The sequence below is a fragment of the Rhagoletis zephyria genome, unplaced genomic scaffold (assembly GCF_001687245.7).
Source record: "Rhagoletis zephyria isolate East Lansing unplaced genomic scaffold, Rhagoletis_zephyria_1.1 Rzeph_scaffold_03422, whole genome shotgun sequence".
Classification (NCBI taxonomy): Eukaryota; Metazoa; Arthropoda; class Insecta; order Diptera; family Tephritidae; genus Rhagoletis; species Rhagoletis zephyria.
The window spans coordinates 2,128-63,636 of record NW_016160505.1 but is presented as its reverse complement, the minus strand read 5'-3'; the positions used below and the strand labels follow the sequence as shown (position 1 = coordinate 63,636).

Sequence of the window (61,509 nt, the reverse complement as noted above, 5' to 3'; positions counted from 1 at the left end):
TTTTCTATAAATCAAGCATCAAACATCCTTGAATTTACTATTTGACAATCGTAATTAATTTTTTCTACCTGAAAGCGCGTCAAGGACACAAATCATTAGCTATTTCTAACAGCTACACCTGTCGGCCATAATTCTTGCGTTGTGGCTAACAACAACCAAACAGCGTGTAATTGTTGGGAAAGCTCACAGTTTTATTTGTAGTAGTCTGCAGTGTTGCTAGTTAATTGCCGCATGCGGCATGCCCGTTTGGTAGTTGGTGGGATGTTACAGCAAGCAACAGGCGAAAACATTAATCTCATTTAAAGCTAACAAATTGATTTATCCTTAACTGCTTTAATCCAACCCCCCTTACATACGCTTGGCATGTTGTTATTTTTGTTTTTTTTTTATGCTGTTATATATTTGCTATTGTATTGACGTCTTTCTTTGTTGATATGTCGACGTCGTCGCGACACCATGGCGTTGATACAGCTACAATAGATTATGTCGTTGATGTGTAGACGCATTGATAGATAAAGTGGACGCGAGTTGGGAATATTTGTACCTACACACTTATTTATGTGGTGTACATACGTAATTGATATGGTAATAGCTTTATTGCAGACATTTAATAGATTCAATTGCATTTAAATTGTTTTGTTGCACACTGTCGTTTGATGCATGAATGACGTACATAAGTAAATGCCACCGCCATACACGCCCGCGTTTACCAAATGTGGTTGCATTTTTTACTATCGATAGAGGGAGAATTTAAAAATATATACATTCATGTATGTACATATGTTCAATTTTATTTCGATTTCATCATGTTGGTATCAGTCTGGCAAACATTGCTTTGTTCTAAACAAGCGTAAGTTATTGACTGGCTTCTTTATGTTACTCATACGCCATGGCAAGTATGGAATGAAAATACATGGCGTATGAGTAACATGCAACTTTTGAGATGGCCAAAGCTTAGCTTGTGGTTCCTCACAAAATAATACCAACGGGATACTAAATCACTGGTAATAGGGCTACAAGTTTCGTAGCTCGGCATAACGGTTTGAGAATTAACACAATGGACCACTGTGACCATCGAATGAACTTTTAAAGTGCGGTCTACGCAACCTAACACAAGTTGGTATCATCTAAATAATTGGATGAGTCTTAGATTTTTATTTTAATCTCCGGTCGACCTGTGCACCTATAAAAATAGCATAAATTCAAATGCTAACTATGGGAAAATAATACCCTAAAATCTTACTACTACACTGCAATTGGCGATTTATAAAATGCACTACTTACATATATACATATGTACATACATACCTACCAATATCTATCTCTGCTTAAGCCGGTTTAGTTTTTCTCATTTTAGCTAAATGCATACGTTTGAGGTACACCTATGCTTTGCATTTCTAAATATGGCGCTTATCCTTATTCACTCAAGTGCGTATTCATTGTCGACTACATACATACATACATACTTACCTACTTAGCTACAGGCAACACAATGACTGCTTCAAATATTATAATGCAATTCATATTGTTTTGCAGATTCTGCAAGAGGACAATGACTGCTGCTGTTGTTATCCAGAAATGCAATGTCAAAGCGTGAGAGAGAATGAGTAGCATGCATATATATGTATGTGGTATATAGAGAGAAGAATGGGAGCAAATATATAAAGGGTTGCTTTAAATGAAAGTGGTTTTGAACAAAGGCATAGCAAAAAGTGGGTATTTAAAGGCATCTCGTATTTGAAGATAATTTAATTGATGAATGATTTTTAGTCGGGGCTTCAAAAGTCGGCCAGACTTGAAAACGGTTCAAGATACATATAAGCTGGGAGAAGTATTTCAGAAAGTTATATTACATAAACTATCAAAATGTTTCCTTTATGAATATGAATATGAATATGAATACGAATATGAATAAGAATACGAATACGAATATGATTATGAATATGAATATGAATATGAATATGAATATGAATATGAATATGAATATGAATATGAATATGAATATGAATATGAATATGAATATGAATATATGAATGTGAATATGAATATGAATATGAATACGAATATGAATAAGAATACGAATATGAATATGAATATGAATATGAATATGAATATGAATATGAATGTGAATATGAATATGAATATATGAATGTGAATATGAATATGATTACGAATATGAATAAAAATATGAATATGAATATGATTATGAATGTGAATATGGATATGGACATGGATATGAATATGAATATGAATATGGATATGAATATAAATATAAATATGAGTATCCGTATCAGTATCAATATAAGAATGCGGTTGCGCACGCGCAAGGGTGCTGCTGGAAACAAATAGAAGACGTTTGTGAGTTAACACAAATTTATTAGATTTTCACAAAACGCAGAAAAATTATTTCTGGTCAAATGTTTACCAAAGCGGGAACTAGAGCTTTTGCCTGGAAAAAGAGATTTTGTGCAAGGAATATTTTTAATTCACGGCAGAATATTTTTTCAAGCGAGGAAAAACACACAGAATTTCTTTCTGCCATGTCAGCTAAATTATCGAATCAGCGTTCAGCACATAAAGATAGTCTTGTATTCTACATATTCTTAACACTCTCAATTCTCAAAAACTAAAGACTCACGAAATTCTTTCTTACCTTCTTTTGATTGCCTTAAAATTTTCGCACAATATAGTTAATTGCAAAGACAGCTAGTACAAAAAAATGCGAAAAATTCAAGTCTCCATTCCGCATTATTAACTTGATCCTCAGAATGGCTGAGTGCCCTGAGAATTACTCTTATAGCCCGAGGGGATTTAGGTCATTCCATTAACGTTATTGTTCAATACATCATAAGGAAAATACTAAAGTCAGAGCGTAAAAATTTTCATGATAACTTCAACAAGGAATTTTCTAACTTTTTGAAAAAAATATCATATTAACTGACTTGTTTTGTTTCAGTCAGTTAAACCAAGCCAAATATTTTTTTTTTTTTTAATAAAAGACTGCCAAATAAAAATTAAACCGCTTAAATTAAAAATATAATCTAGTATGGAGTTTCATGGCCCATTATTTTAGCATAAAAATGTCCAAATTTGAAGTGGCTATAAATTGGCATTGATTTAAATTTTTTTTTGTCTGACGGATCTATTAACAAAATCGCTTCTTACTTTGAACAGAAATTTCCAATGCCAAGCAATTTTTAGTTCTTAATAAATTTCGAAATATTTCTAACCAGTTTCTAATTACTTAAAAAATTCCTTGGTATAGAGAATATTGGTGGCAACTCTACATAGAGAACAACGCAGTAACCAATAATACTTGTAATAAGCCTCTCACAATTCTCTCATAAATACCTAAATCCTCCACCCCAGTTACACAATAAACAGCGAGAGAGCGGAAATTTTCGAGAGCATCCAAAGAGTGTCAACGGAAAGTTTCCTTTGCAGATGTTTTGCAGACTTGCAGCGCGCGCCGGCCAAAGCTATATAAAGAAGCCGCATGCCGCAAACAATTTCATACGCTGCAGGAAAGCGTCAGTGTTTACACGTAGAAAATAAAACCGGCAGCACGCGCTAGACAACAACATAAATCAAACAAAGACACGCTCTACTATATAAGAGACAAACAAAGAATGCAATTGTAATAAAAAATAGAAAGTCCTCTCAACGGATGGTGAAAAAAAAAAACATTGCATTGTTGAATGCTGAATTTAAAAACAAAATAAAAATTTGTTAAGGTGCAAATTAGACTGTAAAAAAAACATTTAGTGCCAACAGAGTTCCATTTTCTTATTACAAACACAGTTAAAACTGATTGAGTAACTCTAGTGTAAACCACAACGCAATGGGCACTTTGCATGTCTGTTTCGCTGACCTGCCGCAGTACGGAAAACCCACTCCGCCCATAGACGTCTCACCGTTAGCCACCACCAGCAACCAAATTGAAACACTGTGTGAGTTAAGTGATGCTGCTGTTGATGCTGTCACCGCCACCGACTCCCCTTCAGCAATGACGCAACAAGCCGACCCAAACAAGGACATGCCGCCATGCAGCCTATCGCCTGGTGCCAACAGCGCGCACAGCACATCGCCAACTCCACGCTACGAACGCAATATTAGCTTCTTTCATCAACTCAGCCGCCGCTTTGGACTGCTGCGCTCCAGCGATGACCCAGTTTTTAGTGCCGCCGAAGATGACTCGACCGATTCGTGCTCCTCGACTACGGGCGCATTGCCGCCAATGCAACGTTCGACCGGTGCATCGACGACGTCATCGTTATGCGCGCCAAATGGCGGCGACATCAATACTTTGAGCAGCAATAGCAACATTAGCGGCAAAAGTGGAGCACACTTACACACTAGCAACGGCGGGTGCCTGAAGGACGGCCACGGCTCGAGCAGTGAGCATATTTCATGCGCCTCCAGTGAGACGAGCAGCACTGCCGACATTGAGGAATCACAAGAACAACAAATGTGTTCACCGAAAGCGGACGCCGCCACCGCCACCAAATTGTCACCAACCAAAGAGCGACGCTCCAGTGCACGCGCCAGCTTCTCACGCCTTCAACGTCGCTCCACATCTTCCTTGCGACGCGCATTCGAAAGTTTCTCATTGTCAACGCGTTCACTTTCATGCAGCGGTGCGACTCCGACTGCTGCTAACACGCCCGTAAACGCACAGCAGGCGGCACAACGCTCCGGCAACGGCAACACGCCCATCAAATCGGCACTCAAATATAATTCCAATGTTGAATTGAATAGAAAGTTGCAAGCCGGTGGTGGTGGTGGTGTCATTGGCGCCTGGCATACGTCATATTCGGCATCGAGTTTACAGCTATCGTCGTCAGCAGCTGGCAGTTCGTCGTCGTCGTCGACATCAAAGTCATCATCGAAAGGCAAGACAAAGCCACCGCCGCAGCGTATACTTCGGCAGCCTGTCTCCTATACGTATCTGAAGGGCATATCCGGTCTGCCGACACAACGAGTGCCTCGCAGCGCTGTCTGCTGTCAGTATGCAAGGCGTTGAAAGCACTAAGCGGTGATTGCCTTCAAAGGCGCGCAGCGTAGAGTTTTAGATACCGTTAAAGTGTTCAGCATACATACATACATACTCGTTCAACACAAAGCATATTGAGGGCCAAAGAATTATGGGCGGTTTTGCCTATGCCACTAATACATACATACATATATCACACGAGTAGTTAGTTGACAGTTCGAGAGTTCAAGAGTTTGTTGTTGTTGGTTTGCGTTGAAGTGACGTACATGAACGTACATATAATCCGTAGTAGAAAGTTTTTGCCATGCATTTGGGTATTAGTGTGCGCATAGAAATCGAAAGAGACAAGAGCGAAGTAAACATTAAATACATAAGCCGAGCTATTTATAAATAATATCGTATTAGAGCGTCCGTACACAGTCACACACACACACACACACAAATTTTGTATTGGCGACTCCATGAATGCTAGAATTTAAGGCGACTTCATTTAAGTACACGCACACACACACTTATAAATGCACACTTACGCTATTAAATGCATTAAAACAAGATTTCTTTTTTTTTTTTGTTATTCGATTGCATCAAACAAAATCTGTGATAAGTATCATTTTCATATCGGATGTAAACTCACAGCAATGTCATTATTTAATAAAGTATTTTAGAATCACTAATTGGTAAAAATAAAATGAAATTTTATTCCACATGTAGGCCAGCTTTCTTTCTTATGATTAATATCCTTAAAAAAACACACTCACAAGACACGCAGTTGCAGATTTCACAGAGCTACAAAGGGAAGTCGGAAGGAGCATCTCTGAACTCAGCTGAATAATGCATTCTTGGGACCCAAAAATTTCGGTCGCGTATCACGATCCTCGTTTTCAAATTACTCCATCACGCCTAGATCTATGTAAAATGAAGTCAAAGCGCAGAATCCGACACCAATTCCTAGCCTAAATATAAGTCAAGAGATTGAAAAGAAATAATTGACCTTTAAATTACCTCTAAGCGATCTCTAGAAGTCACTTTGGCTAAAAGATCAAATCGTATCTGGACTTAAAGTTTTCTGTTCTTTCAGAATCCATAGTCAAAAGACTATTTCGAATTAGAGTGTCTGATCTGGACCTATAGAAACTACACCTCGGTTTCCTTTTGTGGCTCGGTATTATTTTACTCGACAAATATTATAATTTAATTTGTTTACAGAAAGAATTCTTGTCGTTAGGCTGGTAACAGAGTGGGCAGTAAAAGCTTTGAAAGTCTTAAAGCGATACTTTTCAGTCAATGAATTGGCTTTGGATTTACTAGATAATTAGATAATCCAAAATGCATATGTTAGGTGAAAGTTAGTACTTGCATGAAAAGTTGGCATATCATAGCTGATGAAGCACACTCTGTCAATAGCCTAAGGATAAGCGATGAGGCCAATTATAAAGAACTCAGTTTTAACGTGGCAACTTTTGTTTTTACTTTGACGACGAATAGAATCAATTCATTTTCTCTGAGACAATACATGTATTTTGTTTGCATTCAAAAATCTTTGGAAATTATAATATGACATCTTTCGTTAACATAAATAGGCCATATTGGGCCCTTTACCATTTGTTTTGAAAACTATGCACATGTAACATGAGATAGACTATCCTTATATTAAAAACACTTTAATTTTAAAATGCAAAAATAAATATGACAAGCTTACAAAATTTAATTAGTAAGCCCAGTGGGTTACCAGCTTAAGAGGGTACACCACGACTTAAAATACTTTTGTAGCCCTATGATGACTACCTATACTTACAATCCAAGATGCTTGCCACAGAAACTTTTTAAACAAATTTCATAAAAGGAAGACATTCTGGCTCCGTTTATCCATCTCTAATGCTTTATACGTGTGAGCGCATATAAATATGGCCAATTAGGTGCCCTCTGAACGACCTAATGCTAGCTATATTCGATATGCATTCTAATGAAATTTAACCCAAAGAGCCCGGCCATTCTAAGGCTTCCTATACCCTCGTTGCAATTACTACGTTCATTCGGAAATTGAAAGTCTCCAAAGAGCGGAACTGAGTCCGTAAAATGATTCCGGTCCTAAAAGCACAAACGATGACCTTTCCTACGCCAGTTCGTCGATGATCTAATTTCCTTTGATCCAAAATTCAACAATGTCCCCCCGCACTCCTTGACGAGCATGAAAAAGATGGTCCTTTTTGATAGAGCCCTGATAGACGCTTGGCAGTCTGAAAATAAAATTATAATTTGGTATTTCAAACTCTGTTAAAGGTATATTTAGATTGGCACAGTTCGAGGTAGCGAGCACCTCGCCCTGAAAGGCTGTGGATCATCTGTTCATTGCAATAGAAAGTCTAGCGTCAGATCCATAAGCAGTCACTCCTGTTCTTTACCCCCGCCTGTGTATCTCTGTACATTTCTGGAAGCCAGGTGCAAGTATCCGATTTTTATCTGGAAATTGCAGCCAGAACAGTTTATTAACTTAAAGAGAGAAAATTTGTTAAGAGCGCGTTTTCAATACCTATTCGTCCTTATAAACCCAAAAACTTTATTGTTTTTAAATTCTACAGAGTTTTCTCTCTCATTTGGTATCCATATTGTTATTCTAAATTGCACAAATTTTTTTAAATCATTTTTTGAATTAATCATATTTTTAAAAAGTCATTTAAAAAAAATCCTGATGTCATAATGAAAAACTAAAAATGCACTTTTATTATATTTGGTGCAAAGTTTCGTGCGTATATCAATTCTTTCGTGTGTTTGAAAAATGAAACTGCTGGGTGACGCTGAAGTCAAAGTAAAATATATATTCAACAAAAATGGATGCTTTATTAGCAATAAAAATTCGTTTAAGAACAATATTAGATGACAAAAAAAAATTCAATTGAAATTTTAGTAACGCAACGCCATGCAACTTTACGTCAGATGCTTCGGCTGATAAAAATTTAATTTTATTTTTTACGTTTTGTCATGGAAATGTCACGTTACCCATGTCAAAATCTATAATCAAAAGCATATTTTTTCTTGATCCAAGGTTTGTGTTCCTAAAAGGACTTAATTTTATGATAATTGACTGCCATTAAATTCCTAGTACTGCTTGTGCTCCAAAATACTAATTTAGTCCATTTTCCTATACATCAATTAAATGTGTGTACATATGAAGTTAGTTAGTTTACGCCTTGTAAATACCTGATTTAATTTAAAAATTTAATTTTGCTTCTTGGTTCACATGTACAAACATTCCTCAAATCCTAAGTGGCTAAGAGTATACATAAATACATTAAGAAAATAAATATAAAAACTCGCAACTCTAAATATTCGGTTTCAAGTCTCTTAGAAAGATTTAGCTTAATCAAAATAAATTAAGTATCATTAAAAAAATAAGTGCAGCTGCTTTATTTATCCAAAATAATATGTTTTTATGTATATAAAATCTATTGGTTACCAAAATAAAATGTAATAAGTATGCATTAAAATAAATATCAAAACAACTGGAAATATACCTTTTGGCAAATTTTTTCTCTGCAACTCAACCAAAATAATTTATTAATCGCTCTAATTCAAACAAGCGCACTAAAGCAAGAAACTCACTATAATGCGAAGCACACACACCCACAGTCATTAGTAATGCATAACAAATAAAAAAAAAAAAAACTCACGATAATAATAACAACAACTTCGGAGTACTAAATACATAGATACATAAATAACTATAACTACTTTTCAACGCCAAAATAGAGGGCAATAATAAATAATAAATCTAGAGAAAAATATTCAAAGAATTGCTCAACAAATAAACAAATCTTAACGACTTTATACAATAACAACAATAATATTGCGCAGCAAATCGAATGAACTACACTAAAATGATAAACCTTTACATACAGACGTACTAAGTAAAATATATTGTAGCAAGGTTTTTCAACAAAATATTCGCATTTGTACGGGCATATATAAGTATATATACATATTTGTATAAGATTGCACTGCAAAAGAAACATGGATATTTAAGTAGTTTTATTGCAATATTTGTGCACGAAATACGTACTTTTTGTCAGCTCAAAGCTATCGAAAAATTCTGTATGATCCAAATAATTATTATATCTACATGGTACCATCAATAAAAATATTTGAAAAAATGCAGCTGAACACATGTGTTTTTATTTAAATTGCTTAAATTAAGTAGACTACTTAATGCAAAGCGATTAATGGTTGATGAGTAATAATGCTTGAAGAAATTGGCGAAATCGGCGAAAATCGCTATCGCAACATAAAAGTTGTTGATCTCGGGTGAATTTCATATGTATTAGTGTCTTATATTTCTTCTCAAGAGCCATTGTTATATTGTTACATTGTACATTCGTTATATTGGGCTATTGGTACAAAATAAAAAAAAATAAAATGGGAGGGCAATTTTTTTTTTTTGTTATCGCTCGATTGGTACAATACAGCGAACTTCTATTGAAAACTTTTAAAAAATTGTTTTTCGTGATTTGGCTAAAGAAAAATATTTGTTTATTCACACGATTGGGATATAATTTGCACCAAATTTTGGGCAAATACCTCATCGTGTAACACTGCCTTAAAATCGCAACTGTGACTAGCAGACTGGAGTTTTGAGTGTTTGGAGTTTGCCAAATTGCAAAAAAAAAACAGTTTCAAAGAAAATTTGTAAATTTTAAATTTTATGTGAAAGTTTTTAGAAAAATTTAAGTGCAGAAATAGATTGGAAATGGAAATTTAAGCACTCCTTTACAACACTACAGCAAAATGCTTAGATACTTAATTTCGCAATTTGCCACACTCCAAATGGATTTTAGACCCATGATATCTTCGTAAAATTTTTTTTATAATGACACGTTGAATACTTCTGTACTTTACGCGTATAGTCGAAAAAATCACCCATACAAATTGAACCCGCCCTAATGTACACATGTAAATTGTATAAACGTGTGCTATTTGTCCTTAGCAAAATTAAAATGGATTAATAGCGAAATAAACAGTCACTATAAACGTGCTCTTGTTATTTCCCTCAATTTCCGAAATGATAGCACCATCGTGTAACCTTAACGTACCGTTGAAGGTCGCGGGCGTCGACAGAGTCGAGATCAGCTAAACATCGAAAAGTATGTTCGTTAAAAATAACAAGTCTTGACCATGCCAGAGCGGGACGGTGGCAGAGATAGTGTTCTGCACTCTCCACCTCCTCATCGTCCCAGCGGACATATTTATGTGTTTTGCTTGACTCAAAATGATCGCCGGCGAAGCGGTAAGTTCGGAAGCTTGGAATTTCTTCAATTTTAATTCAATTCTAAATCAACGAAAAATTATGATTGTGTAGCGAATACCTCCCAATGTGATTCCGCAATAAAAAGCGTGCTCATAAATATTTACCCTTCGTTGGAAAAACGGTAAGCGTCGAATATACTATATGGTAAATGTTTGTATTTAATTGAAGGTGAACAGCTTAAGCTGACTTTGCTCATCAATGATGATTCGGGTAATGACGTCACGATATCAGCCAGTCCTGGAGATGAAGGAAAGAAAAAAAAAACATCAGTCGCCATTTGTAAATAAATCGCAGTCGTGTTCACCTACGCGAGAAAAAACATAGCGCGAACATTTCAGTGATGACGTCACACGGAAAGCTGATTCTGTCAAATTCGCCTAGAAAAGTAGCCATACTGCTGAATGCGCCATTTCTGTCTCTCTAAATCGGGAACGATGCGATGTCGAACCCTGATGAAGTCTATAAAAGAAGTAGCTATAACTTCTACCGCATTCACTTTGTAGCTTTTTCTATTCTTCCTAATAATAAATAGTGGTGTAAAGCTCAGTAACACTTTAGAAATAAAACATTTTTTATTATTTTTTATTATCAAACATCAGACTTACTTTCAAACACAGGCAATCAAGGCCATGCTGCAGTAATCTTGAGCGTAGGATATCGTGAAACTCCCTCTGGTGGCTGAGGAAAGTTCGTGATTTTTTATAAGGGAGCACAACCCTTGAACTCCTTGGTTTTTACTATCGGAGTACAAACCGCAGAGTGTGGTTGGAAAGGTTGTCTGAATGCTAGTAGATCATTCTCATCAACAAAGTGTACAATCTATTACAAATTAAGATAATGATTCTTTCAGTACAAAAACTTACTTGTACATTTTTTTTTTAAATAATGCCAGTATTCTTTAAAAGAGCCTGAAATTATGCGCTATGGACATTTGGGCATCATTTTAGAAAATGCGAAAAAAACAATAAAATAGTCAAAAATATATCCGACAAAATACGACAAAATGCGATCAAAATTTCTACCAAAATAACGACACTTTTTGCTCAATATCTCGGAAACTAAAAGAGATATCCAAAAATGGAGAACGCTATTTTTAAGATATTGATTAGTTTAATATGACTGTATCGCCAACTAAATTTTTAATATATTATCGAAAAAGTTGTCGTCAATATCTCGGAAACTAAAGGAAGTATCTAAAAACTGATAACAACAATCGAAAGACCTTATTTTAAGATATATAACTGCATGTAGAACTAAAAATCGCCAAAATGGCGCTTACGACAAAATTTTACCCAGGCGACGATTTGTGTACACAAATGTATGCACATTGAATTTCCAAAAAAAAAAATCTTGGTCACTCTAATGAGAGTGTATAAATATTTGTTCCCCTGAGAGTGACACTCACTCTTACTACATACACGCCTCACATAATTTGACATTGAATCACACCACGTTTAAGTCAACTTCAAAAATAGCAAAGCAGCGGTGTGATTTGGAGTGGAACATCCTAAAAAAAGAAAATTTAAAGTCAATAAAAACAGGTAATAAAAATGTTAAAGTTAAGTTCAAATTACTTTGATCTAGTTAGCAAATTGTTTTCCAATCAAAGCGCAAATAAAAAAAAATGACGATACTAAGAAAAGACAGTGACGAAAACTAACGTCTTTGAAAGCGAATCATGCTTTTTAGTAAAATAAAAGTTATGTGCCCGTAGGAAATGTGTAGGAGCGCATGATAATGCCTTACTAGCAACTTACGCTTCACCTGGCGGTCCTTACCACTTCCCTGCCGAATCTAGTAACTTAGAATCTACATTTGGTTAGTGGCATACGTCCGAGTCACTTTACCAAGTAAGGTACTTAGTATGTAGAGCAGTCACTCTGAGAAAAAAATTCGGAGATCGATAAAAAACTTCGGCGGCACGTTATTTTGCAATTTACAACGTACGGCGTCATCGGAGGTGTCCATTTTGTACTTTTATAACAGTTGGCATTGGTCGTTATGACAATTTTGGTACTAAAAGCTGAAGGAAAGCATGGATTATTTCATAAGGTGCTTACCTATATTCCCAGAGGGATATACAAGTATGCACATACATACATATGTTCCTAGTACCCATATATGTATGTATGCATTTACACGTATCTATTTATAAAATATATGTCATTTGTTCCAATAAAAATATACATAATTACATACATACATACATATATGATTGAAAAATATTGTATCACGTGGGTAGCTATGTGGTTTGTGAATATCTGCGCTTACATATTGTATGTATCCAGTTTTAGCTTTGTCCTCTTAATATTTTTGCTTATAATTTATTTTATGTGTATATGTATGCAACAAACATTCTCCACCACAACAGAGCGCAAAAATTTTCAATAATAATAAACTCCACTGACCTGAATTTTTCACTAAAGCAAAACCGCACACAGCCCATCGGTATCATAAATACTTAGCTAGCCACCGAACTGTATATGCAACACAATTCAATAAGCATTTGTTGTCAATGGGAAAAATAGTGTCAACCCCCTGCAGCTAATGGTTAATTCATAAGACAGCATTGAAATATTTAAGCTCTGGTGGTGCGGGGGTAAAGTGGCATCCAAATGAATGTCTTTTATTAAAAGCACTGACCGACATACTAAATATTCAACTGGAAACCATTGAAATTCGGCCAACGCGTATGCATGTAGCTGCAGGATATAGAGAAACGATTTGTTTTTTCAACAGTCGCATAGAACAGACGATAGGGTATGAGGTCGAATATTATTACATATATGTAAATATGTACAGATGCTTGAAAGAGTCATGTTAAGACTTGTTTAATTCTGTTCATTCATATTACCTATGCATACATTTGAAAGTTGCTCATACGACATGACAAATTGACAGTTGGAAAAACTTGGTACGTTTTAGTATTTCAAAACATTTGAGTAACGGCATTTTCATCTCAAATACTTTACTTTGCGTATTTCAGAATATGAATCAGGCTGGCATGCACACACACTTACATAATTAATTAAAGCCATCCCAATAGGTAGTACTTTCTAAAATTCTTCGCTGCCTCGCTATTATCACAGATGCAGGCGGGCACACCGCTATCTACCTGAAAATCATGGCTTAAATCATACTTCCTAACGAAGGTTCATAAAGAATGGTCGACAGAGGGATATCCCCATAAATCTGGAATTAAAATCGGCCACCGATTCATGGGAAAGCATGCCGCAGATGCAGAATGCAGAAATACGCCCGTTTCATCATTGATTTTTTGACTCTCTGGCGAATCTAAGCTCAAGTGGCACTCATGGATTCTCGCGGTATCACAACGGGCCAACTGGATCTAAATATACCTCTCTCTTCTAATGGATACATACCTCAACCTAACCTAACCTATCACTTTTATTTTCGTTTTCTTCATAGTTTTCGTCATCAATATGGTTACTCATATCGTTATCATTCCCACCTTTTTGTTATGGAAATCATTATGGATATTGTTATTTGCCGAGTTAACGCTATCAACTTTTCCACCGGTAGATATTATTATTATTATGTGCCGTATGCACTGCGCTCTCTATATTGCGTGACCCTCCCTCCTATTTTCCACCAATATAGTCAATGTATATTTTACACATTTATTTCGATCGTTATCGATATTGTTATCGATATCAATTTTGTTATCGTTATCAATTGTGTTATATCAGTCGATATTTTTATGGTTATTTAATTAGTTATCGCTTTGATCGTTTGATCGTTCTCAATATTGTTACTTTAATAAACTATTGGCATCTTATATGGAAGTGTCGTGGTACCATAATATCAAATCATTAACAATAAAATTTCGATTCTACCACTTAACCAGTCTCTTTATGAACTATAAATTAACTACAGAAAAAATATGCATTTAAAGCCGACCCATATTTTGAGCTGTAATTAAAGCAATAGTTTGGTCGTTTATTACATTAGGCGTGGGTGGTAATGCAAAAAACCTACTATGAATTAAGCACTCAAGCAATATCTAAATAAAAGCCTGTTTGTACATACATATATGGGTATTAGCTTTAATCCGAATAATTATATTTATGTTGGCTGTTTATTCATAGTCTGATTCTCTTGCAATGCTTGAGGACATTTACATGCTGTGTTGTTCATAGATGCATACATACAAACATACATACATGTCAATACAAATCTGTGCTAAATAAAGCGTGGCAAAAAATATATTTATTCGCCTCATGGGCATCCATTTGAGTAGCTGCTACTGGACATTAGAGCACATACTTACTTACACATATATAATATATACATATATATACTTGTAACAATGCAAAAATAAGCTTAAATTTACATACATATGCATTTAGCCGAAATCTGTTAATAACTTCGTTGTCCTAGGCAGCGTAATATGGTTCACTAGTCAACGCATTAGTTTGTCGAAAAAAGGAAACTAGGTCAATGCATAAGCCATGTTTAATTTGATACGGCTATTTATTTCGCCAGACAAAGTTTTCTCGCAAGTACATACATACATATACATAAAGAGTAGCATCAAAATGAGTGGGCGAAGGTAAAGCGCAGTAAATTTTACACGTTAATGCAATTTAGGTTACACAAAAAGGTGTATACAAAATAGTAAGGGATTAATTATGTCTTTTACTTATTTTCAAATTATTCTTTATACAAACACATATATTTCTCAAAGGTATTTAGCACACTTAATCTTTATCAAATCAAATGACTGAGACCTCATATTGAAGAGGGGAAGCCCACGTACCTACAAAAAATAGTCACGTAGTTCAAGTTTAGGTATTTTTAAAAGAACAAAGTGGTTTTAAAATGTTGGTAGCACTGTATCCTGTCAATCCAGCTCCATATCTTCAATAATGGTCCATCAAATTTAGTGTCACACAAACTCACAACTCCGAACGGCGATTGTATTTTATGAGAAGCTGCAGAAATACACGCGGAGGTCTACAATTGGCTGACAAGGGGCGTCTCACAGTGCTTCGCCCCACTACTGTGAATCGTCAAAATTAGGGGAGTTGTTGCAGAAAAATTAAATTTGGTGCGCTGCTTCAGAATATGTAAATTAAGAAAAATTTGAAGTTTTGCCAATATCGGTGCAAGGACATGACTACCTCCCATATATCCTTAATTTTTAAAGTTTAATTTTAACTACAATTTTAAACAGAATAAAGCGAAAATTGGTAACTATCCGTAAAAGTATGTCCTTAAGCTCTGTGGTAAATTTTGTTTCGTTCGGTGGAAGGACATGACTACCTCCCATATATCCTTAATTTTAAAAGTTTAATTTTAACTACAATTTTAAACAGAATAAAGCGAAAATTGGTAACTATCCGTAAAATTATGTTCTCAAGCTGTGTGACGAATTTTGTTTCGTTCGGTGCAAGGACATGACTACCTCCCATATATACTTTTCTCAAAATCCAGATTTTAGCCACATTTGTGATCAGAATGCACCAAAAACCAATAATAACTTGTAAAATGATACCTTTTAACTCTCTGGAAAATTGTGTTTATGAATTTTAGTAATAGCAAAAAAAATTATATTTAATTTAATATCTGCTGTAAAAAGGGTCATAAATAAAATTGTTTCTAAATTTGCGCAATAAATAAGATAATTTATTTTAAATGTAATTTATAATGTTGTCTTTTAAAATGTACTAGGGTTTAACTTAATACTTAGCATTGCATAATACTACATAGCATAACATAACATAACATAATTTTACATGACATCACATACCACAACATAACATACCATAACAAATCGCGCATTCTTAATTCGTATCTCCTTTTTTATCTTTATCACATTCCCTATCTTTATCTTTATGTTTCTGTATATGTTTATCTTCATCTTCATCTTCATCTTCATCTTCATTTTCATCTTCATCTCCATCTTCATCTGGTTTAAAAACGCTATGTAACCGAATTTTATGAAAATCGATTGACATCTATCATGGCAGATAGATTAAGTCGACGATATTTTATGTACATATGTTTATTGTTATTTTCTATATTAACCTACAGCATAAACTGATCTGATATTTTTGCCCACAACTCGAATATAGCAAAGTCGATAACAATGACAAACAAATACGCATATTTAATATTTACATTAGCGTAAAATATAAAAACAATTATATGGTGAATAAAATTATTTACTTTTGTCTGAAACTCTTAAAAAAATTGATATCATAAATGTGAAGGCATTTATACATACATATTTGTGTTCGTATGGAAAAGTAGCTTATGTCGAAAGGCTGGCTTTAGTATAATGCGGCAATCACTTTATTTTTTAAACGGCAAGGAATTTTTTGATGAGACTTAATCAGAATATTGACTTGCTAGTATCGGAACTATTTCTTCCACGTTTATTTGCCAAAAGTTGTTCAACGGCTTAGCGTCAGTGAGTCATTCGCAATCGTATGCTGCGAATGCCGATTTATACTAAAGCCAGCCTTTCGACATAAGCTACTTTTCCATATGAACACAGATATATACATATGTAGATGTGTTTGTAAAATACACACACGAATGAGACGAATAAAATCGCTTGGCAAATGAGTAATAAAACTTAGTACGTGACTTTCTTTGAGTTTGTCCTTTCTTTCTCACCTCGCTTGTTGGCGTCATAATCCCGAACACAGACAGATAAAAATGCATTCCTTCATGTTTGTAGTGAATACACACATACGTGTATATTAAATAGGATGTTCTTAAAAATGTCATCATATACATTTTTTGTGTGGCAACCCTTTATTTAGTTCTACGTACAAATACAGACATCCTTGAAAATTTCAAAATGTTACACAAATTTTTAGGGGTCGCTAACAGAGTTTGAGAAACTTGTATTTAAATCGCATAAATATTACAGAAATTGGACTTAAAACCTGATAAGTTTGACATATTTCTTTTCAAACCCTGGTAGCGACTTTTGCTATTTTCTTTTTAAATGTTGAACTTTTTGTGAATGGCTTTATTTCGTAAGTAAGTATAACCAAATAAAGGGGTGGCCCATATGATTTCGATATTGTAAGGACCATCCTATTATACAAATATATGTATAAGTATAGTAAATACAAATACAAATGCAAATATTAATTTTCAATACAATGTTTAACATTAAATGATCTTTTAATAAATAAAATTAAAGATTTGTGATTTCGAGCAAAAAATAAATAATTTCCGATTTGCCTATACTTAGCGAGTGGCGAAACGAGCAAAATTATTGAGGTACAACCAAACTCGCCAACGTGCAGCCAACGGAGAATCACTATTGCCAACAGGTGCGGAATATTTACGGACTTTTACGCATTGGCGAGGACCGCAGACGATGGTACGATAAGCTTTACAACGACATGGACATAGTGCAGCGAATTAAAATACAGTGACTCCGCAGGGCCTGGGTTCGGGCTCAGTTTCCCACCAACATCAAAAAATAAATAAAAATAAAAAAAAAATTCTAATAGCGGTCACCCTAGGCAGGCAACGGTAAACCTCCTCTTCTGTCATGAAAAACGGCTTCTCATAAAAATACATTCGGCGTTCAGAGTTGGCGTAAAACTTTTGGTCACCCCTTTGTGTAACAACATCAAGGCGCACGCAACAAATCGGAGGAGAAGTTCGGCCAAGCAGTAACATATGAGCTTTGATCCAAAACTTTTCGTGTAAAATCCTGAAAAAATGTCAAACAGCAAAATTACTCCCTGAAGTGAGAGTAAAAAGTGAGTAGCAACAAAAAGTACGGCAACAAAAAAGGCATCTTTCCTGTAAAAACGTCAACCAGTGATCGCTTGACACTTTTCGTGATTTTAACAGAAGAAAAAGTTCAGGTAAAATCTGGCAACTTCATTCGCTACACAACTCTCCAAAAATCGCTCGCATTTACAAGATTTCGGAGTTCGTGTAAAATCCTGTAAGTTCATGGAGAGAGTGGATCAGAGCTATTATGTAAGCGCCAATCTTTTATTATTGTTATCTGTCCAATTCTTCAAAAGTGTGGACACACCGAACCATTGTCGTAGTTGATAAGCGCCAACAAAGTTATGCTATCACCAAAAGGGGGTATATTGGCATCACCAACCCCTCCAACTCTTCTTCCTCTTTAAGCTTTAACTAAAATATATTTAACATATACATATGTACATAAAATATTACGTTTAAATTAATTGCTTTAGTATATAAAAAACAGCGTATTGTAATATGCCAAGTAATTCGTTAAATGACTAGTAAAAAATTCAGGAGCAAATTCTTTATCCCGCACTCTTTCAAATATGCACACATATGTGTGTATGTATGTTATTGTAAATATGTACATAATATGGTTACGTGACATTTCAGCGTATACTCGCATCAGGCGGTTGCAGTACATAGCTATGTACATTAGGGCGGGTCAATTTGTATGGGAGACTTTTTCAACTATGCGGGTATAGCACAGATCTACATGTAATTCTAAGCAAAGTTGCCGGAGAAACCGTGGGTCTAAAATCAATTTGCAGTTTTCCAAATTGCGAAAATAGGTTTCTTAGCATTTTGCTGTAGTGTCATAAAGAAGTGCTTAAATTTTGTATGAGGAATCCATTTCTGTACTTATCTTATTCTTAAAATACCACCAGAGGGCACAGCAGTGAAAATTTTCACATTTTCTTTGAAACCTATTTTCGCAATTTGGCAAACTATAAATTGATTTAGACCCACTTAGAATTCTTCTATGCTATATGCGCATTGTCAAAAAAAATTACCCACCCTAATGTACATATGTAAACAATGTTAAAGTTTCAAAAGCAAGCAGAGAAAAAGTTTAAAACTTCTGCAGAAAATTGGATGAGAATGCTATTTATAAACGAAAAAATAAATTTTGATTAGCAAATGTTGAAAAGGCAACGAACTCTATAAAAATGGAAGGAAGTAGAGTTAACAAAATATCTGCTATTCAATCAAAAGATTCCAATTGTAAAATTTAAGCTTGCTTTTGATTGATAAGAAAATTTTGTTGAATGAATCAGTATGATAATTTTACGCTATTTGAGTGCTTGAGTCATTATGCTCAATCCATATTTAAATACGCATACACAAAGTGTTACAACCTGGAAAAAGATTTTTAGGACTAAAAAACCTTAAAAAAAAGGCAAAATAAAATATTTAAATTGCCAGGAAAATCCACTAAAAATTGCAAAAGAGACAAAATAGGCAAGAAAAAATTGCTCCAAAACCCGAAATATATATAGGAAAAGGCCACATTTATTTTAGAAATGCTTAATTAATATGGGAAACGAAACAGAAAATTTACAGCAGTTCGTTCGATTGGACTCTAGAGTTGCCATCTCTTAAATAATTCAACTCAAAATGTTTAAAAAGTTATACCAATTAGTACCATATGTGTATGACTCGTTAAAATTTGAATGGGTTTTGTTTCTTAACTACATGTAAAAGGGTCGCCACCTGTTAAAAAATTCCAATTCAATTTCAATCAAGGGAATTAGATAAATGAACCAGACCATAATGCCAGACGAAAGAGGTTTAAGAAGGTAGTAGCATGAAAATATTGTGAGGAGGCTAGCCACATGTTTGAAAAGCCGGATCTTTTTAGTTTATCCGCAAGTTATATGAAATATTAATATATGGGTAGCATAGAGTCTGAAGGAATCTTTGAATTGAACTTTCACACTATTTTTCATTTGTTCGAAGAGGGTTGCCAACGGTTTACAAATTTAAATTCAAATCATGTAATGAGTTAAACCGATTATCAAAAAGATGGGTATCAATTGAAACCGGTTTGGAAGGCTTTATTTCTGAGCTTCATTTTGGGTTGCCATATGTTGAAAAGTTAAATTCAACCTAATTTATTAGTTGATTGAAATATCTAACACAGCAGTTAATGTAAGAAATTTAAAGGGATTTTTTTCAAAGTCGAATTTACTTAAGTTATACATAATTTATATGATATTTTAAAATACGCGCGTCAAACGAAAGTTTTAAAAAGGCGTTAGTTTGAAAATATATTTGATTGGGGTTGCCACTTATTCGAAAAATCATATATATCCTAATATGTACGCATAGATACATTCAATACGCAAAAACATTTTTTGTGAATTTCATAAAAAGAAGTCAAATTAAAGATCTTGGCCTGTAGATGAGCCTTATGATTTTATTTTTTGAATTTCGAATTTTTTTTATCGATACAGCTTAATTGAAATGAAAAAACCGACACTATGCACCTCTCTTCACACAGAAACGGCAGGAAGAATTTAGATGAAATTTGTTCGCCAGCATTTGGAATATTTTTTAGATTTTTGAAGAGGATTTCCATTTATTTCATTTAAATACCAAGTTTGGTGTTTCATGTTTCAAAAATTTTAAATTTAATTAATTGTTGTACAGAATTTTTTCACATATCGAGCCCTTACCGAAAAAAGGCGTAAGCGAAATTTTTTAAATTTTTTTTTTTTATGCAGAATTGCTCCTAGAGCATTTAGATGCAGTAATTCTGCATTGAAAATTAAATTTAATAAAAAAATCTCGCCTTCGTCTTTTTGGCATCTCCATAGAAAAATATGCACTTGCAAACATCCATAAATCCATAAATCTACTCTGATTCTTCCGTGAACCGGGTAAATGAGTATAAATTTGTTGTTTAAGTAATATTTCCAGCATACGTCGTTACTACTTTGAACTAGCGTTGTTTATGATGTTTATCTTTTTAGAAATAATATTTGTTAAATGCTAAAAGTGTGCGCTGAGAGCAAAAAATATAGCAGCTCACCATGTTTCGTTATTATTAAAAAAAAAATAGGTTACTAGGTTAATGGACTTTTTGCAAGTAATAAATTTTATATTCTTAGTTGTTAAAAAAGTAAAATGTCTTCTCTTTATTTAAAACCGCTAAAGACCTTATACATACATACATATGTACATAAGTATGTAGAGCTACATGCTGTGTAAATGTTTAAAACGTAGTTTGAGAACGCTATATTTGCATATTGCTAATATTGAATGAGCCAAAATGTAAGAAGTCCTCAACAGAACGCAATAGATACAAACAATAAAAGAAACTCAAACTATGTAAACGCGTTACGAATTTATATGTTTATTTTCACATGCGAGTTAAGTAAACTTTTACGATTTATTTTGAGCATTCACAAAGTGTGGCGGTTTTCTCCCGCCCGGAAGTTTGTCAGCGAAAAGTAAACATACATACACATCAAAAACAAAGAGTACGAATGACGTACTACAAAACGCAAAAACTATCAGCAGAGTTTTCAAATAAACTCTTATCTTTACAGCCCTCCTAATATCGCTGAGTAAAACGGAATTTTACGATATTATCGACAAAGTAAACTAACAAAGAAACCTGTGAAAAGATTGAACGAAAATGATTACCTGTTGGCATTGCCAAATATCGAATCATCTTCGAAAATAGCAAAACAGATAGAAAACTAGCGTGCAACCAAGAGCATATAATTTTTTGGCCGACTGTGAGTGTGTCTAGCAAAAATGTGTAACGCCAAGCGACTTTTTGTTATTGTGATTTTGAACGTAAGTTGTATACATAAATATTTAATTAAAATTAAGCGATTTTCAATTATTTATTTTATCAACTTGGCTTGANGCGACTTTTTGTTATTGTGATTTTGAACGTAAGTTGTATACATAAATATTTAATTAAAATTAAGCGATTTTCAATTATTTATTTTATCAACTTGGCTTGAATTCGAGTACGTCACTAAATTTGCAATGAAATCGAAAAGTTTTTATTGTGCTTTGTACATATTTTCGATCATTCTTAGCTACTCGCGCTCAGCAGTCGTGAACGCGCTCTTATCGCGGCACTCACAGGCCGTTGTAGTGAGTGCTTTTCAAATGGAGTCGCTTGTTTGGATGAACAAACCTTTGCTGTTTGCATTGATAATATACCAACCGCTGTGAGTACACCATGTCCAGCGGCAACTGTTTGCACAGCCGAGCAAGCAATTTGTTTGGCAACCGCTCAAGGTGCTTTGCCCGTTTGCTATGAGGATCAATGTGGAACTTGCACATCCGTTCAGAGGAATTTCACCTGCCTGGATGTGGACACTTATGCCCTGTGCTTCGATGGGCAGACACCAGCGCCAAGTTCGATTGACTCCTGTCCGCAGGGTTATGTGTGCGATTTGACAAGCTCCGATGTTTGTTCACCTTCGCAAACAACAATTGTGAGTAGAGTGGCCCACAGGAAATGTGGTGAGCATTTATACATACATATTTGTGTTTTATAGCCGTCATGCATATCAGGAACGAACTCAACTACTACTACAACAACCGATGCAACAACTGAAACGACAACTGACACAACGACTTTAACAACAACAACAACATCGACAATTGACACAACTACTGGTACAACAACTATTTCAACAGCCGAAACAACAACCGATACAACGACCCAAACAACATCCGGTTCGGCAACCAACTTGACAACCGAAACCACAACTGATTCAACAACTACCACCTCATCGACAACAACGCCTTCAATCACCGCTTCAACTACAACTTCTACGACTGATTCAACCACCGATACAACAACACCAACAACCACTACTACTACGCTATCTACTACAACTCGAGCTCCTAACACATTTTGCGCTGAAATCGGGCAGACGGGCAATTTCAGACCCGATGGGGACACAACGTGTGCCGTGTAAGTATTTATTTGTAGATATTGCGATTTGTGCTTAACTGTTGACCTTCTTTGACCGAGTTTTCTTACCCAACTGGTTAGGGAGGGGGCGCAATTCTGTCTATTGACTTTTAACTCACCACAGTCTTTCGAAGAACAGAAGTATATAAATTTTTCTTTTTAAACTAAAAATCTAAAGAAAATTAAATTAAAAAAAATAAAAAATTTTATGAAAGCAAAAAGAAAAAATAAAAAAAAAAATAAAAATTCTACAAATTCTTGAAATAAAAAAACAATACTTTTAAAGAAATAACATCTGCTAGTTAAACGAACATTTAAACGAGAAAAAAATTAATTTAAAAAACCAGATTTTTTTTCTTTTTAAAAAAATATTGAAAAAAAATAAAATACATTTATACAAATAAATTAAGTTAAAAATAGGTTTACTTTTAAGACAATAAAATCTTCTCCTCCGGTTTGTGGCGTGAGCCTTGATGTTACACGAAGGGGAGCGAGCTCCAGTTTTACGCCTACTCCGAACGGCGAGGTTTGCCATTGCCTGCCGAGGGGCGACCGCTGTTAGAAAAAACAATTTTTTTTTTTGATGTTGTCTACTGTCTTTCAGTCGTCTTACAAAGACTTTGCCAGAATTGCACTGTATGTTAAGCTTATCGCATAGTGAAAGAACTTCTCATAGAAATGAATTATTTCCAATCGTTTTAGCACAAATATGGGAAAAAACGTTGAATATTAATGGTGTTAAAAGCATCGAAAAGTCAGTAATTAAAACCTAACTTATTCAACTAGGATTATAATTTAACTAAGATTACTTTAAAACCTAGTGTACTAGAAAACTTGAAGAAATCCATTTAAAACCATTAACCGAAATTTTCAAAACCTACGGTATAAATTTTATAAGTGTTAATATTTTTCTTTTTCTTTCCAGCTACATCAATTGCTACTTGCTTTCCGGCCAATACTTGGGTTGGAAATATACATGCCGGTATTATTTTAATGCAGCAACTGGACTGTGTCAGACCGAAAGGCCTGCAGATTGTTAATTCAATTATTTCTTATCTAAAAGTTTTATTTTAAAATATAATTTAAATAAATATTTGTATATTAAGCTTAAGAAAAAAAATGTAGTTTGACTTGAATTTTAATGATCTACGATAATTGTTCGGAGGACATGGAGCTGCGCAAATAGTTTAAGATACGCCATTACCACTGTCAACGCTTGTGGTAAAAAGGTTTCTCCAGAAACTGCAAGCAGGAACAGCTACTGAAACAACCTGCATTGTAAGCTAAAAAAATGCGGTTTGGCACAAATCTCACTTGCCTCACTGCAGTCTAGGAAGTCTACCCCGACCTGGGGCCACCTCACATCGTCGTACAACATAACAGGTTAAGTCATGGTAAGTGACTGGAGGAAGGAATTACAACCAGTATTATTATCAGAACAGAGATAGCACGATCAAAACAAAATCATTCAAGATCGCAAAGTGACCCGAGACCAGACAGATTTATCAGAGAACAGTAATGAACAAATGAGTGGATGCTCAAAGTTCAGATTAGGAAAATTACGCGGACTACGGAAGCAAAATAAATTATAGGAAATTAAAACTCGATTTTGGAAATTTATCGCTTTTTTAGAGGCAGGCTTGAAACATGGAACAGTTATAATGATGTGTTATTGCAGGTTGCAAGCCCTTGGAACTAGCTTAGGCGTCTTCTGTTGCTCCTGCGATATGGTAAAATCCCACTGCAACACAGTTGCGGGAGCTGTATCCGGAAGTGCTTAGATTGAGTCTACGTGTTGATAAAACTCTAAACCGCTAGAAAACTCCGTTTAGGGCAGCCCTAAAAACTCCATATACATACATATCTATAGGACCAGGTGCAGGAGCCTTCAGCCATACTAGATGGGCTTGCTATTGCTTTTACTTTGACTAGTACTTCTGACCAAAATAAAAATCAAATCAAAATGAAATTTTTCAGACCAACGACTGCCAAAATCACTGCGCATTTTGGCGGAAATCGCTCTGATTGCACAAGCAATAAGTCATTTTGAACAGTTACAATAAGTCAAAGTAGTGAGAAGCAAAAATTGTATGGATTTTGCTACTTCGACTTAAATGTTTTATACACCGTCCCTTACTGCAGCTGAAGTTGCGATGACTTGTGTTTGATGTCCGAGCTGGGTTGAACAAGGGGTCTTAAGGGCGACTAAGCTTTCGTGCGGAGTTTTCACGGTATTTGACATGCCGTCTTCTTATTATAGGCCGGTGAACAGCGTTTATAACTCAATTCTTTCTTAAGTCGACTTAGGCGGTTATTGCTTATGACCACAGATATATATTTTTTTTTACGGGCATATTACATCTATGTGAATCCTTATTTGGCCAACCAGATTTCGCACAAGATTTTATTAACCAAATTTCCTATAAAAAAAATCAATCGAATTTCGGAAAAGCCCACTGAGATGGAGTATATAAATTTTTTCATAATTTAAACGATTCGATGAAAAACGATAATTTTATAAATCTTCTGATCGTTATTTTCACTGAATATCTATAAGAAAGATTTTCTCAAGTGAAACGGGTCTGAACTTGGGACTCCAATTAATTCCAAGTTAAATAAAAAAAAGACAAAATACTCTTGTTATTTAAAGCTTGCTATGAAATTTGACTTTATTATTTCTACCAAATATGTATGTAATTTCATTCACCAAAAGATTTTAATGAATTTTAGTAAAAGAATTCATTGAACAAAGATTCCTTAGAACCAAAACTGTATCTAAGAGCTCGTAGGACAAGTGTATGTCTCGGAACACTTTCCCTCAGTCGGATCAAACCATTTACCACTACCACAAGTCCTACTAGATGCAATCCACACCGATCCCGGCTTTGAACAGACGATGTAACTGAAATGTGGAAAAAACTCAACTTAATGAATAGCCAGATATGTACATATGTATGTACTATATATGAAATTCCGTTGCTTACGATTTGCAAGTTGTATCATTCGGTTGTGCTACAGATGCCTGAACACCGTTAGCTTCACAAACTTGCGCGGGACTTAAGGTGGTCGTACTGGTTTCTTGTGTAGTTGTTGTTGATATGGTTGTTGTAATTGTTGTTGTGTTTGTTTGTTGCGTAGGACACTCATAAGTTGTTGTACAAAAAGCAAAAGTTGGATCGAAATATTGATTACTGGGACATGTAGCTGCAGTAGCAATCCAGCTAGAACCTGACTTCGTACAAATTATGTATCTGAAATTGAAACGGCATATATGTACATATGTCAGTATGTATTTTAATTTGTAGAGAACAAATTATTTATCGATATCATTTTACTCACTCTGTACAGGTTAGATCATCAGGGTTTGCTATACTAGTTTCTTCGCCATTATTTTCACAAATTTCTGCGGGAGTTAGAGTGTGTTCAGTAGTCGTAGTTGTTGATGTAGTTGTTGTTGTTGCAGGTGTTGTTGTAGTTGAAGTTGTCGTGGGTGTAGTCGTTGTTGGCGTAGTTGTTGTTGTAGTCGTTGTTGAAGTCGTAGTGGGCGTAGTTGTTGTTGGTGTAGTTGTCGTTGGTGCAGGTGTTGTTGTTGACGTTGTGGTGGGCGTAGTCGTTGTTGTAGTTGAAGTTGTCGTGGACGCGGTCGTTGTTGGCGTAGTAGTTGTTGGTGTCGTAGTCGTTGGTGCAGGTGTAGTCGTTGTTGTAGTTGAAGTCGTCGTGGGCGTGGTCGTTGCTGGCGCAGTTGTTGTTGTTGGCGTAGTTGTCGTAGGCTCAGGTGTTGTTGTTGACGTTATGGTGGGCGTAGTCGTTGTTGTAGTTGAAGTCGTCGTGGGCGTGATCGTTGCAGGCGCAGTTGTTGTTGTTGGTGTAGTTGTCGTTGGTGCAGGTGTTGTTGTTGACGTTGTGGTGGGCGTGGTCGTTGTTGGCGTAGTTGTCGTAGGCTCAGGTGTTGTTGTTGACGTTGTGGTGGGCGTAGTCGTTGTTGTAGTTGAAGTCGTCGTGGGCGTGGTCGTTGCTGGCGCAGTTGTTGTTGTTGGTGTAGTTGTCGTTGGTGCAGGTGTTGTTGTTGACGTTGTGGTGGGCGTAGTCGTTGTTGTAGTTAAAGTTGTGGTGGGCATAGTCGTCGTTGGTGTTAATGTTGTTGTTGTTGCAGTGGTCGTTGACTCAGGTGTTGTTATAGTTGTTGTTGATGCTGCTGTAGTCGTCGTGGGCGTGGTCGTTGGTGACGTAGTTGTTGTTGTAGTAGTAGCTGTGGTTGTTGTGGTCAGTTCAGTTGTGGTTTCTGTTGGCTCTTGAGTAGTTGTGGTGGTTTTTGTTGATTCCCTACAACTGGGCTGTGAAAGAGTAAAAAAATCTCCTTAAAATTAATACCCAATTGTTCATTTAACCATTTTTTAATACTAACGATTTTTTAATGATCTTCTTTTTGCATATAAATAAAGTATATATAAAGTTTCGATTTCAAAATAAAAAATTGGGGTATATTTTTTTCGGTATAGAACAATCCCAGGGGGTGAGACTTTAATTTTCACATGCATTTTTAGACCACCCTAGTGTACATACATTTTTATATATCCTATATATTAAACTTTTCGTTCTAAAATTTTTAATGCCTCACTTACCATTGCTTCGGTTTCATTTGAGCAAAATTTGCTGCCGCTATTCAAATCACAAACAGTGCCTTCGGGACAATTATACAGCGATTCATAGTGGGGACTATCATCGCCGAAACAAAATGCCACAGTCGTTTCATTGAGGCAGGCAAAAACTTTTCCTTTCGAACCACAAACACCACATTGTAACTGCTCTACGTCATCGGTTTCGGTGCGAACACAACTCGGAACCGATGAATTGCTTGGATAGCAAACATACACATCGGCTGTACAGACGTAATCTTCGGGGCAAGAACGGTAGTTCAGCGTGGCCGTACCTTAAAGTAAAGTGTTACTAATTTTACTCATACATACATATGTATATACTTTAAATTTTACCGTTAATGCAGAGCGAGTATACGGTTTCATTGTGACAGGCCACAGGATTTTCGGTTTGACATTGATCGCACACGCCATGAACTGAAGCAAAGCCCGATGCCTAGTGTGAGTGGGAAACCAAAAAAAAATTAAAAATATGAGGTGAGAACTGCATGTATGTATGTATGTGGATGAGTGTGAGTTCTCATGAAGGAAGCACGAAATTCACTTACAACAAGAATAAAAGTAACTACGAGTACAATTCTTCGATTCATTTGTTTGGCTTCGATTGCAAATGCTAACTGAGAATGCCAAGCCAATTTTTTCGAACTTTAGCAACCCAAATTTAAATATGTACATAGTACGTGCATAGTATGTGCGCTATCGTTATGTTGTATTCTCTTCAATTTTTATGACCCGCTAAGCAATATTCGCCGTCATCGATTCGCCACTTCTCTGCTCGCTATGTTTGAGTTCCGGTCGCTTAAAGAAGAGTTTTGCATGTGAAAACAACAACAAAATTAGTTAGCACGGATAGACGATAGCGAGTTTGGTTGTAACTCGCTAACTGTTGGCGAATCGATGATGGCCATTATTTACATAAATAAATTGTTACTTTCATTGGAAAAAACTTGAAGATGCCGAAAAGATAATTTTTGCTTATCTTTTTTTTCAAAGGCGTTTACAAGTGAGAAAAATATACAATACATACAAACATATTTATGTGCATATGTATGTATGTATGTGCATACAAATGCGAAAAATCACCGTGTGCTTAGTAAAAATTTTGGCATTGTAAATTTTATCATCGCAGTAAAATTTAACAGCCCTGTATGACAACACCGAAATAGATATTAATCACATCGCTGATTAGTTAGATAAAATTGTGCAATAAAAAGTCTTCGCATTTAATAAATAATTAGCCAAATTTTCTTAATAGCGAAAATAAAGTGTACAGTGACTCACAATACTAATCACGCAATATTCTACAATCGCTTTTATTTGATGCTATGAGCCAAGTGGTGCAATGTGGTATAAAGAAACTTCTGAGTATATACACTCAGCGTCAAAAATATGAATACACTGACGTTTCTTTATTTATATTTTCCATGCCAATTTTTTTAATTTTTTTTTATAAATATACAGTTCATTCATAAGCAAAAACTAAAAGCATCATTTTTTTCAATTTCATATAGAACTTGGAATAAATAATTCAAGAAATACCAAAAAATTGTCAGCAAATTTTTCAACTTTTCAATTCCATTTCTTAACAAAATTTTGGGTATGCAGTTATGCAGACCATTAAATTCTATTATAAAAAGGTGAAAGTTTCACGTCTCTAACGCATTAAAACAAAATCTATTTTAATATAGAAGAAAATCCGCTCGACGAAAAAAAGTTCCCAAAAATCAACGGTAATTTTTAGAGACTTGAAACTTGCACTTTGTACTAAAATTGAAGTAATGGGCAACAAAACTGCGTACTCAAAATTTTTCTGAAAGTTTTTTGGTATTTCTTGAAATTTCCCGAGTTCTACATGAAATTGAAAAAAATGTACTCTGCTGGTTTTTTCTATTGAATGAACTGTATTTTTATGGAAAAAATTGGTATGGAAAATACAAATAAAAAAAAATCGTCAAAAAGCCAGGGTATTTATATTTTTGTCGCTTACTGTAGTTTCAATTGCTCGCCTACATATACTCAATTCTTACCAAATCATGAGGATCCATGCGTCAGAGCGGAGAGAGAGAGCGAGTTTTAGAGGAGGCTACTGCGACGCCTTACGTTGAAGGGTCGTTCACGTCTGCAGCGTCTGCTTATCAGCAACTCGATATGTAATGATCGTACGCTGGACTTGGAATACAGCACGTAAAAACTAGTTCCAATTGAAAAAATTGTGACACCACTCTTACCCAATAAATGCTAAATCCGGGGCAAGTTAAAAAGGGGTACGGGTACATGCGCAAAGTTGATGTTATAGAGAGATTTCGTTTCTCGGAAAACGAGGAACCTAATCTGTGATGTTGTGAAGAACGTAAAATGCGTTTCCAGTATTTTAGACGTAAGTAACACTGTAGGAGTACGAATTCGAATACGACAACGAGGATGAATACGAAGACGAAGACAAATAGGTAAAGGAATAGGATGAGAAATACTAAGAAGAAGACGAATGCGGCGAATTTTTCGAAGACGACGACGAAGATAATATCGGAGAAAAATACGAAGGCGAATACACATGCGATCCGAAGACAAATAAGAAGACATCGCCTAAAATGAATACGAAGGTGAATGCGAAGATTTATACGAAGGCGAATATGTATATGAATTTAACGACTAATTCAACAGCGAACAAATCTTCGAGACTCCTAAACAACTAGAAAAGCGGCCGAATTTCGGCAGTAACGGGCACTCCCTGTTATAATTTTTTTTTGTTGTTTTTATACAAAGGCATCTAAGTATAAACGGTAGTGTATGTATACGTGAACATTTATTTTATGAGATAATACATAATTAAAATATAATTATTCTTGCTAATGTTTACGATATTCCACCTTTTAAAATCCAAACAGGTTATCATTTACTTTTTCATTTTTCATGTAAAGATTTGTTAAAAATATTTTCGTCTCAATGACTGCCTACTTCACAAACTTCAATTAGAAAATCATTTAAAAATTTGGATCAAGTAGGTTTCTTTACTCTTTTGTGAAATTTTCGTACACTCTTACACGTAGAATTGCATTTTGCGCATGCGAGGTATTGCGCTCCAAGCGACTATATTTTGAGTCCAAAATATAAAAAATACACCTAAAAAAGTCAATAAACTTTTTAAGATCGTACATATAACGGCTGGTTTTCACTATATCGTTTTCTGACTACACACATTTTGACCATATTTTGACCTAACTTTGTTGCGCTTAATCCGAGAAGGTACTGATAATAAACAAGTACGTATATGTTATCACTACATATTATAAAACAGTCACTTTTTCTGTCCCTATGTCCCCTTAAATGCTTAAATCTTGAAAACTAAGCAACGGATTTTGATGCGGTTTTTTTTAATAGATAGATTGGTTGAAGAGGAAGGTTTATGTCATTATAATGTGAAGAAATATATAAAGGGGGCGTGGCAATCGGACAAAATGTGGTAAAAACCCATAAATTTTTTGTTTACACAGCCATAAATCATCAAAGAATCCACCGATTAAAATGAAACTTACTTGAAGTTAAACTTTGAAATATTTACTTTCGTTCTGCATCAAAAAAAATAGTTGATTCATATCTTATTTAACCAAAATTGTTTAAACAAAAGCAGCACTTTTTCCAAAAAAAGCTGTTTGTGTGTTTGTTCGCTGTCAACCGAATGAAACATTAGAAGTTATGCGGGAATCTCACCCCACCTCATTCATGTCGAATTAGATCGTATGGTGAAAGAACTCGGTACGTATGTATGTAAGTACATATGTACGAATCTCTCGCATAATTAAATTTCGGACGTATGTATGTATGTATGTATGTATTTTCAATTCATGTCTTTATTGCCGTACTGAATTCCATTGCATTGAGGGTTTTTATACAGAAAACCCAAATTTGAAAAATTTTTAGTTGTGAGTGTTTTTTCAGCGAAATAAACCGCTCTGTTCACGTTCTATATTAATAAATCGCACATAATTAAAATACAGTTTTTGAATAGTTTTTATTGATTCGGAGCGCGCGTTAGATATTCCAAAGATAGCAGGAAATATTCATGGTATAAAGAAAGGGGAACTGTTTTACTCCAAATGTAACGCGTGTAACGGGCAGTAATGAATAAATCAAAACTACGGGATCGATTTTAATCATTTTTTCAGTGAGTGACATAGGCCTTATATTTTATTTCCGTGCGAAGCCGGGGCGGGTTGCTAGTATTCAAATAATTGGCAGTTATAAATCAATCATTTTACTATTTTTTATTCTCATATGTGCACATGTTTTCACTTGTTTGAGGACTTGAATTTGACATAGTGAAAACCAGCCTTAGCGGTAGTCTAAATCTGACAGTGGACAAACATAATTACGATTACATATCAGCAAAGTAGTATCAAAAAACTGTCCTTCGGGGCATTTCAACGATTTTGTCTGCCATTCGTTGTTGAGTTTGTAGCAAAGGAAATATCTGAAAATGAAAACACATACATACATACATACATATATGATTCAAATCCAACACACTGCAAACCACTCTACAATTTTGCTTACCCAGTGCAATCCGTATTGGAGGGATCCGCAAATGAGCCTTGAACTGCTTTACTCGTACAGAAATCCTGTGTAGTTGAACTTAGAAAATTATAGGCAGGAACTCCACTCACCACAACAGCAATCATCAAAGTTATCTGTCAAATAAATAACTTTTAAAAAACTTTTTCTTTTCCGAATAAATTCAGCTTCTACTCAAACAAAGTCACTAGTCCTACCACAACAGCAAAGTAGCAGCAAATAGCAAAATTCATGGTCGTTAACGTTATTTGCGAATTTTGGCCTCGAACTAAATGCCAAAATTTTTACGCATTTTTATTTATTCATTAATGAGCATCTAATAAATGATAAATTTCAAATATTGTGTTTGCATGTTTACAATGAGGTCTTAAGCTGATGCCAGATAAAACTTTGTAGCTTTGCGTGACATTTATAACTTTGCCAGCAAAGCGCCAGACGCAAAAGGTATGCCACAATGAACGCCAAGAAAACAATGTTGTACCGCTTTTTTACTCATCAAAGTTGCTGTGGATTTTAATTATTTTGATTTAAAATTATCAGCAATGTAATTAAGTTTTATGTTTCTGCATGAAAACCCGAATTTGGACGAAACAAAATAAATATTAAACCGGCTGATTGTCAAAGCGCGCAAAAAGATGGGAGTTGACCATCTTTTCGCTTCGCGCTGCCGCTTCAACGATTTATGTGGCATGCTTTGTGCATTTTCATACAATTCATCTTATCTGTCAAAGCGAATCTGTCACGTAAAGCGAAGCAAAAGTTTTATGTGACATCAGCTTTAGGTCTTTTGTTTTTCGACATACATATGTATGAGTATGTATGACTGTATGCATGAATTTTTAAAATAATTCGTATTGAGTCAGACATGCATACTATATATATATATATAAGTAAATATATGTATTTCTACATATACACTTTAATTGCGGCAATTAAGCAAAGTTATGTACTAGTTATCTCGCGCTATCACTTTCCTATCTTTATTTTTGCACCACTCAAATTTCTTCGTTTCCGAAATGTACCATACATATTTACATACTCTGGCATTGTAAACGCCCCTGTAGAGAACTAATTACTTATACATGGAGAATATCGCGCCACTTTTAACTGACTAATTTTACATGGCGATGTCACGAAAAATTGAGCTTGTTTTCAGCTAACTAAAAGCTGGATATAATATAGTCGATAAATATCAAACCTGCTTAAGTCCACCGTAAGACAAATTTTGGGATCTTGAAAGTATTTTGCGAAGAAAAAACAAGTTGGTCCTAAGCGCGTTTGAAAAATACCATATGGACTTAGTTAGTTTCGTAGCAAAATTTCGAATGGAGTGAAACAATTTTGATTTACGCCAAGGGTAGGACTTTGTCTCCTCTGAATAAATTGTGAATATTAAATGCCTTATTGACATTAATTAGTCACATTACTTTAGTGTGAACTATTTATTTATTTGTTCAGTCAGTGTATATTCACCCAAAATCTGAAAAGAAGAGTCTGTGGACTTAGACAGTTTTGATATGAACCGACTCATATCTTCCACGAATCATAACTGTGGAAGTAATGTTTGAATTTACTTTCATGGACCAAAATACGTTCAATGGTAGTAGGTTCCCGTGGAAGTTATGTCAACACTAATTGTTTTTATGGTCACCCTGACGGAAACAAATGATTTTTTTTTTATTAACTAATTGAAATACTACTTTAAAACAAATACAATGAGTAAATGTTTCGAATTTGTATACTCTTTTTGCTCAAAAAACAATTTGTGTCTTGAAAGTATGAAAAAGCATCTGTGAATTACAGAACGAAAGCGTGTTTCAAACAAAACATACTGACTTTGAAGTTGTTTAAGCCAAATTCATTTTATAGTAGTTGAAAGTACATGCAAGAAAAGGTAATTGACTGCTTCCTAAGACATCCCCATGATAAATAAATGAGTTCGTTGCAGATAAAATAGTGAGAATTTCAACTAGTTAATTACTTTCAAACTAATTCAATTTCCTGCAGGGTAGTGACGCAACCTAATACAAACATACATATGTACATATGCATGTATCAAGCAAAACGGAAAAGTTTTTGGCTTGCTTTTGAAAATATTCTCCATAACAAACTCTGGAAGTAGCGGAAGTAACTATGTATAACGTTGCATATGTTCTTACGAAAACAATTGCGATAATAACCACGCCTTTATTACTTTTGGCTGTGATTCAAATATAAGAAATGCGGTCATAATAATCTGCTTAGTATACCTACTGAAATAAATTTTAGCTTTCCGCAAAAATAAAAGATAAATTTCTAAGAATCTTTGGCAACTTATAGCCAAAAATAACTGATATCCCTCAGGCAAGAACGGTGCGCAATTTATTTATTTGCAGAATAGTGTGCAGCCATTAGAGCAATGCGAGTAAGAGCACAAATAGTGACGAATATGAATGCGATGAAGACAACAAAGAGTGGCATCAATATCGCTAAGTAAAAATGTATTGAAACCGATAGTGGTTTTGGTGCTTATAAATATGGTTTATGTTGTTTGGGGGACGCACCTGTGCACTTAGGAGATTCTTCTTTGCGATCTTATTTAGGTTTTGAACGTAGACATTACTAATCGCCGAAGCGCAGCGTTCAGATAACAAAATTCAAAATATTGCTGAGGTGATTACACTTCATTATCCTGCTGGCAGCTGCGATAGACCCTATCAGGTAAAATTCCGCGAATTCCAATCGAACAATGACCTTTTAGCTTTACCAAATTTAGGTAAGCTTTTATCAGACTAAAACGGGTTTCAAATAATCTTCCTCTAACTATACTTGGCACGTCATCGGTAATGGCAGCTCCTTCTCTCATACAGTTAACAACGAACGGAGAGCTGCCCTGTGCCGGTTAGAAAGTGCGATATCAGTTTTTTAAACCACAGTCCAACAAAATGTGAGAGGAAGCGTTGAGTACATTCTACCCCTTGACGTTCTCCATTGCAGCTGAGACAATGCGTATTCGGTGTGATGTTTTATCTCAGTGCATGAGTCCCAATCGGACAGTGTCTTTGTTAGCCTACGAAAATACCTGAGCCGCATCCTGTCCATCCGCGGGCCGAAAGACGTTGCACACTCTCTGGTGTTCAGCAACATTTGCTGCAAGAGAACTCCAGCCCCCTCCCTTTTCTTTGTGAGACTGGATTGGTACATATATTTAGTACAGTATGTACAGAGAAATATATCGCTCAGCCATGTTCTAGGGTGTCGCAGTATACTGGACGACTTTAGAAACTTCTCATTTAGGGAAAGGGTTTCCAAAATAGTGCTCAGACTTTTCCTATAGATCTTCATAATAAATTAAATACAGGCAAATGAAGAAACACAAGACTTAGTCACTCGAAAATACTAGACATCAATCCTTTTAAATAAAAGTTTCTAAACTTCAAACTACGCGATACCGAACTCCGGTTTTTAAAATTACCTTACCGCACAGATTTTCTCGAGGAACGAATGGTTAGAAGATATTGTTTTGGTAGTAGCTTATTCTAAGTCCACTGCAATATATATATGTATATATGTAAAAGTATCACTTGCATTTGGTTTTACTCAATACCGATTTGAGCTGTCGCACAGTGTAATACTTTAAGAAAATACTGCAATATATACGTACGTTAAAGCAGAAACCAACAAAAAATCCCATAATGCTAATGCGAGATTCGTTACATAGCCTCCATGCCTACGAATTTAGGTTAAGTACTGCGGAGATACATAAGTACTTAAAATGCATTCAAGCGCTAGTTAAGTTTGTACCAACTCGTTACTTAGAAACGTTTACCTATTGGCATGCTCGTACATGTGTACATACATATGTATGTATGGTATAAAGGTATGCGCAAACACGATGTCGCAACAAGGACATGCATACAGCTTTGTATAGGCCTATGAACAATGCATTCTTTGCATTAAAATTCTTTTCACACCAATTTTAGGTCAAGTATTATTCATTTCTTGCCACTGTAAATGTATTTGCTTGTGCAGCGCATTTCGTCTATAAGAGAGAAAAAAAAACAAGTATGAAATATCAAAACTGAATGAAACAATGACGTTTCACAGAAATTTCTTTTATATGCACAAAGTGAATAATTTTAATTGATCGGACAATATTATTCTGTGACATAACTTACCCTCGACTCTTTTTCTTACTATTGCTAACTATCCCGCTCTCCAGATACAGATATCTCTAGAAATATTTTTCGTTTTTTCTGTCGCTTGGAAACGTACTTTGCCTTTGCTAAAAATTTTCTTGAAGAAATGAATAAATATACGGGCATTTTTTTCTTGAGAGTTTTTAATTCTTTGAGCGTTTGTTGAGTGATTTTTTTTTTTGTTTTTCTTAAGTTATTCCTCAGTTTTTTTTTACAAAGTTGCCTCAAACTGTAAAAGTTGGTCGTATTTTTGTAGAGGTGCTAATGGGTTAAAATATCTCACCACAGCTTTCGTGCTTCAAGTTTATTTCATTTTTTGTTACAACTTAGTTTCTTAGTTTTTGTTTTCGTTTCGTTGTTTTTGCTTTATTGCACTACAAACACTACACCTGCTCATCTTGACACTATTTCGAAGAATTAATTCATTTGCCCACAAAATTGTCATTCTGACCTTCACTCTTACTGCAGCTAAAGTGAGTAAGTGTAATTACTTGTGAAAAGTGAAATATCTGTATGTTTTTTTTTGCTATAAACAAGAAACTACTTTGCATTTAAATATTTGACCTTTCTAAGATGGCACACAGTAGAATGTGTACTACAAAACACACACATACATATGTATGACATGACGTCAGCGAGGCGTTTACCGTTGCATATGTTGACAAATGTAGATATTAGCGTTTGGGCTTAATTTTTGCGCATCAAAGGAATGATCTTGGCCTCAATATTTAAGAGTTTAGCTCTTGCACTTAAACACATACATATGCATGTTTGGCTACCTAATCATGTGTGTGCATAAATAGCATACCACGGCTTAGATATTTTCATGAGTGGTACTGGTTAAGTATTAGGCAGATGAAAAGGTGTTTTCTGAGTTTCTGAAGAATTTACTCCATCGAAGGAAGAAAGGTGCAAAATAGGCTTTAAACCCGTATAAAGAATATTTATTACAAATTTTTGCACGGGTTGATTTAAATAGAAACCAGTTGGTATATTCTAAGGCTCATAAAAGCGAGGCCTAACTAAGCTAAAAAGAAGGAAAGACAAGTATATCTTATCATCGTCGCAAAGCCACGGCGGATAGTTAAGGAGGTTTTCTATTTGCGAAGAGAACTTACACAAAATCTTGGTCTATTTACGAAATTATCCGCAAGTTGTTCTTATAAAAGAAGTATTAAAACTCAATCTGGTGAACTATCAAAATTGAACCTATTCTGCTTAGGGAGTTACTCATACGCTATGTCGCACTACAATCATCGACAAATCCTATTTAAGCCACTATTGAAAACAATGATATGGAGATTATTTCTAAGGTAACTTTGGAAACTATTTCTAATATATTCACTAAAAAAATATAAATAATCTGTAAAACTAGGATTATTACTCGAATATGTAGCTAAATTGTTCACAGCTTTAGTTTTTCCAATGTTGGCGTGTAAATGAGACAATTAGACCAACTATATAGAGAACAAATGTTAAAATTAAATGCGGATCTAGCTTCAGGGTTTGAGGATGATGTCTTAACCCGATGATGGCAATAAATATGTACTAGAAGACGACTTGAAAAAATTTTCAAGTGTCCCAAAAAGTAAAAAAAAAAAATTTAATAAATGCGAAAATAAAATAGCACTTAAGCTAGCACGGCTGGCGCTGTAACCAAATAGTTAGAGGTGCGTACTAACACTCCATAGGAACAAGCTTTTATCCATGGTTAAAGCAACATCCCAAAAAAAAATAAAAATCAGAAAAAGGTTTTTTTCTAAACAGCGGTCGCCCTCGGCAGGCAATGGCAAAACTCCGAGTGTATTTCGAGGCTGAATGGAAGATCACCCTATCTCAGAGAAAGGTTCAAAAATGCTCTCAGCTGCCGATATATTGAATTTACATTAACTTAGGGGGTTTTCGAAGCAGCACCTGCGGTAAGGCGTTTTTGAATCGAATTCTGAGATACAGCGTTCTTCAACCAAATTCTGAAATACTTAGCAATAATATAATAATAGCGCCAAAATATTATTTTTATTACTAGCACATCTTCTTACTTATTTTCTGAAATCAAGGCACTAAAATCATACAAGGCCACCTTAAGGCTGGTGTTGAACTGTTTCCAGCTTTTATTCCTTCATCGCATTTAGGAATCGCTTTACTTTGCTTATGTACTGGCACACAGTGGAGTCATGAGCAATGAAGTGCCAAAGAATTTGGAAGTTAAGAGAAATGTTAACTTATTCAAGCCAAATACCAAAGATATTCACCAAACTAAACACGAAGCAAGAACTGCTAAAGTCAGGCACCTATCAAAGCTGGCAGTCCTTTACGGTGACCAGCGCAGATTGTTTGTGGAGGAACCGGAAACGGCAAGAGAGTACATTATGTGCCATTGAGAAATTTATAACAGGCCCCGACTTCGCTATCTACCCTAATTAGATGCTCGTACCTAAGTAGCATTCAAGCAAGGGACATTGCGAGATTTCTTAAAGATAGGGTGATAAAAGAAGACCTGTTACCAAAAATAGATATTTTACAAGTAAATGCCCTTGGTTGCGTTAACTAGGTGACCTAATCCTTCCTTTAAATTTTAATCTAATCCAATCTAAGTGGAGTATATTAAGCTGTCCTGCACTCGGATAGAGACACACGTAGAACTGTGCTATCAGCTCAGCTTATATTTTTCTTTTCAAAGCGGTTAGTGGATGAATTAAGAGACTTTTCAGACTTTATTTGGCGCAGATTTTTAAAGTTGTAGCTGCCAATGCAGAGACCAACATATTTTCTCCTCGGACTTCTTCTTTGGCTGCAAGCAACAAACGTTTACTAGGGGAAAACTTAGTTCAGCGGAGAGACCAAAGGCCTCATACGCCTGAATGTCACGCATCGAATCTTAGTGAACGAGCGAAGAAGTCTGGTGAGGAAATATATGTATATTGTGATCATTGTAAATTTAAATAGGTTGATATTATAGCCGATAGTTATTTTGCAAACCGCCATATTTCTAACAAAACATTTTTATGAGCTCAGCCAAACTTCAACCGCTTTAATCTGACGTTGAAAGCGACTACAGCTTCTATGTAATTCGTGTTAAATATTTTTAACTCATATGCCCTAATAGATAAACATGCATAAATATTTGCACACTATGTAAAAAAACTGGATACTCCCGAATTTAAATTGTTTTTTTAATTTACACTAAAGCGGCGACCGCCATCATCAAAGTATTCTAATTTTACTAAACTCTATTTATTACCAAATTCGTTAATAGCAAAAAGTTTATCGCACACATTTCGCTCGTACATCCTTTCGCCTGCTATAAATAAATAATTAGTTTGCTTTGAAACTAATTAATTTCACCACTTTTGCCAGGCAATCGTTATTTGGCGGCAAACAATGTAACAAATGTCACTCATACGCACCGCTAAACGCTACGTGCCCACTCTTATGCATACCCTCCACATATGTATGTATGTATATGCAGTTTGTACATGGCGTGAACACTTTAGCTATAAGCATGCTGAAATCAATAAAGTGCGAGAAAACACTATTAATAAATACATACATACATACATATAGCTGACGTCAACCACCACAAAATGACAGGACACGAGATACAGCATCTCGCCACGACCTTTCAATGAAGGCCGAATTCACTTTATTGTAATTTCTTAATATAGTCCATTCAGTAATTTTTGAAGTACTCGTACGTACTCCGCTGGCTGCTGCTATGGTACCGGTGCACCGCGGTATTGTAAAATGGATGTAATTGTTCATAGATGGCGCGTAGTTTAAGTGCAGTTACTTATAAGAATGTTTGTACATACATATATACATATATATAAAATATGTCTATAGATGTCCTTGCAATATTCTCATTCAATATTAATTATTTAGGGACATATGTATGTACATCCATTACATTGCTACTTGTGTACTCACTAGGTGCCTAGCTGTACATATATAAATACAGGACAAATTTTATGCAAAGCAATGCCAGATGTTTTTTCAAATATATCTGCATATTTATTTACCATAGAGTTGAGGATGACCGGTAGCGGGTAGAAATGTTGAAAAAATTGGCGTAAGTGACGCAATAGAGCGATAGCGAATACGTCATCAAATGCAGTAATAGCGCCTTACGCTTACATACATTTGCATTTATTTGCAAATATGTATGTATTTTTTCTCAGTAATGTCTGTGCTATAATTTTATTTTTGTGCGAAGTTGAAAAGAACAGCTTATTTATTTCATTATTCGCATGAAAAAGTACTTAGACAAGACATTTTACGTGCAAGTAAGTGATTGATGAACTAAAAGAAATATTGCATTTCGGTGCAGATACTTTGATTTAAACACAAATAGTATTCTCTCCATAATCTTCCAAATATATTAAGAATTTGTATTTTTTGGCAATTCATAGCAACTAGGCCTTTAGTTTTCATAGAAACGGGAGGGAAATCGCTAGAACCTTTTTTTTTTGAATATTTCGAACATAAATAATTTTGATTAGATTTTTTTTTTTTTTGGCGGCTCTATCGCAGTATATACAAGCGTATATTTGAACTCATATATAAAAGGATACATGTATTAGGGTATGCATATGTGCCCTTACATGCATACAAAGCAACTTTAGTTGACGTATACTCATCAATAGCCGTGACCTAATTTGCGCAGTTTGCGCCAACAAAGTTGCAGCTACAGCCGGATGAATGCACTTTCGGAAGGAAACTAGTGCAACAATGGAAAATTGAGAAAACCGTCGAGCTGTAAAATACATATACACACATATTTATATATGGGGCATTCCAGCTCAACAAGCACATCATTTGGTTTTACATCTGCGATTTTTTCATTATTTTTTTGATTTTTTTGTAAAGCAGTTTTCCAGATAATTTAAAAAAAAAAATTACTTTGTATAAATTTAATTTTTTAAATTTTAAAGTTTAATATAAAATGTTTTTTTCTAAAAAATTGTCACTCCAAAATTTGTAATTCTCTTCAGTAGCGAAAATCTCAAATTTTGAAATCACTAAAAAAACGCCGAAACACATTAACTTTATATTGGGTCGTAGATTATGAATCTGTATACCTTATATAAGGTAATCTGCAAATAACAGTTATTTTTTATTTTTAAATTATATGTCTTAAACAGTTATGGAAAAGTTTTATTTATAAAAGTCATAAATAAAAATCAGTCAGTGACTTTTACTTTTAAAAGTCATCAATATACATCAGTCACTGACTTTTATTTTCTAAAACATACTTATAAAAGTCATTTGTATAAGTTGTAGTAAACTTTTGTTCTCCAACACCTTCTTAACTGCGAAAAATGATACATGACTTTTATACGTATGACTTAAAAAGTAAAATTCACTGACTGATTTTGATTGATGACTTTTATAAATAAAAGTCTTCGATAACTGTTATCTAAGACAAATAATATAAAAATCAAAAATAACTGTTATTTGCAGATTATTTAGATAAAAATCAAAAATAATTGTTATTTTTTTTAATTTTGCATAAAAATTGCAAATAAAAATTTATTTTAAAATTTGATTTTCGGTGAAAAAAGAAATCGATTGGTATGTATCACTTAGTTGTAGAACATCACATAACTATTATGTTCGGTCCCTGATATGTATAGATTAATGCAGATGATTTAACGTAGTCAGAGTTCTTGGCATTGAGTTGAACACAATTTTTTCATTAATTTACAAATTCGAAGAAAATATATTCCAATATTGGACTAGGTGAAAAAATTGCGGAATGAGCGACAGTTAAAAAAAAAACAAAAGATGCGGATTTGAAATTTTTAGCAATTTTATATTCCAAAAGTGTTTCAAAATGAAATTTTATGAAAATGAGCTCATAAAAATAGGAAGGCTTTTTTTCAGAAACAGACCTCTCGAAAACGGCTGGACAAAAAAAATTAATCAGGGAAGCCGACGAGAGGCTTATGAAAAGAGTAGGGCACGCAAAAGCCAAATGGTGTCCAAATTGCTAGAATGCCCCATACTTATAGTGCATACAGTTTGTGCAATAAGTACCACGACAAACTTTAGGAGAAGATAGGTTGGGGGGTAACCTACTAGATAAAAGAAAGAAATATTAAAATTTCAAAAATTATTATGCTTTTATTGTGGAAATTTGGTTCTTATTGTGGCGGTCACCCCCAATCTACCGTCTCCTTAAAATTTGTCATGGTACCCTGTATATGAATATTTTAGATATTTGAAAGAAACATTCGCAAAATAAAAAAAAAAATATATCACTTTAAAAACTGCACCTGAAAAGCGTTATTCGCATTCTTGCTGCCCTCCTTGACGATATAAGTAAATGCTTACATATACACTCGCTAGTTTTATATAACAACTTATGTATATGTACATACATAAGTATCTATACATAACTATGTGCATATTTGCGCCGGCGAATGAGCGCTTTCACTTGTGCGGCACAATTACTTTTATTCAACTCCATAACGGTACCGGCATTGGCGATATATTTGGGTTGAGCTCATGCGTCAATGACGTCCTCGGCGCGACAGATGCATACAAATTTACTCAAATGTGCATGCAAATTTACTCAAATTGATACTCACGCATAGCTACATATTTACGGGCGTTACGTACTTGAAACATATCTATGTATCTATTTTCATTCATTTAAAATGTAGGTTTTTTTAATTTCACTTTCGTAAATAATATTGCTATGGTGTAACTCTTGGTAAATGTAGTAAAAACGATAACACAAAAAATGGGAGACTTTGATTCTATTATAATAGGCCAATTCAAATATTCTTGAGAAGAAGCTTCTGGTCCTAACGACAAACAGTAACGTTACCAATAATCATTAAACCGATTAAGACGAGCATAGAGCTTAAACGCCAGGAATATTTCAAAAAGCTTGACCACAAAATTTTCGACGCGTCAACACTCGGCCACCAAAGCTTCTAAGGGCATGGGATACCTCTCAAGTTGTGATAGACATGCATACATACAAATGTCAAAGATCAAAAAGGCAGTCCAAAATAATTATAATTGACAGAACGAAAAATGACACTGAAGATGGAACAACGCCGAAACAAGGAGGACGGAAATTCGTTCCAAAATAAATCAATTATCAGGAGTCTAAGAATAACTTAACAATGTTTGCCTTAATGTTATGTAACTAAATACTTGACCGCAGACTGCAAGCTCAAATATCTACTTTGTAAAATAGAACTAGCAGCTTTTGTACTGATATTGGAAGCTTCAGGGCACATACCATGCAAGTGTCCACGTATAAGCATTCCTGGACTTATACACCTTGAAGAACGACTATCGCTACCATACAGAATCCGGAACTTGATATCTTTAATATCGTTATAAATAGCTCAAGATTACAACAATCATTTAATATACTTTTATGAATAAATAAAACTAAGTTAAGAAAGCTTTCTCTCTGAAATATTTATAAGAATGTTTGCCACTTGTTTAAAAGACAATTTGAATTTAATCAAATATTAAATTAACGTGAAAGAAAACTTTACTCCGAAAAAAAAAATCTAAAAGGCGTTGCCACCTTTTTAAAGCCAAATGCCATTTAATCAATAAGTTAAACAAAATATTATAGTAATGCTATTAAATGAAATCAGTTTGAAAAAGCTTTACTGGGCAAATGTTTTTGAAAAAATACTTACAAAATAAAATACAAATATTTACAAAATTCAAATTCAAATTAATGAAATATTACAATATGGAGGTCAAACGAAAAGGGCTTAAAAAGCTCTATTTCGAAGAAGGCGCCATCTGTTTCCAAACTAAAATAAAATTATTCCGTCTTTGTAAATAGCCTGATGAATCTGACAGTTCTCTGAACGGCAAATTCACCGGGAGGTTTGCCGTTGCCTGCCAAAGGGGAGACCAATATTAGCAAAAATTACTTATATATATATTGCTCCCACCGAGGATCGAACCTTCTTCTTACCGTGTTGAAGTTCATACCTCAAAACACTCGCCAACAGAAGACGAATAGTTTATTAGTCCAACTAGCCGGTTGAAATCTTCTTCATTTCTTACTCACTGATATTAAAAGCTAGGCACTTTATACCTCCACTACGACCTAGGCCTATCTATCCCTACCTTCTCGACACTCTTAAATATATTGCTTTTAAAAAGCAAGCAGAAAATTGAAAATGATTTTATCATACTTAGCAAAAAGCAAGTAGATTACTCAGACAAGAAAAACTTCGCAGAGCTATCATTGCCTTCGAATAAATTACTTATAAAAACTCCGAGCAAAATTCAAAACTTTTGGGACTTTTTATGCATTTAATAAAACTGTCTAAGTTTAAATATGTACATGCATAAATAAATTTCTTCTACCAAAATCTGCATACCTCACTTCACGTACAAAACTTCTTTACTCTCACTTACGGCAGCATCATATAACAAAGAGCTTTTCTCCTGCATTCACACGACAACGGCACAACGCACAAACTTTTATTGAATACAATTGTCTTCTGCTTCTGAAGAGTCAATACTGTAAAACGTGTGGCACAACTGGCCGATGTCTGTGCTTAGCTAAAAATAGCAACTACTACACAGTTTCGTTCCTTTTATATAACAACCAAAATAACTAAACGGCCGGAGTGACGTTGTTCGATTTCTTAAAATGATAGTAAAACTTTGAAACTTTTGGCATTTGTTTTTCAGGATTTTGGTTAAAACTATTTGGAATACAAAATGCACGTATAAGATAAACATACTTGGATCTGTATATTCCTGTATACAAATACTATACATATATTTACGAGTACATAGCGATATGTGCATACATATATCTAAAGCGGCGTTCAGTTCTTTCATTGAAAATTTGAATGAAAAACATTAAACGCAGTCTTGGCATACAGTTTTAGAACAAAAAGCCAAGAAGAAAGACTATACCAAAAATGGAAGATGAGAACGGATTAGTATACGTCATAGAAACGTAGTTATTTCGAAAGCACAAAATGACCTACTTTATCATTCTACTTGCGCTGAACTGGCGCATACATATAAGTATAGTTATACATATACACATGTGTATATATGTATACACAAAAATATAGATTTTTCTAGATAGACGTCTGCCTGCCCCTTTACCAGCATAACCGAATGCAGCTTGCATTTTTGTATGTACATTCACACACATCGCCTTTGGCCCATTTCCATTACACACTGCGCTACTAAATATACTACACACATACATACATACTCACGGTACATATGTATATATATATATATGTATGCACAATGCATCGTTGAAAGAGTCCTTGCGGTCATTTACGTTGCACTTGCCGAGTTCAATGATCCCGCACACCTCCTCAAAGTCGCTAAACCACAAATGCATATGAAAGAGTTGAGCATGAGATAGGAGAAGAGAGTGAGAGAACTTGAAGTTAAGGTAAATCTGCAGAGATGCTGTTGTTGCATAAGTGCCTGCAATTTATGGCTGCACAACGCGGCTTTTTCGCCAGCACTGCAATACTGCATAGCAAACTGAAATAGTACTTAGATAGTGTAAGTGTAGGTGAGTGAATATGTAAAGTTTAGGTTTATATGTATGTGAGTATAAATATAGCTGTAGGCATCATTGGCAATGAGTTCATCGAACGCAAACTGGGTTAACAGTGCAACTTAGTATATGTATGTATGTATGTATATACCTATTTAAAATTACAATTGTAGGCGCTGCGCCTATAACGATTACGAAAAACAAAGCGGCGTATTTACATATAAGTATTTGTGTGTATTTATGTGAATGAGTGTCTGTTTATGTGTATATATGTACATATTTATGTACGCATAAGTACCCAGCCGTCAATTTGAATAACGTTTATAGCAGTACTGCAAACCGCCACAAAAATTGATGCGGTTCGGTTCAGTGTTCCGAAACACTTTGAAAAAATTTGTATTGATACAAGAACCGGTACATTGTTTGGGACGATTTTCGATTCCGGTTTGGCATTTGAATATGGAAACGGTTCATTTCGAGGCCCGAAAAAACGGTTTTTTGTTCAAAATGGGTTTTGTCGCTTAACAGGGAAAATGTTACTCATACGCACCTGTGTCTGCGAGTATGTATGAGTATGGCCATGTACGCTGTGGTGTATGAGTAACATTATTTCCTACACCTATGTATTTCATACAAAAAATTATTGCACATTTTCATTTGACCAGTTACAACTTGTTTATTTATCTATCGATTTTCATCGTTAGTAGCTTGATTTTTTCAAAAGAAAGGGCTTTAATACAAATGTAAAGAATTTGCAAAAAATTTGTTATAATTTTTTTAAGTTTTCCCGGTTAATTTTTTAACATAAAAATGAAAATATCTGGTGAAAATTACCTGATCTAGAAAATGTTATACAAATCCGTAATCTACGACCCAATATTTTTATGTTATTTAGAAACTTGAAATTTTCGTTACAGTGTTATTAAGAAAGTGTACAGCATCAAACAAATAAGGCCTGCTGTTTAATTTTTATTAATTAAACTTATTTCATTTTTCATTCATAAAATACAATTTTAAAATATGCTAACGTACAGTCACCATGGCGTATGCGCAACTAAAAAATCCGTTTTTGCCTCTTAGAGCCATATCAATTTTAAAATATAGTGAAATCATTAGTTAAAGTTAACTAGAGAAATTTCTATGGAATTTTACTATACTTTAAAATAGCTTAGTTAACGGCCCTTAATTCTTCTCCGTGGAGCTTCAGTTAATCACTGAAATTAAAATTGTATTGAAAAATCTGGACGAAATAATATTTTAAAATGTTTAAAATAGCTTACATTGAATTGTAAACTCTTTTTCATTGGTACTCGCATTTGCCCTCATAGCCCTTTCTTCTCATCCCATTTACTTGTACATTTAACGCCATTCATGCTCATTTATCTAAATCACACATCGCCGCCATCCTCTTGAGCATGTGTATCTGCAAGTGTTTTTATGTACATATGTATATATTATGTTTCAATGACGTCATCCGCATAGCACACCCCAAAAACAGGAATATGTATTTTACATTCACAGCCAATTTTATTTTTAACATCTCTTTTTCTGCGTTCAACATCAAACAAGTTCGGGTAAATGAGCACAAGGGCATTTAAAAGGACTAATGCGAAAGCATTGAAAAGCGTATGTGTGTATGTGTGTAACAATGGAAAGTTCTATGTGAGAAGTACATAGCGATACCTTAAATGTAAAAGGCTCTATTTAGAAAATTTCAAATTTTCCAAAGAAGCAAACAACAATTACTTTGGAAATGCGCAGCGAGCTGTTGCTAACAAATTATATATATATATTTTTAGATATGGCTTTAAATTTTTTCGTAGCGATTTAACTTAGCACCATATAACGGAATTTATAAAAACTGCATTTGCAAAAAAAAATTTCAAAAAGCTATTTTCTTATTTTACATTGCATTTAAGTTGTTGCGGAAAAGAGTATAAATGAAAGCCAAATTTTGAAATGCATTTGATTGCATCTTTTTTTTTATAGCTGCATACATATATAACTCGGATGTATATGCCCACATATGATTTGACAAAGCAATTAAACACAATGCTGCTAAGTTTAAGCGGCTTTGTGTAACATTAGATATACAACCATCGAAGTTAAATTTTTTATTTGGCGAGAATAAGAATACGCTAAGCTTCAAATACAGACTTTGAATTATTTTTTTTTACCAGCATGTTTCAATCATTTCTCATTGTAGAAAGCGTTAAAAAAATTCAATTAGCAAGCTTGTGACCAGCCAAAGTTTTCATGTTGCAAACTTACATACATATATGCCGTATAAGAGGCGGAGAACAAGATCTAAATTTTAAAAGAGGGTAAGAAAAGCTCTCTTATTGACTTGAAACATTGACATGTAAATTTATAAGTACATAAAATTACCCGTTTTTAAGGCTAATAATTATCTTTCATCATGATTGTTGTCTCTTTTCAGGTTAATTTGCGAAAGAAGATTAAGAAAGGTTTAATTCAAAAACGAGTGGAACAGATAGTTGCCACCTTTCTAAAATTTACAAATTTTTTTTCTGTTTAACTCAAATAAATTTCAATTACAATTGATAGTTCTTTCTATTGTCCAAAGCATTTGTTTCAGTTCTAAATACTCTATGCGTAAAGGTCAGTATTCTATTCACAGCCGTGAAATTTTTCCAGCAACACATATTTTTTTCACATGAAATTTTGACACACCCCAAAGTGAAATAAAAAATTAATAAATAAAAAACAAATTTTAAATCAAACGATTTATGTAGTTCAGGGACGTCTTTAGTAAATGTTTTGGAGGCTGTTTTAATATTTCCTATCTTATTATATTTCTCAGCTTTTCTACATTATGAGAAGTTGAGAGAATGAGGTCTTATATTCTTTTTTGGTCTGGAAAGTTACATGATCACAAGGTATATCCCTGGAACCATTTTAAGCTAAGCCTTGCATAAGCTGAAATTGCTTCGCATGCGGACAGGCTGGATTTCTTTGTTCATTCTGAACGTTTGGAATAAACTTTTTTATCTACTTATTCTTTAGAACGTTCCTGATGATATGTTAACGTATATTTCAAACGCAATCTGTTTATTTCGGCTGTGAAATGGGATTATCCGGAATGTATAAAGAAACGCAGCCAAAGTTTTACGATCGGTTTGGGTTAGGTTTAGCCACTTCACCGCCCTTTGTTTTCGCCGCTACTGAATTCTATAAACTGTCAGTTTTCACACAATTTAAAATGTACATGTGGATTTAAAAATATCATGAAAATTGTGTTGCTAGCTTCATGTTGTCAACATGTTGCAAGCTTTTTTACAGCGTGAACAGAATACTATCTTGCTGAGGAAATGTTGTGGAATTTCACATTTATTTCAAAGAAGGAAATTTTATATGCAATTTGACAGCTTTTTCATGTGAAACAGGAACAGAATACTATGCTTAAAAAATAAAAATAAAACTTGTTTTTGCTTGCAATTATGTATATTCCCAAGGCGTTCAACCTAATGGCATGTTCATAATTTTTATATATGTATGTATCTAAAACAACAACAAACAAAACAAGATAAACCAATGTGTATTCATATAAATAGTAACTACATGCATACATCTACACATATTTGAAGTGCACATTAATGTAACTTTATAGAAGTCATTATAGTAAAAGTGCTAACACGAGCCCTTATAAGCACACGCCTTTTTCTCATATTCGTAAGTACAATTGCTGCACCCCTACATGCGTACGGTGACCATATTTGTGCCAGCCGAATACGGGACAAAAAATTATTTGAACTACATTCCTCGTCATTTGAATGGCACATCCCTTTAATGCTTAGTATTTACCTTAAATTACTTAGTAATTTTGTTTTTTTTTTATGTAGCAAGAAAAAAACGTGTAAATCCGATTTTAAAATTTTACACAAATTAAAAAAACTGCCAACAAATAATAGTCGTCATCAATTCGCCAATTCACTGCTTTGTCACTGCTTGTATGTCAAAGTAACAACAATGCTAGCAACGATAGCGAGTTGTGTTGTACCGCCACTCGCCACAATATTTCGAATATCGCTAGCTTAGAGTGAAAATGTTGCTAAGTCCACTTTTTATGAAAACTCATATTTTAATACAGGCGAACACATAAATTTAAAATGCATTGTTTCGTAAAAGGATAAAGGCACTTTTTTTATTTATTCTCTTTTATATTCAATAAAAAGAAAATTTTCTAAGTCCCAAATAAGCATCGAAAATTCGATAAGGCCAAAATAATACGAAACCTTTGAATATAGCTGGAATTCCTCTAATTCATACGAACTTTTGCTTTGCTTTGAACAGGCAAAATGTTGTATTCAAAGTTTTGCAAAATACCTGAAGAAACGGGCTATAAGAATTTTGTTTCCTCTCCTGTAAAATTTTTTAGTTTTGTGCCCCAATAAAATAAATGACTACCAGGAAAACTGTCGAATACAAGACGTCTGGTCACCGTACCCATGCGACACGTGCAAAACGAAGTACCTACCTTACATTGGCAACATTAAAATTTACATACTTGCATACCTAATTGCGCATTAACATGAACGTAAAAGTACAAGTGGCTTTAGAGCCGATCAGATTCCCTGCTTGAAAGTGGCACAAGCACAGGTTTGCAACTCATTTGCGTTTAATATTGTATGAATGTGCATCACATAAAATTAAGTAGACCGACACGTGTTTACGAATCAACCGCTTAAGAACAAGTTAAGCTAATAAGTACTTTCAAATCGATGTCTTAAGCTAAGATACTTAGCTTCACTAGGCACACGTGTGGAGAATATACATTTTTATCTTAACTAAGTAATTATTTAAAAAAATTTAAATAATTGATAGATAGCCTGTAGCAAAATACATACGTACTTAATAGGCATATATGTATGTATGCACATCTGAAAGTAAATATGTATGTACGTATGTATGTCAAATTTGTCTATGGGTCAGTCGCTCAATAGATAGATGTCATTGGCATCTGAAAGTTTCCCAAGTGTCTCTCTTTCGTTGATTGGATACATTCTCCCTCTAAGTTATTCCTTTTTAGGTTAGCAACTATCAGTGCATGCCGACACACCTATGTATGTATGAATGTAAATAAATATATCTCGCTATTCCACATCAACAATTACAAATGTGGAATTCTTCATTAAAATAAGTAAATAAATAAATAACCTGTATATATGTGTATTTCGTTGCTATTTTTATGTTACGAAAAAAAATGTCAATGAATTATGGCTACAACCATGGTGACAAATTATACAGATTGCTCATACGCCCGGGCGACCAAAGCAGTGAAATGTTACTACTTTTTTGTATATACTCGTATATATGTGCCACATATGAGAATTTAATAAGACGTATCGTGTAAGAATGCCTTTACTAGATATGCGACTTTTTCCTTTTTGATAAATATTTATTCGGTATAGACGACTGTCTGTTGAGTTCAATTCAATGTTAATTCGCAAGCAAAATAAACATCATAAGTTTGTTGTCATTAACGTTTTTTTTTTTTTTTTTTTGCAATTTTTCTTTTCTCCTGAAAAAAATATATGGCAACCAAGTCTTAATAATTTTAAAGACCTTAATTTCTATCATTGATTATAATTATCGTTAGATATTTTAAATAAAAAAAAATATTAATGAGTTAGATGGCAACCCTTTTCTAATGACTGTTTCGATATTCTTACAATCGAAAAGAACCAATGAAGTCCAAAAATAGTAGCCATAAAATAACGACATAATAGAATGGAAATTACAAAAAAAAGTTTAAACAGTTATTTTAGAATTTTAGTAAAAAAAATTGTTGAACTCAACCATATTCAAAAAAATTTTTGATGGGGCCACCCTATTTTGCAAATTTAAAGTATCACTCAATAAAAACCCATCCAGCTTTTAATATTTTGTTTGCTTAATTTTTGTTAATTTGAAACTATAATATTTTGGTCATATTTTAATTACATACTGGCAACCCTAATCGAATTTTTCTTTTAAGCGCTTATTTTTTTTTTAATCATAGTGCTATACTATATTAAGCGTACGAATTTTAAATTTAAATAAAATCAATTATTTGTATGGCAACCCTATTTTTAACCTTTTCACAGACCAATCTACACACTATGCTAATGTGTCCAAATGCCCACTTAACAACTAAAAATTACTTTATTTTTTGTATTAAAATACCAACTTGGCAATCCTAACGAAAAAAGGTGTTTTTTGCAATCAAATAATGTATACTGAAATATTTGCAAAATAATAGCCTTAAAATCTACATACCTCAGATTTATACATTTAGGTATTTATTTTGTTTTATAAAATGAGTGGCAAGCCTAAAAACTTTTGTTAAGAAAGATATAGTTTTAAATTGGTTAAAAATTGTTCATCAACAAAAGCAGCTGATAAAATTTTTCTTATGTATGTACACTACATATGTATGTACATTTGCAATCTTATATCTATGGTTTAAGGTTAACATTTGCCTTAACCGGGCGTTAGAGCAAATCGCTAAAAACAAAAAACCTCTCTAACAAACTGGTCGAAATTTGAGAAACAAAAGTTCAAAGAACGACTAAATTTTTGCTATTTTCTTTTATGATGTATAAATACATAGTACAAGAAAGGAAAACCTCAAATGGTAATAAATCGAAAATCACAAACAGACATGGCAATTTTATTTCTACGTACGTAGGTAAATATGTATGTGCTTACATTCATTTAAGCATATGTATGTGTGTTGTGTCGCTGTATAAGTTTTCCCACACATTTACAACATACTTATATGGATTTATTTGTCGATTTCATTGACTTATGTATCACAAGTGTTTGTCACCTAAATATTTATTTAGTTGTTATCCCCGTGTGTGCAGTGAAGTGTTTGTGATGGCATGGAATCCCTAATAGTGTGACCCGTCGCACAAGCACATGCATAGGGATCAGAACAAGCACATGCATATGTATATGTCGGTAAGTATGTAAGTGTACGTACACATACTCATGCTTGTAGTTAATTGCACATATGGCAATGCCTAAGGTCTTTCACCAGGCGCGCCATCACTGTGTAGGCGCATCACCTAAAGAATTTCACACCTTTTATTAGGTTTCTTAAATGAGTGTTTGGCATAATATTTCAAGGAGGATATTTGAGGTGTATTTAACATTTGATAGCTGAAATAAATTCATGTGTTTTTAAAAATAATACCCAGTATTTTATGACAAAAATTAAGAGCAAATATAATTTATTATTTTTATAATTTATCAATAATTTGTTTTTCTTAAATTGCAAAATTCTACTAAATACAATTTATTTTCATCTCAATTTCTTCACTTCGTTTGCTATACGAGTAGAAAAGAATACTTCATTTGGTAAAGATAATTAGCAAACCGTTGACAAAGCATAGTATGTACATACATTAGGGTGGTCAAATCCAAAAAAAGTTAAGTCGGAATTTTAATGTTCTCACCACGTAGAATTGTTTATATCCAAAAACTGTTTTTTTTTCTAAATTTGAAATCAACATATATTTAGAGGTCGTTCAAAGCGCTTAAAGTTTTCCATGTAGTTTTTATGGGAAAACGCAATGTTTCGTAGGAATTCTCGAAAATCAATATTTCTGTCATGAAACTCTGTTTCTATTTAGGAGACTGCCAATAATAATACCCATTTATTAAAGCATTTTTTAATAGTAAGTATTTTGTATAAGTCCCCCAAAAACCGCAAAAAAAATGCAATGGGGGAAACCCATAAAAAATCTTTAATATTAGAAGATGGTTAAATAAACAATTGGGTATTGGTGTTGGAAATCTCCTGAAGAGAAACAAAGTTTTCCGATCGAAAAATATTGATTTTCAAGAACTCTGTACTATTTCTACGAAACATTGTTTTTTCCCCACATAAAATAAATGGAAAACTTTGAGAGCTTTGAGTTTGCACTTTTCTGAAAAAAATAAATAAATAAATAAACATTTACATATCGTTAATAACTGCGCCCAAAGATCTGCATCACCCTTGATTCACTCTATACATCCCATTGGTGTTGGGTCAGGTGTAGCTGATCGCTGAGGGTTCATTATGATAGTGTTTTCTCTTTTCCGCAACTTTCTCTGTGGTGAAGTTTATGAGGGATCGTTTGGTGTGGTAACGTGCGTGTGGCAAGTTATAATTTGATAAGAGAGGGTCTCTATCTTAACCTTTGCTAGAGTTTAAGAAGTCTTACCGCTACAGAAGTAGATGTTAGAATCTTACGAAAGCTGCTGAAGCTTTTCCCCTTCGCCTTCCTTACCATTTTATATTTGATTAGGCTAGCGGTATAATTGTCCCAGACACAAGTCTCATGGCATCATGGCTTTCTTAAATTGCTTCCACACGAGTTTAATTCTTTTATGTAAAACTAAAACATCAAAGCTACGTAGAAAGGTGTGCATTCAAATAAAATCTGAATATCCTTCTGGACACATAAGGTTAATTGCATTGAATAAGTGGATAACAATGATAAATAATTCGACTTGCTCAAAGTTACTAAACAAAGAAATGTTTATTTATAGCACAATTTTTAGTTATGATTACTATTTTAATATATAAATAGTACATATGTATGTAGTTACATGCCGATATTCAAACCAATTCAATAAATCTAAAAATAAAGTTTTTCGCCCACGATGAGCACATATTTGACAAAAACTTTAAAATTCCACAAATTCAATTCACGTAATACTTATGTATGTATGTATATAAAGTTTACCCAAGCATGGCATAACTTTAATCCTCTTCAAATTTATTTTAAAGCATGCTAAAAATATTTATGCACATATTTATGTGCATTAAGCTGACTCACCAAAAAAAACAGTTATCCCTTCGAAGAGAGTTACAAAATTTGCAGCCATATTTTTGTATGAAAATAGATGGTTTTAAATGACGGATTGGAAATGAAAGTCATTAAGAGTTTTTTTTATTTTTAATTCAAGGGCAGTTAAATTTTAAAAGCTACCAGAGAAAACGGTCCCAAATATGTAGGCTAATTCATGTAATTCGATTGAAAAAGGTAACCTTATTTTTTATTGTACATAAGTGCATACATAAATAGAGCGCTAGGCATCTTAATGTATGTAGAATATACAGCAAAGTTGGCGGGAAACCCCATATTGTGTCTAGCTGAAAATCAATTTCCACCCAAACAGCTATGTTCATAATGTGAATATTGCATATACATACATACATACATATGTACACACATACATACATAGTAAAGGAGAAGTGTGGCATAAAATTTTCAAATAATAGAAAAGAATGTAAATGTTTGGTTAAATGTTTTTCATAGCGGAGCTTCCACACAACCAAGCGGTACCATTATTAATGTAAGTATGCATATGACTACCCTGCAGGGAATGCCAGTAAGTGTGAACAAGAATAGTACCACTTAGCTTTTCAGCTCAGCCAGTAGTGCGTCTACCATCTGTTTCCCATACTGGCAACTGATATTTTCAACATGGCGAGGTCATAAAAAGTGACAATTGTCCGGCTATGCATCAGCAGCTTTTTTAATGTAAATCTGTCTTTTTTTTTGTATTTTTAAATTTAATTATTAAAAAAACGGAAAATGCATTTAGGGTTTTTCCCTAATTTTATTTTTTTGATTTTTCGAAAATTAATTTAGATGCACAAATTCGTTGTTTACATTTAAATTTTGGATTTTTGGCTTTGATAATTCTAAAGCATATGTCGCTGATAGCATAAGTTGTTCGAAATTGTCGATATGGTAGGCCACCGCATTAGCTCCTACCAGTTAATAAACTGGTATTTTTACTAACTAAATTGGCTTTTCTTTGCAGGGTATGTATGCAGAACGAAGGAAAAGTACACGCGTAAACAGCTAACAAAATTTCACACACAAAAACACATGCCATAAATGTTTACATACGAGTGTGTATTTGTAAATATTTTAAAAGCAACAGTGGGTGGACGGACGTCTTAATCGTGGAAACTTTTTGGAGAAACTTTCTAACAGCTCCTTCATCCTATCCTACCTAGACCTGCCTGATTCTGGCCGGTTGCCTTTCCTGGCGGTAGTCTTTGTTCAAATCTTCGTTTGTGGTGATTTGTCTCGCATTACTCCTCTCCTAGCGCTTACACACCTAATTACATATATATGTGTATATATATATACATACATCGCATGGCGCAGACAAACTTTGTTGGTTTCCTTTTTTATGTGGGGATTGCTGTCAAATGTCTTTGGGTGGTTGTGTAAATATTTTAGAAATTAATTTAGATGAACGGTATATGTATGTATTAAGCAAATATATGTACATATGTATGTGTGTATGTATGTAAATGCGTTTGAATAATCGTGGTGTAGTACTTATTTTGAATGAAGTGGTAATTAATAATGCAAAAGGAGGTGTTTTTGTGTAAGAAAGGTAAAAAGGTTAGTTCAGAAGCCTAATTTGGATATAAATAGAAATAGCGTTTATGAATGCAATAAAAAAAAGGATAGTCGTTTGAAACGTAAGACTTCTTGGCGACGGTTAACAAAACCAAACATTTACATACATACATTTTTATTAGCATCACAGCGGGCGCCCAAATATTTTTATGTATGTATTTTTACGCACAGCATTTTCGGCTTCTTTGAAAGCTAATAATGAAGAAACTTGCCCCAATTATGATTTTTCGGCTGGTTGCAGTCGTAGCAAATAGTCTGCCTACAGGTATGCAACGTTATACTCTTTAGCTGCTTGTTACTCATTTCATTCGTGTGCACATCAGTAGGTATGGTATGGTATGTAGTTCTCAAACAGCGTACTTGTAATATAATTTGTTTAAAAGTGCAAGTTGCCATTGTACCGTTCCCTTCCCAAGGTGACATTGCGTTGTTTCCATTGAACGCAACCAAATTTTTTTAACACCTTAAAAGAACAAATACTCGATTGACGATTGTTATTTCGTTAATTTTATTATCATTAAGATTAACATAAATTATACACAGAAGTACGTTTTCACAGTGAATTCGAAAATTATAATAAACAGTCTTCGACTATCACAAATTGTTTATTTCTTTTTACTATAAGTATTTTGTAAATTTCATTTACTCAGGGTAATCAGGGCATCCGCCAAACGCCCGTATATTTTTGTTTTCTTCATATTCGACAGGAAAATTTTGTATTAAATGTCGTCTTTCCTCTTCGGCGTTTTCAAATCGATTACTGCAACGACGGCACTCGTCTACAAAGAACTTCGCTAAATATCCTCTCACTTTAATACAATGCTCGGGGCAGTCCGATTCGGGATGAAATTGTGTCCCGAAAAAGGGGTACCTAGTAAGGCATAAATATAGAAGTTTAAAAGATTTAAAATTAATCACAAAGTAGAACTAACAACATATTCATAAACTCTATATAGCCACTTACTTGCGGTGTTCCACAATCGAAGCGAATTCTGTGCCATTGCCATCTGAGTTTTGCGCCAATACATGCCAGTCATCTGCGAAACTTTTACATAACTTTTTTTTTTTTTTGAATAAAAAAAGAGTTTTATTCCAATAACTCGTTATAGTAAAAATGTGTGGAAATCGATGGAATAGAAAATGAAAAAACTGAAAAAGTGAAAAAATTAAACGAACTTAAGTACAAAAGTTTAGAAAATTAAATGGAATAAAATTAGTCAAGATGAGATACAATTAAATGAGATGAAATTATGGGATAAAAAGTGAAGTGAAGTGAAATGAAATGAAATAAAATATGAATACGAAGACAAGAGAAGTGAAGTGAAATGAAATGCAATAAAATTAAATGAGATGAAATGTAGTTAAAAGGACTGAAGGGATCCCAAGTTTAATCAAATGAGATATGAAATGAAATTAAATTAAGAGATTCGAAACGAAGTGAAGTTGAGATAGGCGATGTGATTTAAAGTGAGCTTTAATGAAATTAAATAAAACGGAATAAAATATAATAGAATTAAATGAAAACAATAAAATGAAATTAAATGCAATCAATAGAATGAAATAAAATATGAAGAAATAAAAGTGAAGTGAATTGAAGTACAGTTGACTCGAATGTAAAATGAAGGGAAAAGACATGAAGTTAAATGAGATGAAGTGAAGTGTAGTGAAGTGAAGTGAAGTGAAGTGAAGTGAAGTGAAGTGAAGTGAAGTAAAGTGAAGTGAAGTGAAGTGAAGGGAAGTCAAGTCAAGTCAATTGAAGTAAAGATAAGCGAAATGATTTTAAGTGAAGTTTAATGAAATTAATTAAAGTTAAATGAAGGGATGTAGAATGAAGTAAAGTTAAGTGAAGTTCGGTTAAACAAACCGGGTGAACAAGAAGTGCAGTGAACTAAAAGTGATTGAAATGAAGCTATTTAATGTCAAGTTTGACTGAAATAAAGTTAAACTGAAACTAAAAATTTAAGCCATCTAAATGTACCTCAATGGTCCAGCAATATTTATGTCGATGATGACCAAATGGTTCATTCCGCATAATAGTCTCCAATTCGTGTGGCAAATGAGCAAAAAGTTTTGAATCCCGAAAGTCTACAGTGTGATCATGCATTTTTTTAATTATTTTTTTTAAACATTAGGGTCGCTACCAGGTTTTGAAAAAATATTTTTTCCTAACTCGTAAATATTAGACAAAATTGCGGATATTTGCGCAAAATATGGAGCCTAGAAATATGTACCACATAACTATAAGCAAAGTGTATGTATAAATTTGTATACATTTTATTTATACAATTTATTAATTTTCAATAGTATGTTCAATTTTTCAGATTTCAAGACCACATTTTGTCGAATTTTTGCGAATTAAAAAAGTTTCGAGCTGTGGTAACGAAACCTAATTTTTTTTTTTTTTAATTTTCGTGGGTGTTCTTATTTTCTTCGTTTTAAGGACCACCCTATTACATAAGCAAAATATTTTGCATGAAAATTACCTGGCAGAAAGTCCACGGGTAGAAGGCATTCCATATATTTGCATTTTTCACGTGGATCCGTGCCATATGTTGTTGTTGCCAGACTGGTGGTATAGAGTATCAAAAGTTGAAATCCCAAACAAGTACCCCACACAGGCAGATGAATACCCTCCTTGTACTTTTCTTTTGCTATGCGTATTATCATATCCACGGCCCGAACACAATTGTTAGTCAATTCTAAGCGAGCAGGATCATGTTCGTTGACAAAAACTGCGCCACCAGGTAATAGAATGCTGTACGTGCGTCGAAAGAACATATTTTTGTATATATCTGATCGGATATCTGAATTTTCGAATTTAAAAATTACATTTGTTTGTGCATGAATGCATTTTTCTTTTTACTTATTTTGATGGATTTACGAATCCATTCAAATACCGATAAGAACATCCGGATATCTGGTTATGAAACTTATTTTGATTTTCGAAAAAGTAGTCTTCAGAGCATATTTTTTTATTTATTTAGTTTATTTAGTTTATTTTAACTAAATTCAGCAATTTAGATTTGCCACAGTTAGCCTAGTAGTTGCGGCCGGACCTATAATGTCCCAAACAACAAGGAGGAACTACCTCTAATGTCGCTAAAGGAAGTTTTGGCTGAGGCTGGGCTCAGAAAGACCAACATCGTGATTGCTACCGAGCGAGAATTCGCGACATCCTACTATTAATGGGATAGCGAGTACTACCACGCGGTAGGACCAGGGATCGATCTCTGACAAAAGTAGCATTCAAATTACAAAAAAAGTTTTTTCTAACAGCGGTGGGCCCCTCGGCAGGCAGTGGCCAACCTCAAAGGGTATTTCTGCCTTGAAAAAAAACTTCTCATAAAAATACAATCGCCGTTCGGAATCGTCGTAAAATTGCAGGTCCCTCTATTTGTGTTACAACATTAAAACGCACACCACAAAATTGGAGGAGAAGCTCGGCCAAACACTTAGCACACATATAACAGAGGAAATGCGGTTCGCTTTGTATCTGCCACCAGGGAGGATGTTGCCCACCTCACCCTGATTTGCTGTGTGTTCTATTGCCACACGTCTCGGACTGGATGACAACTTCGTTCGAAGCCAAATGTACGTAGAGAGAGGCACAAACCGAAGTCTCCTGCAAGAATCTCTACACAGTTCTGCCACTGCCACCTCAAGGGAACTCGTATCTATTAGAAAACTCAGTGGATGAGCTTTTCGATGATGTTTTTTTTTTCAGGTGTTTTGGCCACCACTGTGATCTTCGGTTCAGACGATCATATATGTTGCATTATACTGAAGCCAAATGCGACTTAAGCTGTGTTATGGCTTGTAACTACAGATTTTATTTAACTATTTATTAATTTGCAACTTACCCATTTATCCTGTTCAGCATATAATTATAATACTCTGGGCCTTTGTTGATCCTTGGTAAACGAAGCCATTAAAACAAATTTCATAATTCATAACACCGTGTGACAATCAGTTTTACACACAAAAAATATTTGCGAAACTAGGGGCCAAAAATAGTAATAGTAAAAATCAAGGCTTTTAGTTTTTCTCTACCTCAAAAAGGACTTTGAAACTTTAAAGATGTGATTAACTCAAAAAAAAATTATTTTAAAAACTAAGAACAATGTAGAATAACAATATGGATTTCAAATAAAAGAGAAAATTTTGTAGAATTAAAAAGGTCTAATTTTTTTGTTGGATAAGTACAAATGGGTATTAAATAAGTCATTTTAAAATCGTTATATTAAATATCCTTGAAAATTTGCAATATTTATTTTTTGAAAAATTTTCGTGATAACGACTAACATACATTTTTTTTGTACTTTGAAAGTCCTTTTAAAAAGCGCCGACTTCAGAGAGCATTTTTTTTTTTTTTGGTTTTTGTCACACAGTGTAATGCATAAGTACTTAGTATACTTACCAAATGGGAGCAACTTGAGCGCCTCCAGCCTCCAAATACTCTACGTAAGAATTATCGATATAACTACAAATGTCCTCCCTCATTGTATTCTTTCGATCCATACATAGTATGCCAATCAAGGGCTTGGTGGCCAAGTCGTTTTGATGCATATTTTGTTCGTCGAAAATCTAATAGAAATGTTAAGCATTTATTGTACGTACTAAATAAATATATTTATCACATATACATATGTACATACATATCGCCTGTACATGCGAAGAAAGATACGAACTCAAAAGTTCGATCGGGAAGAAAGTCGCGACAAAAGACGACGCCGACAAAAAACCGTCAGCGTCTTTCTTTGTCTTCTTTGTTTTACGCGTCCTTTTTCACCGTTAAAACAATCGCTCGTATTTCTTCATATGCACCGACGATGTGTATTAGTAGCTCTAATATCCTACGTAATTGTAGGTTCAAATTTAAATTTCTTATTTTAAGAAAATTCATCGAACACTGGCAAACTGTTCACAGTTGAATCGATTTCTCCAGATACCGGTGCACAGCATAAATATGCTGACATATTTCTTACTATATGTACGGAGAAGTAAGTATGCAAGCGCACTGCGGCTAAAACTATAGTAGCACACGATAAAAATTTTCACTCTATCGCTATGTACCCTGTGAGGAAAATCCCTAGTTCTGAACTGGTGCGCTTCTAGTACATTTGGACCAACGATGCTCAAAA

The 61,509-nt window shown here is 34.2% G+C and overlaps 4 protein-coding genes across 5 annotated transcripts; 2 read left to right on the top strand and 2 right to left on the bottom strand.

Annotated features, from left to right (window-relative positions):
* Positions 1-3,749: 3,749 nt before the first annotated feature.
* On the top strand, positions 3,750-6,423 carry LOC108368965 (serine/arginine repetitive matrix protein 2-like). The gene has a single exon (XM_017623934.1). It carries the CDS (start codon positions 3,842-3,844, stop codon positions 5,021-5,023), a length of 1,182 nt encoding a protein of 393 aa, XP_017479423.1. The 5' UTR covers positions 3,750-3,841; the 3' UTR covers positions 5,024-6,423.
* A 3,830-nt stretch (positions 6,424-10,253) lies between these two features.
* Positions 10,254-24,038, top strand: LOC108368963 (cell wall protein DAN4-like). The gene is made up of 4 exons (XM_017623930.1): positions 10,254-10,271; positions 22,109-22,513; positions 22,577-22,998; positions 23,924-24,038. The coding sequence occupies exons 1-4, from the start codon at positions 10,254-10,256 to the stop codon at positions 24,036-24,038; spliced, it is 960 nt and encodes a 319-aa protein (XP_017479419.1).
* A 2,295-nt stretch (positions 24,039-26,333) lies between these two features.
* Positions 26,334-29,698, bottom strand: LOC108368962 (salivary glue protein Sgs-3-like). The gene is made up of 4 exons (XM_017623929.1): positions 29,681-29,698; positions 27,990-28,089; positions 27,621-27,928; positions 26,334-27,332 (listed from the first exon to the last, which is right to left on the bottom strand). The coding sequence occupies exons 1-4, from the start codon at positions 29,696-29,698 to the stop codon at positions 26,334-26,336; spliced, it is 1,425 nt and encodes a 474-aa protein (XP_017479418.1).
* Positions 29,699-56,870: 27,172 nt separating this feature from the next.
* LOC108368964 (gamma-glutamyl hydrolase-like) lies at positions 56,871-61,396 on the bottom strand. Of its 2 annotated transcripts, none has more exons than XM_017623932.1 (7): positions 61,318-61,396; positions 60,786-60,952; positions 60,229-60,279; positions 58,852-59,123; positions 58,347-58,453; positions 57,333-57,424; positions 56,871-57,239 (listed from the first exon to the last, which is right to left on the bottom strand). In XM_017623932.1, exons 1-7 carry the CDS (start codon positions 61,342-61,344, stop codon positions 57,011-57,013), a joined length of 945 nt encoding a protein of 314 aa, XP_017479421.1. In that variant the 5' UTR covers positions 61,345-61,396; the 3' UTR covers positions 56,871-57,010. The 2 variants fall into 2 exon arrangements, with proteins under 2 accessions (XP_017479421.1, XP_017479422.1); XM_017623933.1 differs by having other exon boundaries at positions 61,343-61,363.
* Between the last annotated feature and the right edge of the window lie 113 nt (positions 61,397-61,509).

Coding starts and splice junctions, on each gene's coding strand:
- LOC108368965 (XM_017623934.1), top strand. CDS start 3,842: ATGGGCACTTTGCATGTCTGTTTCGCTGACCTGCCGCAGTACGGAAAA.
- LOC108368964 (XM_017623932.1), bottom strand. CDS start 61,344: ATGTCAGCATATTTATGCTGTGCACCG. Junction 59,124..60,228: donor ATGCTGAACAGGATAAATGG/GTAAGTTGCAAA, acceptor ACGCACGTACAG/CATTCTATTACCTGGTGGCG. Junction 57,425..58,346: donor AATATTGCTGGACCATTGAG/GTACATTTAGAT, acceptor AAAAAAAAAAAG/TTATGTAAAAGTTTCGCAGA.
- LOC108368963 (XM_017623930.1), top strand. Junction 22,514..22,576: donor CACCTTCGCAAACAACAATT/GTGAGTAGAGTG, acceptor TGTGTTTTATAG/CCGTCATGCATATCAGGAAC. Junction 22,999..23,923: donor GGGGACACAACGTGTGCCGT/GTAAGTATTTAT, acceptor TTTTCTTTCCAG/CTACATCAATTGCTACTTGC.
- LOC108368962 (XM_017623929.1), bottom strand. Junction 27,929..27,989: donor ATACTCGCTCTGCATTAACG/GTAAAATTTAAA, acceptor CTTTACTTTAAG/GTACGGCCACGCTGAACTAC. Junction 27,333..27,620: donor CAAATGAAACCGAAGCAATG/GTAAGTGAGGCA, acceptor ACTCTTTCACAG/CCCAGTTGTAGGGAATCAAC.